Source organism: Sciurus carolinensis, chromosome 13 (genome assembly GCF_902686445.1).
Source record: "Sciurus carolinensis chromosome 13, mSciCar1.2, whole genome shotgun sequence".
In the NCBI taxonomy this organism is placed as follows: domain Eukaryota; kingdom Metazoa; phylum Chordata; class Mammalia; order Rodentia; family Sciuridae; genus Sciurus; species Sciurus carolinensis.
In genome coordinates, this window is record NC_062225.1 from 10,479,744 (window position 1) to 10,551,832 (window position 72,089).

Consider the following 72,089-nt stretch of genomic DNA (forward strand, 5'->3'; position numbering starts at 1 on the left):
CAGAGAACTTTGAAGATTTGGCTTATTCTGAGAGAGAAGATTCCTTCTTTCCGATGCCATCACAGGTGACTTTAAACTCTCTTGTTTTGGTCATCTGTATCTGTTAGAATAGGGTAGGTTATGGTGTGGTAGGACATAACCACCAAATGCTCAGTGGCTGAAAACGACAAGACTTTACTTCTCACACTCAGTGAATGTCCACTGTGGGTCAGAAGGGAGGGTCTGTCTGTCCTAGTCACTGAGGGGCTCAGGCTGATGCTGGCTCCCTTCCTCACCACCTTCCACAGTCACCCCAGCAGCAGGAAGGGAGCTTGGTGAATCTTGCCACAGCGCTTAAGAGCTTCTGCCCAGCAATTGACTACACCTGCCAGTCCTGTTCACAGTTCTTGCATCGAGGAGAGTCACATGAGCATGCCTAACTTTGAAGAAGTTGGGGACAAACGATCCTATGCTGAGTCAAGAAGAAAGAGACAAGAAACATCAGTGAGCTTTGCTGGGACTGTCCCATTTCCCATCAAACATGACCACCCAAGAGGGGTTCTCTACATTCAGAGTAATTAGTGCTGCCCGTGTGAATTCCTCTGCCCCAGACATTTCTGAGCTTTGGTGGAAAAGTATTGTCACATGGTTCCACAATAGCCTCCCTGCATTGAAACTCCTGAATCCTGGGACACGTCTGATAGTCCTCTTAAAGGACTATTGAGAACTTCAAACTACTTTCAGTGACAATAACGGTGATGGAAGTAATCGTGAAAAATAAAAGCTCACTCATGGAGAGGAGTATATCCCTTAAGAAGTTCTTGAATTCTCTCTTTTTTTTTTTCATTTTTTAAAGAGGGTCCTTCAAATCCAAGAACACATCATTAATTAATTAATTACACATTAATAATCACATTAATCAATAACAGCAAGGAATGAAGACTTAGAGAAGACAGGTAGACTTCTGAAATTTCTAAAGTTTTTCTTCATCTTCGGGACTTGAATATGATCACAGTACCATCACTGCCATCACCAATACCACCACTATTACCACGGTCACCACCATCACGACTACCATCTGCAATATCATCAGTGTCTCTGCTACCACCATCGTTACCAGGGACATGTCTGCCACTGTCACCACCCCCACACTACGATCATACCACCAGTATTATCATCATGACTGCCGTCACTACCGTGACCACCACCACTGTTGCCATTACCACCGTGATGGTCACCAATAGCATGACCACAGCTACCATCATCACCACCGTTACCACCACCACCATCACCAAGACCACCCTTTCCACTGTCACTTCTACTATCACCACCATGACCATGACCCTTGCTACCACCATCGGTCACAACCATGTGGCAGATAATGTTTCTCTGGAGACCACCATGGGAACCACAAAATTAGGTCAGATTTATAGCAAATAAGTTGGTCTTCCTCTATCAATTGCATAATTCAGGAATAAAAAAAAAAAGGTCTATGAAAAAAGACTGGCGACTCAGAACAGTCTTGAGGACTGGGTTTAGACTGAATTTGTTATTTTCCTCTTTATTTTTTTTTTTCTTTTTGATATTCTTCTTGTGGCAACTTTTTTGAACTTGAAAGAGAATTCAAAGCTCAAAAATGATACCCCATCACCTGCAGTTCCCAGAAAGGGACCGTGTATATTGCAGCTCTTCCTCCTCCTCCTCTCATTCCTCCACACCCTCCCCTCTTCATTTATTAGGTTTCACAATGTTTCCCAGGATGGTCTTGAACTTCTGGGTTCAAGGGATTCTCCCACCTCAGCCTCCCGGGTAGCTGGGACTATAGGCACACACCACCACATCCAGCCTCACTATAGCTCTTCAAGTGCCTTTCCTCTATGTCTCACTCAAATGTAACCCTCTGAAGTGCAAAAAATGTGGCCAGTATTTCTAGAGGTCACTACCGTTCCTGCCAAACTCTGTTCATCAACCAGCAGGGGGAAGCTAGAAGACCAGTCCAAGGTAAAGGGATATGATGCCAAATCAGAATTATCTCACTTCATGAATTCACCTGCTTGCTCTGATTTTGGTAATGCTCCCTATCTGGTGCAGTAGTGTTCAGGGTGGACGGGGGAGATTTCCTTGGCCCACTGAGCTATAGAGATCCAGATTCTGTTGTAGCTTCTGACTTATGTGAGGATGGAGGGTCTCCAGAACCCTGACTCATGACCTGTGCAGTTTTAACAGACCCTTTGCAGGACTCTCAGGCATTTGAGCCTTAAATGCTGTCACTGGCTCAGGTAATGATGGAGAGTAGAGCTGAAGTCCTGGAGATTTACCTTCCCTCTTCAAATATTAATAAAATAAGGATGTTATTAAATTACCAATCCTGGCTCCAATTGAATATTTGCCAAGAATCCTGTGCTTCCACCTCCCCTAATACATTTTATTTTTCTTTTGGGGATTTGTTTTCTGAATCCGTTGACTTCTTCCTGGTCCAATAATCACTAAATGGAATTTTCTCCATCTTTCATCCTTCATCATTAGGAAAAAAAAATACAGTATCGTTTTCTGGAAAGAAATAAATATCTCAAAATGAAAGACAATATTTAGTGACCAAAAAAAAAAAATCCCTAAAGAATACTAGTTTGCTGATGAATCAGAACTGGAAGTGATTAAGATCTCAGTGCATCAAAACGAGCACCCACGTCCATTCCTCAATTCCACAAGAAAATCAAACATTGTCTTTTAAGTAAGTTGAGGGCTGCTGAGCAGACCCTTTAAAATGATCTAAAGATGAATGCATTGGTGTGGTTTGAGAAAATGCATAGAGGAAATTAAAAATATTTATATTATTGAACAAGTAGTCCCTGCTGGAGATTAAAGTACTGATTGAGCCCATAGCTGTAAGATAGATACTAGCCAGCAGATTAATTTCTGTTTATTTAGTCCCTGACTGTCAAGTTGAACTTGAGTGGAAGTTTTAAATTCTGACTTACAAAATGCTTAAAAGACTGTTCCTTGATCGTAGAAAAGGGTTATCTCAGATTGTATAATTAGCGAAAGATGTACTGCATTTGATTATTTGAATTAGTGGTATTATTTTTATCCAGTCGGTATTTTAAATTTCTGTGAATCTTCAGGTTGACTAAATACTTGGTATGTTGAAGAGAATTATGATTTTAAGATCACATATTTTGGTCCTGCTACTTTGGAAAGTTCTTCTTGCTATTTTATAATGTGCTTCATAAGAAAATATTTTTACGGGCATTCTTTGGAAATCATGGTTAGCTAGTTATTTTCATTTTAGATTGCCACCTCTTATCTACTTGAATCAGAGCCTTTTATTTAGGCTTGCTTGTGTTCAGTTTAATCCTCAGTATCCTCTTTGTGGATGTAGGACTGAAGTATGTATTTAATTTTTATTGGGGATCTAAAAGGGAAGGCATATTTGTAATGCAACATATTATACCCAGAACACAAGGTTTTGTTCTTCAGGCTGATAGTAGCTATGACGATGGTTGCATTTAGAAAATTTATTTATTTTGTGGTGCTACCACCAAACTGCATCTACCGATGAACTGCATCCCAAGCCTCAATTGCTACATTTCAATGAGTGCTTACTAAGTACTACCGTTCCAGGCCATGGGCTAAAGAATTTTATGTCCGTTATTTGGCAAGGAGACAGTAGCCCTATTTTGTAGTAACTATAATTACCATGATTTTACAAATGAGGAAATTGACAACTGGAGAGGAGACTTAACTTTCCCACGGGCCTCTAATTGGCAAGAGAAGAACTGGGGTGCTTCTTGGTTGCCAGGCTGCACTTTGCCAAGTAATGAGGGGACCTGTGTTGCAATAGGTAATAGCTTAGGTGTGTGTGTGTGTGTGTGTGTGTGTGTGCAATTGTTTTGTTTTTTGTTCTTTTGCAGTGCTAGGATCAAACCCAGGGCCGTGCTAGACAAGTGCTGTACTACTGAGGCACGCTCCTACCCTGGCCGGTATACTTAATTATTGTCTTAAAGCTCCTGGGACAAGGGTGGCTGAGTACAAATGTTGGGTTAGATTCGAATCCTCTTCCTCTTGGTTGAAATACTCCTACAAAACAACCGTGTGTATTTTCAAGCAGGCTTTCTATGGAAAATTCAATTCAGTTCCCTGCCTGCTTGCCTACAGAGGTTCTTCCATGAGATGACAAAGACTGGGAACCCAGCCCACTATTATTAATATTTTTGAGAAGTCATTCTGGCTTCTTTCAGGGCCATATCAGTTTCAAAGATCGCTGCCAGGGTGGGAGCAACTGAGGTTGAAATGTTCAACGCAGCCTTGGAGCGGAAACTTCTCTTCAGAGTTGAAAAGGCGGTGGAATATTCATGGAAATGTAATATGAGCGCGGGATACCGAGTCAGTGTCAAAAACTTTGTTCCAAGCCATATTTGCTGTTTGTAAAACTGGCTCCCCTGGGACTTGCTCAGGGAGATGGGAAGAGCGGGAAGTGGATTGGGTTTCTGCAAGACTTGAGACAGGTTAGCAGGAAGGGGCTCCCCTTCTTCTTACTGGGGCAATTTTCTTTCATGGAATTTAGGGTTTTTTTAGGGGGTAGCACTGGGTACAGACTATCTGGCTCTTGGAGGATCGGCCCTAACTCAGATATGGAAACCATTCCTTCCTCTTGTCACCTGTGTTGGGCCTGAGAAATAAAAACTGTAGAGGGATCTGTGGGAAAGTCATCCTGCAGTGTTCTGTAAGAGCAGAACTGCCACCATCTTCTTTTTCCTTCGAAGCTTCTGATCGGCATATTGATTAAAAAAAAAAAAAGGAAAGCATAGACCCTGATGGGCATCATCCTAAGATTCTGGAATTATACCTTCAAATTAAGCAAAAAGTTCAAAGACTGATGACCTGAATTCCCTTCCAGGAATTAACAAACCTTTCTCCCCTCCCTGCAGCCCCCAGGAACTCTCCTCATCTGCAGTTAATCTTAGAATTAACAATTAGCGCATTACTGCCCCAGTCCCTTCAATGAGGTATGTGCTTGGTGACTCAGTTGATTAGAACCCTGTACTAACGAGGTCGTGGGTTCAGTTCCCAGGAGAGCTGGTTCCCCTCACTGTGGCACCGCCTCTGAACCCCAGCCGGGTCTCCAAAAGGACACTGGTCACAAGTGGCCTTCTGGGGAAGAATCGGCACAAATATTTCACAGTTTGAGGGAAAAACAACTCCAAGCAGATGCCTTGAATTAATTTGGAATATGACAGGATCCCTTGGGGACGACAAGATGGTACCCAAGAGTCTGTAAAGCCTTAAGGCAGACAGCACCAAGTGCCATGCTTGTCGGGGGGTGGCTTCCTTGTTGAGGAAATGGATGGATCTTTGTGGGAGGTTCCTAGCCTCCAGGTGAAGTGGATGCCTTCTAATAACAGCAGGAGGCTGAAGGCTGGTCCAAGAGGCAGATGCAGAGGGATGCTTTCAAAGAATTTTGTTGGATCCTCCATGGTCACTCATCTAAAAGACGGATCGTTTAAGACCTTCCTATAAGACCTTCCTATGCAACGGGGTCCCGAAACCCACAGCCCCACAGCCAGGCCACGCCCCTCACTTGCCTCTCACTGGCAGGAACCGTGGGAGTCAAGAGCGCGCAGAGTGAGCGACCGTCCTCTCCGCTTTCCACCCCCAACCCTCTCTCAGAAATCACGTTTTCAGGCCCAGGTCCAAGGCCAAGTTTCACCCGGGCACAATTGGATGCATTGATAACCTCTGAGACCATCTTTTGGATGTAGGGAAGAATAATACGACTTTTTTTTTTTTTTTTTTTTTTTTTTTTTTTTTTTTTTTTTTTCTAACAGCAACTTCTCCAAAAGAGAAGAAGAGAGAGGGAGGACAGTTTTTTTTTTTATTTTATTTTATTTTATTTTTTTTTTTAATTTTGTTTTAAAGAAATAAGGACTTGCATTGTCCCCCAGACTAGCCTAAAACTCCTGATCCACTTCCTGCCTTATCTTGAGTAGCTGGGACTGAAGGCACATGCTACCCCACTCACCTTTCTTAAAAAAATTTTAAATTAAAACAATTTTTTTTTTTTAAACCACAACACCCCTTCCACTGAGCAGAGAGCTTTTACATAGTAGGAGGTTCTAGTCCCCATATCATAGGTCTGCTGTAAGAATTAGTTGAAATAATCTACTTGACTAGGTGGGAGACCTACAAAGCTAAGCACAAGTGTGTTTTCCAACAAGTACGTGGCCTGGTAGGTGAGGGTCCGAAGGACAGATGGGCTGGTTCCTGCCAGTGAGAGGCAAGTGAGGGGCGTGGCCTGGCTGTGGGGCTGTGGGTTTCGGGACCCCGTTGCATAGGAAGGTCTTATATAGGAAGGTCTTAAACGATCCGTCTTTTAGATGAGTGACCATGGAGGATCCAACAAAATTCTTGGGTACTGAGGGAGGAGTTGGGGACCCTGTGCTGGAGGATGGATAGGGAAAGACACCTGTGCAGATAACGAAGGGGCTCTTGGTTGAGATGAGCTATTTATGACCCTGGGAAGCTCATTTGAAATGAAATAGGTCAGAGACAACAAGGGCTGGCAGCTTGAATTGAGAGTCAAAAAGAAGTGACCAAGACTGTAGGACACCATGGAGACAGAGGAAGAGGGACAGGCACACTTTTCCTCAGATGCCCTGAGACCACCAAGTGAGAAGACAAAACAGTAGTGCTGCCTTTCTCAAGACTCCCCTGAGCTGGCACAGAGGCACACACCTGTAATCTCAGTGACTCAGGAGGCAGGAGGATCAACAGTTTGAGGCCAGCTTCAGAAACTTAGTGAGGCCATAAGCAACTTAGTGAGACCCAGTCTCAAAAAGAAAAGAAAAGAGCTGGGGATGTGGCTCAGTGGTTAAGCACCCTCGGGTTCAATCCCTGATTACCCCCCCGCCCCCCGAAAAAAAAGACTCACCTGGATTTCAGCCTGACCCAGGCAGCAGATGTGTTCAAGAACAAAAATGGGGGACTGGGGCTGTAGCTCAGTCACAGAGCACATGCTGAGCATGCCCAGGGCACTGGGTTCTATCCCCAGTACCCCCCCAAAAACAACAGCAAAATACCAGAAACAACACCTCCTCCTAAAACCTCAGAAAGGGAAACTGAGGCCATTAGCCCATGGTCCATTAGCCAGAGCACAGCCATGCTTCCTGGTAAGGACCTGGAGTAACTATACTTGGCACTTGGGAAAGACACACAATAATGATTGGGGAAGATCAATAACTAAAGGTAAAATACTGCACTAAAATTCCCCAAGCATGTATATGACCCTGTTTATACAAAGTGCTATATAAGGTACATATCTCACACACACACACACACACACACACACACACACACGTATATATCTATATGAGACACATATTATACATATTATACCTGGATATAGACATCGGTCATGCTTGCCCTTGGTATTCTCAAGAAAGTGGTAATGAGGTGGGATAGGGAGAAAGAATAGTCTTTGCTTTTATTCACCTCTTAAAATATTGTTTCCCTTGTTACAACATGCAATGCTTTTCTAATTTGAAAATAAAGGCCAAAAACAATGAAAGAATAAAAGATTTAAAGTGTCATTCTCCACTCTGTGGCACGGGGTGTGATTCCATGAGGCAGCAGGAGCCACCTTCCGGCTGTCATCAGAGGCCCTGCTAGCTGTGGCAGGGAGTGCCAAGGAGCAGAGTCGCACCTGGGCCCACAGGGCACTGAGCTCCTGGCCAGCTCATACTTAGCTGACGAGGGGGCACGTGGATGACAAGGGAAGCTGTGTCTCCTTGGCAGGCAGGACCTTACCCACAGGGATGACATTTCTCCAGACTGGGAGCAAACACAGTCCTTCCTTCCAGGTCAGGTGCTTGTGGCTGCCTGGCAGCGGGAGGCACAGGTTAACTGCAGGGGAAAGACATGGGACTTGGTGGAGAGGAGTAGAGAATGTTCTCCTGGAATCTGACGGGGGTTTTATTCCAATTTCCATCAGGTGAACTACATGTTAAGGCAAAACTCTTTTTGTTTTTTGTTTTCGTTTTCATGACAGACAGAATCTCCCTGTGTTAACCAGGATGACTTCAAACTCGAAATCCTCCTGCCTTAGCATCTGGAGTAGCTCAGCTTCTGGAGTAGCTGGGACCCCGGTTGCATGCATCCTGGGTAAGGCAAAAACTATTGATTCCTGAGCTGTCCATGTGCCAGTCACAGAGCCTGGGCTGGAGACCCACTGGGAATCAACTGGAGGTGGTAGTGGAGTAGGGAAGATGGACAGCCCGCTAAGAACTCCCGCGACAGAGCGTCTTTACAGCGTGGCAACAGCAGTCCTTCAGGAAGGAAACCTGTCGGTCAGTGCATGCAAAGACGCAATGGCAAGGCTTTCTGAGAAGAGGAGTTTTGGTAAGTCCAGAATGAGGAGGAGGGGCTGGCAGGTCCAGTGGTGGGCAGGAGACCTATTCGGGGACTTGATCTTGGAAGGGGTGTCTGCAGAGGGGTGAGCTGGATGCTGGACCAAGATGATGTTCTGAGAGACACTCAGAAGCCAGAACATGTGTGGCCTTGTGCCTGGTTCCTGTTCAGCACTTTGATTTTATCCAAAGTGCAAAGGCAAGAGAAAGCGTGCTCAGAAACTTGACCTAATGATGCAGCACCCGAGACTCAACCCAGCTATGGATGAAAGATGTGCCCAATGTGTGCAAGATAAATATGGCATGTGGGTGTTGCATGCTCAGAAACAGCCTACTTCATTTTATTTATTTTTATACTTTGGTTGTGACTTCTATGACATGAAAAAAATCACTCCATTCAGATTTATTTCTGTGGAAAGACCAAGCTACAGTGGTGAGAATAAAGAGTTCAGCCCTGTAACTGAAATTAGAGGAAAGATTCCTGAGACATCTCACTGCATGAAGGACTTTCACAAGTGAGATCCACCCCAACCTCATCGTTACCCAGCGTGCTGGGTGTTGCAAGTGATCATATTGTCTCCATTGTGCAGAACGGGAAACCAAGCCTTAGAGAAGGGAAAGAAGACTTGGCAAGATCACATGGGTGTGAGCACCCCCAGAATGATTGCCTCTGTTCTGGAGAGCTCTCTGTGAACTGAGGCAAGTGGTCATAGTAGCCACATTGGGAATTGCTTGGGCTCCTTCCAGTGGCCTCAGAAATCCTGACTCTAAAAGTTTGTGGTCAACAGGAAAGAGCTTACAGGTGACCATAACCACCTCCATGACCATTTTGAGGCATCTGGTCTACCAGGGCGTGTGCTCGTGGAGTAGAAAGGAGATCCTTAATCTTCCTGGTGACCACTGATTATCCACATCCAAGACTTGATCAGAACTCTGAAATCCTGAGGTTGGGGCATGGGCCAAGGAGATCATGGGGATTCTTAGTCTCCCCATCCCACTTAAACATTTGTGACATTGATGATTTCTGGGATGTGTCAACAGATTAGCATCTGGGACCTCTGTCATCCTAGGCTCTGGAACTCTGTGTGAACTTGTTTCCTGTCTGAGATTCATCAGTTGTATCAGCATTTTAAGACACACATGTGGCATTCAGACTGGTTAGGGTCAATCTCCAACCACCTGGAACTCTGCATTTCCTGGAAGGATCCCTCTGGTAACCCCGTGGGGCAAACAGATTCCTTTACAACTTCATTATCAACACGCATAACAAGTACCCCATGCCTGAGCTTGAACCGAAGGAACCCACAGTCTGTGAGTTCTAGTCTTTTAGAAGAACAGTGCTTGGCTCAAGCTGCGGACCTGGCATTTGAAATCACCTGGCAGTTAGTGTGAGGTAGAAAGGCAAACATGGCTTTGGGGTTTGGTAGGTCTGGATTCTTAGGTGAGGATGGAACTTCCTAGATGAGACTCTGGAGTAGGTGATGCACATGATCTCTTTAAAGTGCTCCCCCATTTTACTGTCTTTAAAAAGAGGGTCACACTGTCTACTCATAATACATCGGTAAGGATTAACAGAGGAATTAAAATATCTGGCCCACAAGAGACACTCAAAAATATGCTTCCATGTCGCCTTTCCCTTAATAATGAATGCACTAGTGAGTTCCTTCCCAAATCCAACATCCTTCAGAGTTGAAGCCTATCCATTTGTAATCAACAGGACATCCAAAGGGATATGCAATTCCCTTGTTTGGTTTGTGCTAAGTTGACTTTGCACATTAAAAAAGGCAGGAAAGGAAAACTCTACTCCCTCAAACAATGAGCCTTTTGAAAGTCTGCGTTGGACACCAATCTCAAAGAATATTCTTATTAACATACGTTCTTATAAATGGAGCTCCACTCATCAAATATTTATAAGGAGTAGCCCGAGAAGCCAGCACCGTGGTTGGAAGCCCGGGGACGATTCTCACGTGCACTGTGGGATGGCGTAGGCAGGGGAGACCTTTTAATTTCATGACATGGTTTGGGGGCTCCGATGTGAGCAGCTCTTGGCATGGATTCTCCCGGCTCTGGGGTCTGTTCTGGAACCTGTCAGGACTCCCACGTAGCCTGTCCTTGCAGGCAGCTCCCTTTGAAGTCCCCAGGAGCTCTTTGAATGGAAAACATACACAACGGGGTGTTGAAGCAAATAAGAATCAGACCTGATATATTGGGGGAATAAAGGTACTTCTCACCCCAAATATGAGCTCTTTAGCCTGGAAACTATGGTTTGATCATTAAATAAAAGAGTCCTCCTTTTTCCTCCATCCCCCCCCCCCCACAATCTACCACCCAAACTCCACCAGACACACACTCGAGAGATGATAAACCTGTTAATTACGAGAGAGTTTTAATTAAGCCACAGATACAGACCTTGCCGGGCTCTGTTTTTACTTTAAACATATCGATAGAATAAACATTCTCAATTCCAGGGCAAGTTGCTAAATGAAAAAAAAAAATAAACATTACTCTCTTTTGAAATATCACGCATCGAGTGTGATTGTTTAGAAAAATATCTCTATTAGAGATAGTTAGAGAGGTTTTTTGGGTTGGAAATGGAATCGCCGAAAGAACCGATTGAGCGCAAAGCTGCAATCGTAGACAGGTTAAGTAAATTAAATCACTCACTGTCTTTTTTTTTTTTTTTTTTTTTTCTTTTTCCAATGACTTTAAAAGTTAAAGGTAATTTGCAAAGAAAATGCTCAGTTTGAATTGGTTTGTAATATCTGTTAATGATCTTTAAAAAAATCCACTTATTCACAATTCTGTCCCTGAGGGAATTCCAATGTGCTATCAGAAAAAATTTCTAAAGTCTGAAATGTCATTAGCTAGTGATTTCTTTGAAGTAAAAAGCCCTGAAAAAATAAATTATATAAGGTATACAAGTGCACAGGACAATCACTTTGATGAATAATATCTACGTTTTTCATAATGTTTCATACCCCAAAATGCAACAATTGAAATCCAAGCTGCTAAATTATAGAGCTGTCTTTGGAATTACCTAGGCATACCTTCTGTTTATTTCACACATAGATTGAGTTCTTCCCTATATTTATAGATTGTTGATGTGAAAACAGTGGTGTTCGGAACAATTTTGATTATATTCATTGTACTTACCTTTTGGAAACACAAGATGTTGCTTAAATACAGGCTACAGGTGCCGTCAGAGATTGAAACAATAGCCTGTTTCAGTACAGTCAGATACACCCGGAGCCAGGTGCCTTCCACGGGCGCGGATACCATGTAGCCTGGAGACTTGTTCAATATTAGATAACAAGAGCTGTGAAATACTACACCAAAGGGAAAGCTCTCTTCCTGACCCCAGCTGGCCATCAGCTTTTGCCTGGAAGCTGGGGAGTCTTTGTAATACAATACTAGTTAGTGTAACTTCAGACGCTGCTGTGACTGCCATCAATTGCTAATTTTTTTTTTTTTTTTTTTTTTTTTTTTTTGAGGGAGGAGTTGGATTTTACTCACCATTGGCTGCGGGTTAGTGATGCATTTCATAAGAAAGCATTTTCTGGGAGCCAGCCTCAATTTGTTACTGAGGATCGAACCCAGGGGTGCTTAACCTCTGAGTCACATCCCCAGCCCGTTTAAAAAATTTTTTTATTTAGAGACAGGGTCTTGCTAAGGTGCTTAGGGTCTTGCTAAATTCCTGAGGCTGGCTTTGAACTTGTGATCCTCCTGCCTCAGCCTCCCGAGTGGCTGGGATTATAGGTGTGCACCATGGTGCCAAGCAATTTGTGATCTTTTAATCCATTTTATATAAGACTAGAATACAGGAGCCTCCAGCAGGCACGTCATGATTGTCGTTGTTTCGTACACTGGGCTTTAGCGTGAGCTCTCTTTTTTTCTCTTAAGGCATAACTCATGTCTTAGCTCAGCGGAAGAGGGTCCCCGTCTCATTTGTTCTTTTTCACAGGGAAGGCATCCTCTTCCTCCTAGTCCAGTAGGTCTAGAATCATATGCATTGTTCTTATTTTCTGTTCTGTAACTAAATCAGGAAAGTAAAATGAACACAGGTAAGAACAAACCTGGTCATGCAATGAAATCTTGATTGTTTCTAATTAAGACATTCTGCTAGGGTCTGGGTATTGTTTTTTTTTTAAATATATATACATAATGATCTTTTATTCATTTAAAAAGCATAACAAAATTATGCCATTTATGCAGCCACATCAATGTTTATAGTAGCTCAGTTCACAATAGCTAGATCGTGGAACCGACCTAGATGCCCTTCAACAGATGAATGGATAAAGAAACTGTGGTATATATATACAATGGAATATTATTCAGTCATAAAGAAGAATATATTATGGCATTTGCAGGTAAATGGATAGAATTGGAAAATATCATGCTAAGTGAAATAAGCCAATCCCAAAAAACCAAAGGCTGAATATTTTCCTTGATAAGTAGATGAAAATATATAATGGGGGTAGGGGTGAGAGAAGAATGGAAGAACTTTAGATTACATAGAGGGAAATGAGGGGGCATATGAAGAATGGTGGAATGAGACAGACATCATTACCCTATGTACATATATGATTACACGAATGGTATGAATCTACATCGTGCACAACCATAGAAAGGAAATAATGCACCCCATTTGTGTACAGTGAATCAAAATGCAGTCTGTAAACATGAAAAAAATTATGCCATTTTCAAGAAAATGGAACTTGAAAGATTTCTGTTAAACAAAATAAGCCAGACTCAGAAAGTGAAGCATCATATACATTTTTTTTTCTTTTACAATTTTTTTATTTGTTCTTTTTAGTTATACATGACAGTATCTGGATCTATCAAACATACATGGAGTAAAATTTCCCACTCTTGTGGTTGTACATGATGTGGAGTTTCACTGGTTGTGCATTCATATATGAACACAGGAAAGGTCTGTCTGATTCATTCTACTGTCTTTCCCATTCCCATCCCCCCTCCCTTCCCCCAACTCTCCCCTGTCCTAGGCTGAGAACCTTCACTCCTCCCACCCTCCCCCATTGTGAGTCAGCATCAGACAGAACAATTTGGGATTGGCTTATTTCACTTAGCATAATAGTCTCCAGTTCTGTCCATTTACCTGCAAATGCCATACTTTCATCCTTTTTCATGGCTGAGTACTATTCCATTGTGTATATGTACCACATTTTCTTTACCCATTCATCTGTTGAAGGGCACCTCGGTTGTTTCCATAGCTTAGCTATTGTGAAATGAGCTGCTATGAACATTGATGTGGCCATGCCACTAGAGTATGCTGACTGTATGCCTTTGGGTATGTGTGGAGGAGTGGGATAACAGAGTCAAATGGTGGTTCTGGCTATTGTTTGAATGTGTCACCCAAAGGTTCTTATGTTGGAAGCTTGGTTCTCAACACGGCGCTGTTGGGAGGTGGTGGGATCTTTAGGAGGAGGCCTAGTGGGTGGTGATGGCCGTTGAGGGCATTACCCTCAGAAAGGATGCGTGTAGTTCTCGTGGGACCCCAGTTAGTTTCTCTGAGAGTGAATTATTATAAAGGAGTAATGCAGGCCCCTCCCCTTGCTGGCTTCCCGTGCTACCACGTAATTTCTCCCTCTAAGAAACACTTCCGCCATTTGATGCTGTTCAACAGGAGGCCTTTGCCAGCGCTCAGCTGTGCCAGCACCATGCCCTTGAACCTCCAGAACTGTGAATTAACTAAACCTCTTTTCCTTATGACATACCCAGACTCAAGTATTTTGTTGTAGCAATGGAAAAAGGATTAATACACATCTTATAAAAATTTGTGCTTCACTCCTTCCATCTACTTTTTCTAAGAAAATGGAAATCAACTTTTGAAGCCTTTACACTAAACCTTTATTGGAGTTCCACATCTGGAAGATATAAAGAGCAGAAGCATGTGATTCAATGAATTAATCTACAATGAACACATCCTATATTCTGTCCCCTGCCAGGACCAGACAGAGCATATTGCCAATGTTCCTGATTGTCCCTGTGATGGAATTCCACCTTCTTTCTGACCTTTTTTTTTTTTGTTTTTGTTCTGGGGATGGACCCCAGCAAGGGTGCTTAGCCACTAAGATACATCCCCAGCCCTTTTTAATTTTGAGAAAGGGTCTTGCAAGTTGCTTAGGGCCTTGCTAAGTTGCTGAAGCTGGCCTCAAAGTAGCCATCCTCCTGCCTCAGCCTCCTATGTTACTAGGATGCCACCGTGCCTGGCCACTTTCCTGACTTCCAACACCACAGATTTGTTTTGCTTTTTTGGAAGCTCATGTAAATGGAATGATACAATAAGTCTCCTTTAAAAAAAAAAAAACAACTCATTTTATTGTGGTCAGAACACTTAACATGGGTGGGTGTGCTTTCAAGTTAGGATCCATTCTCTTAACATTATGTTTAAGAACTGCATCTATGTTGTTGGATATAATTATGGTATATTTTCCTCATTTTTTCTTGCATGGTCCCCATGACATGCCAGATATACCACAGTGTATCCATTTTGCACTTGATGAACATTTGGGTTGTTTGAGTGTTAGGCTGTTTCAGAGAGCGCTGCTGTAAACTTTCTTGTGAACATCTTGGTCCATGCGTGCGTGCATTCTGTGTACTCTATATATAGACTAAGGGGGAAATTACTAAATTATAGGGCATGACTAAGCTCAGCTTCAATAGTTAATGCCAAATGACTTTCTAAAGAGACCGTCAGTTTTACCAGCAGTGGCTGAGTGAACCGCCTTGTTAGCACTTTCGATTGTGGCCATTCTGTTGGTTTGTAGAAGATAGTCCTTGTGGTTTTAATTTAATTTTGTGGATTGTTAATAAATTCACCATCTCTTTTCAGGAATGCTGGCCATTTGGATATTCTCTTTTATGAGTGGTCTTTTTAAGACTCCTGCTCATCCTTATATTGGATCGCTGTCTTTTCTTTATGATTTATAGGACATATTTACATATTCTAGGTAGGAACCTTTTGATTATATGTATTGCAAATATATGCCACCGAGCATGATTGTTCACTACACGGTGTGTGTGGATGATGAGAGGTTTTTTGTTTTAAGATAGTATATGTGTTAGCATTTCATTGCTATGACAAAATACCTGTGAAAACCACAAAAGAGGAAAGGTTTATTTCAGTTCCTAGTTTCAGAGGTTTCAGTTCATGGTCAGCTGTCTCCATTGCCTTTAGGCCTGTAGAAAGACAGAACCATCATGGCAGAAAGGTGTGACGGAGGAAAGCTACTGACCTCATGGTAACCAGGGAGGAGAGAGAGAGAGAGACAGAGAGAGAGAGAGAAAGACAGGGCAGGGAGGCAAGGAAAGGGGAACAAGATACCATCCCCTCGTGCATGGCCCCAAGGACCCCTCCTTCATCTAGGTCCCCCTCCTGCAGTTTTCACTACTTCCCAATAGTCTGTGCAGCTATGAACCCATCAACGGGTCAATCCACGATGAGCTTAGTGCCTCCTGATCCAATCATTTCCAAAAAGCACCCTCTGAACATTGGAACCAAATGGTCAACCCAAGAACCTCTGGGTACATTCCAGATCCAAACCGTACAGTCTATTTAATCAATATTCTCCTTTATGATTAGTACCTTGTATATCCTAAGAGAGTTTTGCTTATCTTAATGTCATGAAAGTTTCCTCTTCTATTTCCTTCTAACAACTTTATTTTTTCACCTGTTGTATTCAGATCTGTAGTCCACTTGGATGGCATTGATGTTTTTTTCTTTTTCCCTTCTTCTGCCCTTCTTCCTTCTTTCTTTCCTCCCACCCACTCTCCCTCCCTCCTTCCTTCTCTCCTCCCTCCCTCCCTCCTTCCTTCCTTCCCTCCTTCCCTCCTTCCCTCCTTCCCTCCCTCCCTCCTTCCTTCCTTCCTCCCTCCTTCTTCCTTACTTCCTTCTTCCTTCCTCCCTCCTTCTTCCTTCCTTCCTTCCTTCCTTCCTTCCTTCCTTCCTTCCTTCCTTCCTGTGCTGGGGATTGAACCCAGGACCTCACATGTGCTAAGCATGCACTGCACCACTGAGCTACACCCCTAGCCCATGGCACTAATTTTTGTGTGCAGCGTGAGGTTGGGATCAAGTCTGAAGTTTTCCCACCATTTATCCACATACTGTGCATCATTAATGGAAATTATTTCCTCCCCAATGCTCAGCAGTATACTTTCATCATCAATTAAATTCCTCTTACTTATGGAGTGATCCTATGCCTTTCCCCTTCATTCTCTTAGTGAAGTGAATTATTCGATGGGTGTTTGTTAACATGATTTTGTACTTTGGACTAAATCCAATTTGATTGTGATGTGTGATTTCTTTCATATATTATCACAGGTGTTTTGTTCATATTTTTTTGAAAAAAAAAAAAAAACAATGTTTATAACAAAGTTTATTAATTAAATTACTATAATGCCCTTGTCAGTTGTGTTATCAGGTTTATCTGACTCATAACCTGAGATAAGAAGCATCTTTTTTATAGTCTTTTAAAATTAAAATATAAGTGAGTCTAATCTAGCACAGTAACTAAACATGTCTGTGGTTTAGCCACATGGCTGACACGGTTTTCTTTCCTCTTGGGCTTCTGCTTTTGACTCAACAGAAACCTCATTTTGCACAAGCTTTGCTGGGACAGCAAGTCGGGCTGGATGGTCTGCAGGGTTTCCGGCCCTTCCCCAGCCGCATCCTCACCTGCCCCAGGCTGAAATTTGGGACTGCAGTTCCTTTCTGGAACCCAGGAGATAGGCCCATCTGGGTTTAAAGGAGAAGCTACGAGGTGAGAGGCCTCTCTGGAAACGTGGCAAGCATTTGGATGAAGCCCCCAGGAACCCTCAAGCTGATTTTATCTCCAGCTTTTGACCCCCACAGCCACGCTTCCACAGAAAACCCTTTCAGTGTCCTTCAGTACCCTGTGCCTCATGCTGCCCACCTTCCCGTCCCCCGCACTGCTGTTCTCCTCAGGGCCAGCCTGGGTCACCCGTTGCCAGGCTGTGGCATTGGCCGGTCACCTAAGCTCTCCGCTCCATCCTCCCCCAGCTCTTCACCCTCCTGCTGGAGAGGTGACCCGCTAACCCCCTGCTGAGAACAGTGAGGTGGTTTTGGCTCCACAGGATGAACTGGGGCTCATCAGTGTGACATCAGTTCTCCTGTGACCTGGTATGTTCGTCCGTTTAACAAAATACCTCCTCACGGTCCTGGAGGCCAGGAAGTCCAAGATGGAGGTGCCAGCAGACTTGATGTCTGCTGAGGGCTTTGTGGGAGGTTATCTTGCCACATCTTCACATGGGGGAACAGGCAGGGAGCTCACCTGAGCCTCTTTGATGAGGAAGCAGACCTTATTTAGGAGGTGGAGGTTTGTGATTCAATCAATTCCCAAAGTCCCTACTTCTTAATACTGTCACATTGGATACTAGGCTCTAAGGTGTGAATTCCGAGAGGGCACCAACCTTCAGAAGGCAGGACCTGGCTCTGATCTGCCTCCTCAGCTTGCTTTCCTACCCCACACTGCCTGTGGCTTCAGGTGCATTTGCTGGCTCTATCTGTGGACACCCTCGGGTTCTGCGTGTCCCAGCTTCTTGTGCTGATCTTTCTCTTTGGGGTAGACTATCCCCATCTTTCTCTTAGGTAATCCATTCTTTAATAACCAGCTCAGGCTGGATACAACCAGCCCCCCACAGCTGGGATGCGTGGGTCTCCTTTCTGTCCATGGTGCCTTCTGTGTCATTAGATACTGAATTCAGCTAGGCAGAATGGAGCACATCTGTAATCCCAGAGACTCAGGGAGGCTGAGGCAGGAGGATTGCAAGTTCAAGGCTGGCCTCAGCAACTTAGGTTCTAAGCAACTTAGTGAGACCCTATCTCAAAATAAAAAAATAAAAAAAGGACTAGGGATGTGGCTCGGTGGTTAAGTGCCCTTGGGTTCAATCCCCGGTAAAAAAAAATAAAAATAAAAAAAGGTAGCTCTTTGTGGGCAGAGTCTAGATCATCTATGCACATCTATAACTTTCTGTGTGCTTGTAGGAAACAGTTGCTCAGTAAACACTGGTAGATCTGAGCAGAAGGAGCAAAAATGACTAGCTGACAGTTCTTTGAGTGTCACTTTATCCCTTTTTGGAAGCTTGCAAAGGAAGAACATGGCTAAAATTCTGTGACCACAAAGGAGACAGGAAGTCAAAGGCTCTGGAAAAATGTGTAGATACGATGTCTTCCTGTATAACCAAGTTCAGTCCAGCTGATGAAAATCCCAGTGGGAATCCCCTTTTTTTATAGGATGGATTAGCCACAGGAATCTTCCCGTGAAGGTGGATTTCTCCAGAGAATCGCATTGGAGCAATTTAAGAATTTCAGTGAAAAAAAAAAAAAATTCTAGTTAAAAGGCAAATTGATAAAGATTCCTCTCCTTTCTCTTATTAATAAAAGAGTTTACACAGAAACTCTCGAGGAGATTGTGTGAGGGATTCACAAGGATCACTAAAGCCTCCACTAGACCTTCACTTTCACTTTGTAAAATTGCCTACACCCTCAAAACGCCACCACACACAAAAATGGACTTTCTGGGGGCTCTTCTATAGGAACGAGTCCTGGCTGCACAGAGAGGCCATTCATTTTATTTGGCCCATTTATTGCAAGTACCTTCTAAATTTGGCCTTAATTATTTTTCCTTTCACAAAAATATTTTGTGGGATCTTTTTGAACCCTGGCTACTTCCTTCTTGCCCCTTCAAACAGAAGCCAGGAGTGTTATTTTTGTTCTCTTCTAATTAAAATAATTGCTTGGTTCCTTTTAACTAGATTCATGTCGTTATTAGCCTAATACGTGGATGGGTGCCACGGGTGCTTGAGAAACAAACCAAAAGTGATCATGTAGCTTCACATGAAAAACATTCCGCCGGGCCAAGCAGCATTATTTCCTTTCAGCCGGCGTTTTATGAGGGCCTTTCGTCAACCTGGCCTCCCATACCCTTACCCAAAGAAGGCCCAGGAAAGAATGGTGCTATTTTCTTTATGAAGGTATACAGCCAGCTCCGAACGATTTGAAGTGCGCCACTTGATGTTCCGAGCGTGGTACAAAGACCTCGGGTCTGGGTTTAATCTCTGCCCCGCTTTGTCTTTCAGAATAACTGCCATCGAAGGACAAATCCTCCACGTCCCCTCTGCCAGTGGGTGCTTATCAAAGGACAGCAGAGGAAGAGAAACCAGACCTAGATGCGTGCACTTGTCAAGAGTCTTGGAGACTGCAAGGCCAAGTGCTCAAAGGACTTTTTTTTTTTTTTTTTTTTGGGGGGGGGTGATGTGTACCAGGAATTGAACCCAGAGGTGCTTAACCCCTGAGCCACCTCCCCAGTCCCTTTTATTTTTTATTTTGACACAGGGTCTTGAGAAGTTGCTCAGGGCCTCCCTGAGTTGCTGAGGCTGGCCTGGAACTTGCCATCCTCCTGCCTCAGCCTCCTGAGCTGCTGGGATTACAGGCGGGCGCCGCCACGCTGGACTCTAAATGGCGTTTTGACAAAACTTTTCTCAAAGGCGATGAGGTCTGAGGGTTGGCGAACAAGGCCCTGAGGGCACCTCCGACCTGTTGCCTGTTTCTATGAAGTTTTCATGGAGCACAGACACACGGGTTGATGTATTTTCTATGCTGCTTGTCACAGGATCAAGTGCAGAGCCTAAAATATTTATGATCTGGCCTTTTATGGAAAAAGTTTGGATGCCCGATGTCCTTCATCCAGTTTGCTGCATAGCTACTAAATCCCTACTCTAGGTTGAGAAATCAATTTGTAGCTCTCTATTTATATATTTATTTTGCTACTGGAGATTGAACCCAGGGTCCAGTGCATGCTAAGCCTATGCTTTACTGATGAGTGACACTCCTGTCCCCTGCAGGTATTTTCATAGTAGTATCCATTTGAAAAAAAAAAAAAAAGATACTTAGGACCTTTGGTGCTGTGCCAATTTTCCAAGTGTTCAGAGGAGGAAGTCAAGAAACAGGAAGGATTTAGGGCAAGAACTCATGGCTGGAGGGAAGGTTCTGCCATGATTACCAGTGTAAGTCATGGATCAGGGTCAGCTCTTCCTCTGGCTGCACCTGGAGACGGTTTGGACCTGGCAGGAACATTGGCTGTGGAGTGCACCATTACTTATTAGGTCAATACTGTCTGGTCGACGTCGCAGACTTTGGCTTCCAGGTCGAAAGATGGACCCCCTTGGCCACCAGTTGGTGCTTGGGAGGATCAAGTGAGAGAATGTGAGTCCATGTGTTTTTAAGATCATGAGCTACTGTATCCGTGGCCCAGATATTATCTGTAAAAGTAACAGCATGACTGTTATGATCCTTGTTTGGCATGTGAGGAAGTGAGCGTTAGGTAGGCTACCCAGGATGGAAGAGGAAGCCAGCAGAAGCTCTGAAAGTTGTTTCCAGCTTTCCATCACAACCATTTCCAGCACACCGTCATGCAACTTTACACTGTGTACTCTCCACGGTTTTGAAAATGCCCAGTCCTGGCTCAGACACGTGTGTGAGGACGGGTTTTGTACTGGCACTCAGGGAAAAAAAGAAAAAGAAAAAATTTTCCAATCCTTTAGTTAATTCACTTGTTACTATTCAACATTGTTTAAGTGCTGGGAAAAGCAGGAATTTTCAGACATGGTGATGATTGTGAAGAACAGCTGGAGACAGGCAGGGTGACTGGTGCCTGCAATCCCAGAAACTCAGGAGGCCAAGGCAGGAGGATTGTGAGTTCAAAGCTGGCCTCAGCAACTTAGGTTCTAAGCAACTTAGTGAGACCCTATCTCAAAATAAAAAAATAAAACTCAAAATAAAACTCAAAAAATAAGCAACTCAGCGAGGTCGCATCTTAAATAAAAAATAAAAAAGGGCTGGGATGTGGCTCAGTGGTTAAGCACCCCTGGGTTCAATTTGCAGCACCAAAAAAAAAAAAAAAAAAAAGAGTTGGAAGATCTTCAAATCAGTTTGTTTTTGGGCCCGTATGGCTGAAATCCTCCAGAAGTTCGTAGATCCTCCTCCTGGTTTTCTCTGTGTTGTCCAGGGAGTTGGACTTATTTGTGATGTGGAGTAAGAGAGAAGAGGTGAGAGGGAGAGGGAGACCAGTTCTGCCTGTGATCGTTTGGATGTTGGATGTCTCCTAAGGCTCATGTGCTAAAGCTCATGTGCTAAAGTCTTGGTTTCCGTGTGGCACTAGTAGGAAGTTATGGAAACTCTAAGAGGCAGCCCCTGGTCGGAAGTCTTGGAGTCACTGGGGATGAGTGTTTGAGGGGGAAATGGGGACCCCAGCCTCTTCCTCTCTCTTTCTTTCATCACAGCCATGAAGTGAACAGCTTTGCTCTGCCATGTCTACCCCCACCCCCAGCATGATGTGTTGCCTTGCCACAAACCCAAAAGCAATGAAATTGACCACCCATGGACTGACACCTCCAAAAATGAACCAAAATGAACCTTTCCTATTTTTAAGTTGATTATCTCAGGTGTTTTGTCATAGTAATTGAATATTGACTAACACACTGTTGTACTACAAAATGTTGCCAGACACCTTGTTTTATCGTGTGTGCATGTGTGCACATGTCCTTGTGTATGTAACTACCACGAGAGGAAAGAGTGATACTGAAATGCGGATAGCAGAGTATACTAGCAAGTGAATGATGGAGACAATGTAGGTGTGGGAAATTTAAAAGTTATTATTTTTACATAATGTTGAAGGGAATACATATGAGAAATGATCCAATATAAATTGTCCAACTAAATAACAGGCATTAAACATGGTTGTGCCAGAGGTGGCCTTATTTAACTATGTGGTTAAAGACAGTCTTTATTCAGATTGTATTCATTCAATAACATGTCTTGTAATTTTTGAGATGATGGTAATCAAATGCACTTAGAGCAAGCATCTACTACCAAAGTACTGAACTTGCTTTGTAAAAGAAATGTAAATTCTTGAGTGTTTCTGTTTTTGATATTTGTCCTTTGAACAAGAGAAGTTTGCCAATATTTCAATGTTATTGGATACTTGTTCTTTCCAGATTTATCCCAGAACCTAAGAGTCACATGTTTGTCTGAAACAAAAGCGCCAGAGAAGTTGCTTATGAGAAAGTCAACCTTCCGGAATCTTTCACTGTACAAATGTCACCTGCAAAGACCTCTGAGAGGTACAGTAGAATGTTTGGCCCTGTTCCCCCTGCTTACCCTGACACAGGCAGCCACCACCCTGCAGACTGAACTTGGAGGTGGTGAAAACCTTTCTGTGATTCACCCATGAAGTCCTGTTACTCCCAGTTATCCTCAGGATGCAGGACATTGCTCTTTTAAAAAATGTAATTTGTTTCAGCGCATAAAAAGCATATTCATGTCAGGACTTAGTGCTTGCTGCAGATAACACTTTTCATCTGTGAGAAACTTGCATACATTAATTTATTTAGCTTTCTTATAACAGAAAAATTTTCTCCCAGTTACTACAGGATGCATTTCTCTTTCTAATCCTGTTCATTTACTAGGTGTTCTACTGCAGAATTCTGTGTTAGGACTGTTTCACAGAAGGGGAAATAAATCTTTTAGTGCAGTGTAAAATCCCACTGCAATAGATGACCATTTCCTCAGAGTGTAAGTCTCTCTTTTCGTGATTAAGCAATATTCTGGAAAAGAGCTAAAGCTTCTTGAAAGCTGTAGGAAGTCTTGATGTCTTACAGCTACTATGTCACTACTGGTATGTTCATACTACTGTTCATAACGGTCTGTACATGTTACTATGGGTACCCAGAAAGTAGAACTTAAAGAGAGTCTCACATGCTTCCTTTTCCGTGGAGAGTTCAATCCCGGGTAGGAGTGTGGGAGAAGGAAAGTGTGGCTGAGATGGAAGGGGCAGACACAGGGTGTGTGGTTGGTATGGCCATCACTGGGCATGAAGCATTCTTTTTTTTTTGAGTGGTCCTGGGGATTGAACCCAGGGCCTTGTGCATGAAGCATATTTTTCAGTCAGATTTCTGTTACTATAACAAATGCCTGAGATACTTAACTTATAATGAGAAAAGGTTTATTTGGTGCATGGTGTTAGAGATTTCAGTCCGTGATTGCTTGACCCTGTTGCCTCTGGGCATGTGATCAGGCAGCACATCATGGCAGGATGGGCTGACCTCATGGCTGGGAAACCAAAGAGAGGAAGGAGAAGGGACTGGAGTCCAGTTATTTCTTTCAAGTGCACGCACATCAGTGACCCAAAGACCTCCAACGAGGCTCCCTCTCCTAGAGGTTCCACCAGGTCTAAAGAGCACCAGACTCAGAATCAAACCTATATGTATATATATGTAGGTTGTTTATACACACACACACACACACACACACATATATATGTTTTAGGTTTTTTTGTGTATACATACACACACACACACACACACATACATATATGTTTTAGGTTTTTTTGTGTATACACACACACACACACACACACACACATATTTTTTTGGTTCCAGAGATTGACTCCAAGGGCAATTAACCACTGAACTACATCCCCAGCCCTTTTTACTTTCTGTTTTGAGATAGGGTCTCATTAGGTTGCTTACAGTCTCACAAAGTTGCTTCAACCCTTCAGTCCTCCTGCCTCGGCCTCCTAATCTGCTGGGATTACAGGTGTGCCACACTGCCCCTGGTTTGAATGGACCTTTAGCCATGGGCCTCTGGGGAGGCCACTCAGGTTCTGATCTATGACACTAACTGCTCAGTCATCTGGGACCATAGGGAACTAAATGTCGGCCTTCTAGGAAATGGCCATGCCTGATCTCTGGAACCTGTAAAGGGTGCCTTATGTGGTACAGACTGCAGATGTGATTAAGGAGTCTGAGATCAGAGATTACCCTGGGTTTTCTGGGTGGCTGCTAAGTCCCACTACAAGTGTCCTTGAGAAAGAGGCAAAGGCCTATTTGACATACAGAGGAAGAAGGACCAGGGTGACCACGGAGACAGAGATCAGGGGGTGTGGTTGTGAGCCAAGGACTGTGGTAGCCACCAGCAGTTGAGGAGGCAAAGGAGGAATTCTCCCTGGAGCCTCTTGAGGGAGCATGGCCTCAGACACCCTGACAGGAGCCTAGCGACACTGATTTCAGACTTTGGGCCCTTTAGCACTGTAAGATAATAAACTTCTGTTGTTTTAAGCCACCAAGTTTGTGGTGATTTGTTACAGTGTATAGGAAACGGATACAGAGACCTTCTTCCCTGAGCATCAGCTATTAAGACTCAGGATAGACTGACTGGGTGGAGGGGAAGGGAAGAAAGGAAAGAAGCTGCCAGTTCTGACCAAAAGCCTTTGGCAAATGTTTTTTCTTGTGTGACATGAATATTCCTTTATTTCTTCCTCTTATCTCCAGATTGAGCATGTTTGGGCTCTAAGCTTTGCTGGGGTGTCTCATGCTTCGGGGTAACAAAATCCCAGAGTGGGAGGAGCCAGGTCAGTCACGGGGCCCACGTCCTGCAAAGTGTCCTGCAAGTCTGCTGGGTTGAAGTAAGTGGCCAGTGACCCAGGGCAGTGTGGTCACCTTGGCACCTGGGAGGAGGTGTGTAGGGGTGGGGCTTGGGTTCCACACCCTGATCTCTGTAGTCTCTACCACATTTCCACTCGCAGGTGTGAGATGACATCCTTACAGGTGCTTGCTTCCAAAACTCGCGTGCCTCTAGCTGTTGGACCTTGCGGCCCTCAGGGTTGCACATAGTCTTCGGATGCAGGGACTGGAGTCTCTTTCTTCTCTTGAGTGTGACCCACCTTCCGGTAGCCTCCCGGGATGGGCTGCAGTTTTACTCCCTGATGCATGTCACATGAGGCTCAGTTTTACACAGGCAGGTCCACTCCATATATTCAGAGTTCTTATCTTTATTTTTTTTTCCTACCAGACAAAACCCTTCATTTCTTTAACTCGGAGGAGAACATTTTGTGACTGGTGGCCCCACCAACCCCCTCCTCTGAACAAGCTTCATTGTCTCTCCCTCCTGCTTCATGGGGCAACTTAAAGAATACACCAGAACTTCAGGTGAGGTCTGCTCAACCTGCAAGACCCACGCTTCACTATCGGAACCAGAGATTGGGTTAATTGAATTTAACTTTTTGGCAAACACATCACTTTTAGTTGTACACTCTAATTATTGGTTAAAATGCTCTAAAGCTTCTTAAACTTGGGTACAGATGGCTATATGAAGCCCATGTTTCTTTTTTGTTTGTTTTGTTTTGTTTTGTGGGGTACTGGGGATTGAACCCAGGGGTGCTTTACCTCTGAACCACATCCCCAGACATTTTTATTTTTTATTTTGAGACAGAGTCTCACTAAGTTGCTGAACTTGGGATCCTCCTGAGTCACTGGGATTATAGGTGTGTCCAATCACCCCTGGCTGGGAGCACATGGTCTTATAACCAGTTGGAGAGCCCAAGGGAGGGAATCTAGTTACAAATTGTATCATGGTAGATTAGAAACAAAAATGCTACCCCACATCAATGCACATAAATATTCCCACAGTTTTATTCTGGATGGGGTCCCTAGGTGATTCCCATAGGCTGGCACCAACCAGCCATGTCAGATGGGAAGCATTCTCACTAGCCTTCTCCCCCGCTCTCTCCTTCCACCCCCAAAATAATTATGGAGCACCTTCAGAAGGAAGTCTGCAGAGGTGGAAATATCCTTCATCACACCTCCAGTAGGAAGCACTGATTTAGATTCTATTCCTGGTTGAATCAAGTCTCCAGAATCTTCTGTGAGAAGAAGAGTCATTGTCCCACTGAAAAGGGCTCATGTGGATAGGCATTGTACATCTGTTATCTCCTGTGCTAGTCAGTTTTCTGTTGCTGTGACAAAATGCCTGAGTAAAGCAACTTAGAGGAGGAAAGATTTATTTTGGCTCATGGTTTCAGAGATTTCAATTCATAGTTGACTGGCTCCATCACTTTGGGCTTGTGGTGAGGCAGAACATTATGGCAGAGGGTTCAAGGACAAAATATACCCTTCAAAGACCTGTCCCTAGTGCCCTACTCTCTCCAGCTGGGCCCCATCACCTAATAGCCCATCCAATTGTGAACTCATCAGTGGGTTAATTACTTGTTGAGGTCAGAGCCCAATCACTTCCCCAAAGTCCTACCTCTGATTGTTGCACTGGGGACCAAGCCTTGAACACATGAGCTCTTGAGGAACATTCCAGATCCAAACCATAGCATCTTCTGTGTTCCTCATAGCAGCCTTGCAAGTCAGGTCTCATTTTACAGAAGAGGAATGTAAGGTTCATTTCTTGGGTCACAGGATACCAGACCTCATGTTCAGACTCAGGTGCACCAGGTGGTAGCCAAACTCAACATGGAGCTGTGGGGAGGAGAGCAACCCTCGGATCTCGGCAGGCGGACTGGGCCTGAGCTGACCCTTCTGGGCCCCCTGGAGGAGCTGGGTATCACAGCGTCGGTGTAGAAAGGCTGAGCTGTGGTTCTTCCTCTGTGGCTGGGGTCCCTGGGGTTGGGTGTGTTTAGGAAGCAAGGTCCTGTGCTTTCCGTTCCAGCCTCTGCGAGGCACGACTGTGGGAGCTTTGTTGGCTTAACATCTATTCACCAAGGGCATTTCTCTTAGGCCAAACCAGGCTAGGGATGGAAAAACAGAGGCCCGCGGGCTAGGTCATGAAGCCCGTGAGGGGGTTGAATCAGAGGCCTTGGAGTCTGAGCCCTGGGTGGACCCACGGCGTGTGCACTTCCTCTGGGCTGTCTGCCCAGACTGAGGGGCTCTGGAGCCCGGGAGGTGGGATAATATTTTATTAAGCACTCTCCAACTTTTAATATTCCAGTTTTTCTTTTTTCCTTTAACTCATTCAAGCAGCTAGGTCAGGGCGTTCTTGTGGCTTCTGGGGAGTGAGAAGAGTCTTTTGGTGGAGGCAGATTCTTTAGGATGACCCCTCAATGCCCTCTTTAGTCTTCTGTAATTTGCTTGCTGTGGAAGGTAGAAAGCTACAAACTCACCTTCAGGACTCCCTACATTGTGAGCTGCTCAGACGCCTCCAGCACCCACTGGCAAGATGGAGGCCTGAGTCTCCTGTAGCTGCTTCTCTCAGTTCCAGCTCCTTCCTGCTTAGGATGCATGTGATGCTCAGGGCACAGCTGCTGTTGCTAAGCTGTAGCCAGGTTGCAAGACAGAGGCAGCCTGGTTCCTTGATTGCATCTTGGAGCACAGGGCAGACATTTTTGTGATGTCACATGTCACATGCTAAGTTCCTATTTGGTCCAGCTTCTATTGCATTCATCCAAATGCTAACCTTACTGCATGGTCTTATTTTGCATCAGTCCTGGTTCTTTGGGGAACAGAAAGAAAGCCAAGCTGGAGATTCGATAGCACATGTAGAGCAGTAGACAAGTCTGTGGGGAGGAGAGGGGTCACATGGTTGGGCATCTAGAGAGGAGACCTGCCCTTATTCTCCAGACACAAGGAAAGGGTCCTATGGGCAGAAGGGAAGCCTGTGTGAGGTGGTTTGGGTGAATTGGTGTCTGTGGCTCAGGTGGAGGGATGGAGTGACATCTCAGAGGTGCCACTTAGCACTGACTTTTCTCCCCATTGAGTCTGGAACGGAGGAATCCCCACAATTTAGCTGGGTGCGTGGTGCACGCCTGCCATCCAGCTACTCAGGAGGCTGAGTCAGGAGGAGTACAAGTTTGAGGTCAGCCTGAACAACTTAGCAAGACCCTGTCTCAAAATAAAAAATAAAAAGAGCTGGAGATGTAGCTCAGCGCCTGGCCCTGGGTCCAATCCTCAGTACACACACACACACACACACACACACACACACACACATCCCTACAACTTAGCCAGGACTCGGGGAAGGGGAGACTTTGGGATGAAGTTTCTGCCACGCTTGAAGAATGAGATTTCCAAATGAATTCATTTCCAAATGAATGAGATTTTCCAAATGAAAATGAATTTCAAAAAGTGATATTTTTTGGATGCCCAGGTTGGGCACCGAGACGTACACCCGTCACAGAGTAGGATGCCGGAAGAGCTCTGTGGAAGCTTCCTGTGGAGGGTTCACTCTGGGGTGCTGGGGCTGCTGCCTTCCACTCTTGCATGGGGTCCCTGTGCAGTATGGAGGCCATAGGGGAGCCGGGTAGGGCAGGGCTGCTGGGTTCACAGGTCTGGGTTCTTGGACCGACAGTGGTGCTGGCCCCTTATTCTCTCCAGCAACAGGTGAAGTGCCTGTCCACCCTGACATGCTTTTATCCTGCAGGTGGATTTAGGGTGAAGATGTGGGAAGGAAGGGGAGGCAGAGAAAGGATGCTCGCCTTTCTCTAGCAATTGTGGAAATACTGCTGCACACAGCTGAGCTGGAGGGGAAGAACCGGGTGCATTGGTTTTGATTCTGGAGATGTAATTAAGCCAAATCATTTCCTGCCTTCTTTCCAGCCCCCACATGTCTGACTTCCATTCCATTCCATTCCGTTCTGCTCCTTGGAGCAGCCTTGGTACTTTCAGACTCAGCCAAAGTGCTTCTTTACACCTAGTAAGCGCAGGACCCTGGGCAGGTCCCTGCATGTCTATCCACATCATATGCAAGATGGAGGGAATGGCAGGACCTGCCTCACAGGGTGGGGTGAGGGGCAGACCTCAGAACAGGGCTGCTGAGGAGCGTGTGAGTGTTGTCAGCTTCCAGTCAGGCTGTAACTGGTTTGCCAGCCTCAGGGGACCTGGGCAGTCTCCCTCCAACACCATTGCTCCCTAAGTAGCAGCAGGTGGTGCTCAGCAGCAACAGGATGGCTATGCAGGTAGGAGCACAGCCTTTGCACAAGGTCAGCCGGCCACACATCCACTTTCGCAGTTGTATCTAGATGACCTGGAAATCGAATAGTCTCAGTTTTGCATTCAGTTTGAGAGGAGGATGCTGGCGCCCGATTCACTACCCTAACATCTCCCTGAAAGTTCATTCTTCATTGCTGAGCCCCAGAGAAGGGAACCCTCCACCCATCCCCTCGGAGACTTCCCGAGACTGGTGAGGTGTGTTGCAGGACTGAACTCCCCATCAGGAGGTCCACTAAAGTCAGCATCCGCCTTGCAGGGCCAAAGGCTGAAGGCATTGCTTCCTGGGCTCACCTCTAGAGGTGTGCCGAGTGATGTGCGGGTGGTCCCAGCAGCCAGTCCTGCTCCAGAACCCGCCCACGAGGGTCTCTGGGCGGAGACACGTCCCCTTCCTGCTGCCGTCTCATATGACTGGGTGACAGAGGTGCGTGCCGTGCACTTACTGATTCCACTGCCTGTTGTTTTAAATCTATTTCCATAGTGCCTTTTCTTCTGATAGACATTCAGTGACATAAAGGACACATTAAAAATTTCATCTAGGCGGGCACGGCCATAAACACCTGTAATCTCAGCAGCTTGGGAGGCTGAGGCAGGAGGATTTCAAGTTCAAAGCCAGCCCGAGCCACTTAGTGAGGCCCTGAGCAACTTGGCCAGACCCTGTCTCAAAAAACAAAATGGGTTGGGGATGTGGCTCAGTGGTTAGGCACCCCTGGGTTCAATCCCAACTACCAAAAAAAAAAAAATACATCTCTGAGTGACTTCTTCCATTGTGTTAATGGCAGGTGTGTGTGAGCACACGGGCACGTGCGCTTGAGTGTCCCTTGTGTGATCAATATGTATTCAATAATTTTGACGGCTGCAACTTTTAACAAAACAAGAGCAGATGAATGTTCTACTGACCATTTAAAAAAAAAAAAAAGTAATGAACTAATCCGGCTCAGTTACTAAAACACCAGACAGAGAAATTACATTAAGGTGAAAAAGTGCCAGGGTGCACTTTATTTGCCAAAGATGTTTTGCCTGAGCGACAGACTCCAGTGGGCCCTGGGCAGGAGCTTCCCAGCCAGTTCTCTCTCTCCCATTTCTGCTTTTCAGCAGGGCCCAGGGAGCAGAACAGCAAATGTCGCGGCCCTTGCTGGCTGCTGTCTTTACCACCTCCATTCATCTTTGAGTTCTTTGCCCCCAGTTTGCCAAAAGAAGAACGCCTCCCCAGCACTACACGGAAATCAATGGCAAAGTTAATTGAAACCTGGATCTCTTCATGTTTTTCTCTTTCTTAAGTGATTGGTTGGTTTCTCAAAAGTGAGGTTTCACTCAAAGGACAGCTTTCATTGAGGGTGAGTGAATGGGTAAGAGAGAGAAAGTAGAGGTAGATCATTTTCCAAGTGACTGAAAGATAGTGTTTACATTTAGGATTTCGTTTCCTTTCAAGTTTGACACTGGGGTTGAGGGAATGTCAGCCGAGGAGAAGAATGACCAGGGCATTTCTATTGTCCCCTGGAAAGCCTGGCAGCACTCTGAAGGAGCTGGGCCTGGCCCCTCCCTCCCAGGGGTCCAGAGAGTGCAGAAGGGAAGAGAGAAAGGGTGGAGGAGGCGCTCAGCCCCAGATAATGGCCCGCGACTTATTCTAATCCTGTAACCTCTTTGGAGAATGAGGTATTCATCCATCTTGTAGGTAGTTGGGCCTTTAATTTATGTTCATTTTAACAATGCAGTTTATATTTACGGCAGTTTATAAAAAGCAAAGAGAACTCTATTTCACTGGAATCTCACATCAATCTACTGAGGCAAATGAGAAAGGTATGTGTATCTTGACTTTGTAGAGGAAGAGACTGAGGGTCTAGTGGGTTTTAGATTGTCCAAGGCAACCCAACCAGCAGGGAAACAGTCTTCAGACTTTTAGGGACGAGAAAGGGGGATGAAGGGGCCAGGGTCTTACCTCAGATGTTGCCTCTGACTATTTGGTTGGCAGGATTCATCTTCAGCCCGTTGGGACGCACGTGGAGATCCCACAGCACAGTCACCTCCCTGAATGTCCATCTTGTCACAGGAAGGTGCATTTCATGGCTGGTTCCAACCCTCATGGGTATCTGCTGCTTCCAAACAGCAGACAAAGGGCCCTGAAAGGCATCTGGTCAAGCTTTGCAAGAAGAGAAACTTATCCCCCTGGTTCCTGAGGCACCAAAGTCAGGGATTTGATTATGCTTCCACCCCTGGAAATGCGATTACTTTTATAATGAGTTAATGTCATTACCTGTCATCAAATCCAGACAAGACTGGTCTGAGAGTTCCACAACCTGACATCTTTCCACTGTTGAACACAGTTCCTTGAATAATCCTGGCCACTGTCCCCTTATTCACGGACCACAGGCCTGCAAAGTTAGAAGAAAGATGTATTTCTTGTATTTTTAAAAGGTGGTTTAAAATACTTTAGTTCCCCAACTTTTCTTCACTCCAAGGAAAGCATAAATAGAATCTTTTCAGCAAACTTTGTACTCCACTCTATTTTCCTTCTTATATATCTTGGCTATATTGCTTTGGGCAGAATAGCCAAATTAAGAACCAGTTTACTGTAGGGAAACACCCAGTGCAGGAATATTTTTAATTTATAAAAAAAATTCTGGGTATCTTTTATTACTTAGTTACTGTTAAATACTGGGAAAGTGGTTATTTTCTTTTTCCTACTTGGTCTTTTAGCAAATATTCTGTGCAAGGCTGTTGTGTGAGGCATTTAGGATACTTGGGGTCCAGGGTGTAAGACTACATTCTGTCCTTCAAGAGCTAGCAGGGCTGGGCACGGTGGCACATGCCTGCAATCCCAGGAGCTCGGGAGGATGAGGCAGGAGGATTGCAAGTTTAAAGCCAGTCTCTGCAACTTAGTGAGACCCTAAAGCGACTCAGAGAGACCTTGTCTATAGATGAAATATAGAAAAGGACTGGAAATGTGACTCAGTGGTGGTTAAGGACCCGTGGGTTCAATCCCCAGTACCACCAAAAAAAGAGCTAGTAGAGGAAGGTGGACAATCAGAAATGGATATTTACAAGTAATTCACAGTATGTGGGCTGGAAGCGTCCATTTGCCCCTCCAGACCCCCTCTCTACCCCTTTCTACCCTGTTTTGTGGAGAATTTGGGGGCCATTGTCCATTAAAGATGGCGCCAATGGCTTTCTTGTGCTCAGGTTCCTCTGGGTCAGGAGCCAGGCTGATGAGCAGGACAGTGAACTCAGGGTACTGACACCCCAGTCCCTTTTGGATAGCCCCAGATTGACATAACTGCTTTGTTGTTGGGAGGAGACTGGTCTTCTTCCATGGAGGGGCTTGGTCCTCCTCGATGGTAGAAACCAGCCTTCCCCAGGGAGAAAATCAGTTGTACCCAGCAGTGGGAACCAACCCTCCCTAATGCTGGGAGTCAGCCTGACCCAGGAGTGGGCGACAATCCTCCTGGATGGTGGGAATCAGCCTTCCCTACCATAGAGACCGCCGTGGCCAGTGCAGTGAATCGATTCTCCCCAGTGCTGCTTCAGGTCTGGGGTGATAAGTGTTCGCCACAGTACTAGCTTCTGAACCCAGACTGCACTCTGTTATCTGACCCTTCTCTCGCCCCTCCCCAGTCAACCATCTGAATGGGCCACCCGTTTCCCGTGGTGACCCTGACTGCCCCACTTAGTTAGAAGGTGATACCGGCTGTGGAAAACCTCACCATTGTCATCCTTCATTTCTTCAGTAATATTGCTTGTTGTTACTAGGTCACTTTGGGGCGGATGTCACCTGGCATGGGGCTGCACTGCTCTCGTGTCTTACTCATCCATCAGCCACACAATTCCTCATCACTGTACGTTATAGAACATTCTAAAGCACTGCATGTTCCTGGAAGGCAGGGACTGGGCTCGGTAACACGTGGCTACTTCTTAGTTTCTCTTGTAGTTGAGGGGGAGACACTGACCTCCTTGTTCATAGCCCAGTTCTGCCAGCTCCCAACAGAGTACAGGCTGATGTTCCAGAAACTCGACTTGCTCCCAGAGCCCACCGTCCAGCCCTTGCTGCACATAAGCGGATCGTGTGCGCCTGACCCGCCATATGCTTTTATTCCTCTATGAGCTAAGATGCAGTTCAGTGTTCTCCTCTCTGAACCCTTGGTTGGTTCCATCATTCTGAGGGAGGGGAGACTTGCTTTTAGCTTTGGGAAGAGTACGTTTACATATCGCCGGGCTGTCTCTTTTGTTTTCTAAGGACCTTTTGTAGATTCTTGGACTTTTTGCCTGCTTAGTTCCCACTGGCCTGAACTGTCTGTTTGTAAGCCAAACCAAGTATTTTCCTTGTCTGTATTTAAGTTTATTGCTAGTTTTGGGGAGTAACTCTGCACTCAGAGATCTCCAGTTCTTGATATCTCCTATTTTGAAAGCAGGCTCCGAGGATTGGGGTGGTCTGGAGTGTGCCCCAGTGTGTATATATATATATGTGTGTGTGTGTGTATATATATATATATATATATATATATATATATATATATATATATATATATACTTTTCAGTTTCTTTCTGGAAGTCCAGATGGAGCCTATCCGGTCTAGAAGCTTTGTTCTTCTCCTCCAGTTTTTCAGGTTACCCCCTGACTTCCCCCCTAGAGAATTCAGTCTGTGTTAAGGCCATACTAGGGCTTCCTGTGCAAAGAGCCCTTGAAATATGAAATTCCTCACTTCTCTTGATGATAACAGTGAGGCAGAAAGAAAAGAAAGAAAAAATAACAGCTTGGTTACCTGATGGTACTTATTAGTTAGCTCCCCTCAGAAATAGTACTGAGAGTTTCATGTGGATTTGAGCTATACTCTGGGGGAATTTGTCTGCTACCGGATGGGCACCGTTCATGTGTGCGGTATGTTTTATCTGGAATAGATGAAATAAGGACACTATTCTTCATTTCGTAATGCACTCAAGAATCATTCAATGTACGTTTAGGTTTAAAACTTTCAATTTACAGCAGCCTATTTAAAAAAAAAAAAAAGAAAGAAAACACACCAGTCTAGCTAAAAAATATCCTCAGGAAACCGGCCTGGAAGAAAGTGAGGGTAGAACATGAATGAGCTATTTAGCTTTTCTTGGAAAATGGCATGATTCTCAGAGGAATGAAGGGCCAAGCATTCTCCAGATTTTTGTAGCACACATGTGCCAGTCCACAAATTGCTGGAACCCCAAACAGAGAGCCTGGATTGATTTCAATTTCAGTGATTCAGGTGTTTGTGGCATAGAATAAACACCACTCAGAAGGCAGTATCGTGAGTTACCAGAAGTCCCAGTACATCACATAATTTTAGGCCACACTCTCAGCCGCTTCTCCAGAGGGATAGTAACTTAGTCATTCAGTTCATACAAGCAGAATAATTTATATTTAAAAAAAAATCTCGAATCGACCAATGTTTGAGAGGGATCTTCTGAATTAATTTGTTTTTCTGGGGTCATGTCAATCTTGCTTTTTAATCTACGGGTATCTCCATTAGAGTAACTTAACAGAGCGTTTGTTGAGGGGGTGTGAGTTGAGTGTGTTAGATGATAGAAGCTACTAGAATCCTCCAGCGTGGTACCTGCTGCTTTTTGGGGAGCTTGCTGTCTAGCCGATGAGATAAATACTAAAGGACCGATCAAGGGATTGCATGAGACACTGTATAAAAACGTGAGCAGTTATGGGACAGAGTGTGGGAGGGAGATTGGACTCTTTCCAAGCAGACGTCAGGCAAAGGAGAATTTCATCTAACCTAGAGGATTCTGATTAGGTTGAAGAAGAGAGGTGGCTCACCAGGTTGGAAACTGGCAAGAAAACCAGTACTAGTTGCCAAGGGTCTCTTCTTAAAAAAGTCTAAAAACTTTACATGCATTAGTGAATGTGATTCTAATCACAATCATATGACTGAGGAATGTTAGCTCCCATTTCAGAGGTGAGCAAATGGAGTCTTTCAGATGTTAAGTGATTTGCTCCTGATCGTAGGAGCCACTAAGCTGGAATTCTTTTGGGGACAAGGAAGAAGTCTGTCTATTTGCAAATGAGAATGAGAGACCCTCTGGTCCGTTGCATGTTCTCCTTACGCAATGATTGACGCATCAGATGGGAGCATTTAGATGCTGGAATGTCAATGCATCCGACTGTTCTCAGCTTCAGAGGCAAGAGAGGAAGGGAAGGGCGGAGTATAGAGGAGTCCCAACACTCCAGGTGGCTGCAGCCGTTCCCACACCCTTAAGTGCCTGCCCCCTTCTCATCACACGCCCTTCAGTGGAGTGGGGGAGCCTGTGGGAGGTCTTCCTCATCCACTGGAGGATGGGGTGCCACTGCACTACCCCAGGAACACATGGCAGACGTCTCATTCCCCACCTGTCCCTCTTTCCTTTCTTCCCGGGCATGAAGTCATGCCTAACCTCTCCCAAAGGTCGCGAGATTAACTTGTTACCTGAGAAACGTGAGTCCAGGTGATACGTGCAGCTTCCACGGCGTCTTCAGTGGGAATTGCTCTTCCTGGACTTGCTCTCTCTTCCTCCCTGTGGCTGACACCTGGATGTGCTGAGGACCCCATCCCACCAAGCAGAGGGGCAGTGCCCCTGCAGGACAGAGGAGCAACCCTAGGAGAGCGTCCGTCCAGCCCAGATGTCAGCTCTGCGAGTGATGCTCTGTAAAAGGAAATTCAGCCTCAGCCTATGAGCCACCAAATTTTCAGATCTGGTTGATGTAAGAGCTCGAGCGTGACCTTGAATAATGCAGAACACTTCCAGGCTGGGCAGTAGAGCACTGACTTCGATTCAGTCTCCCTCCCTCCCTCCCTCCCTCCCTCCCTCCCTCCCTTCCTTCCCCCCTTCCTTCTTTCCCCCCTCTTTCCTTCCTTCCTTCCCTCCTTCCCTCCTTCCTTCCCTCCCTCCCTCCCTTCCTTCCTTCCTTCCTTCCTTCCTTCCTTCCTTCCTTCTTTTAGCTAATATTTACTGAGCACAGACTCTGAACCAGGAAACATGCTAATTGCTGGTGATAGTAAATAAGAGTCATGTTCCTACCCTCCTGGAACCTAGAAGAGACAGACAAAAACAAATAGAGGTAAAGTGAAAATGTTGATTGACTAGAATATGTGTTGTGAAGGACAAAAACTTAGGGGTAAGATAGAAATGAATGATGGGAGAAGGTCACTTTGGTGGTTGGAAGAAGCCTCTATGAGCAGCCCGATCAAAAGGAAGAAACCAGGCTTGAAAGGAATGGGACATGCCATTCTAACTCCAGAGAAGCATGTGCAAAGGGCCTGGGGAGAGAAAGAATTCTTTGGCATGAGGAACTTAAGAAGAGGAGAAAGAGGCATCACAGGAAGTTGGAGGTCTTCAGGTCTTGTTCTTCAATAGTCTGGAAGCTACTGAACAATTTTGTGGCAGGGACAGGGTACAGGGATGGATAATTATTCACTTGATTGTTTTAAAATACCTTTTACTAATTTGTGGAGCAAGGACTGGAACAAAGAAAGTCTCTAAGGTTGCCACAGGCCACAGTAGTGCTGCCAGTGGAGGTTGGAAAAGGCTGTAAGACGAATCACAGAAGAGTTTCTCTAAGCGTGAAATTAATGTAAATGTGTGTGTGTGTGTATATATATATATATATATACACACACATATATTTTTGCAGATTCTTATTTAATATTTGAAAATAGTTTAATTAAGAGAAATAAGTGGTAGTCGTCTCGTTAAGAGTTACATCAGAAAAGGGTTTCTTAAGCAGTGTGCCGTCCCTGTTCCAAGCAGGCTGGGGGTTGGTGCAGCTCAGGGAGGCTGTCAGCTTGCCAACACGTGCACTTCTGGTTGTTGGTGAAAAGGTTTCCCCAAGGAGCCGAGCGCAGCTCTTTCTGGGGGTTGCAAGAGTTGCCATGGGGATTAAAAAGCTTCCGAGGGGCCTGGCCTTTGGAATTTCCATTCCTGACTTAGAGACCGTCAAAGGGGAAGCGGAATTATGCTATTTTGAATTAAACATTTAAATATAATCTGGATATGCATTAAACGATGACATATACTTAATTAAATATAATTAGGTTAAAAATTTTAATTATAAATTAAACCTTCTCCGATCATCAAAGTCACCCATTTTTCTCAAGCAAGTAATATCAACTTTCAGTGTCTGGGGTTGGAACCCAGGGCCTGGCACATGGGCTGTCCCACTGAGCCACACCCCAGCCCCCCAATATTGACTTTTAATGAAGATTATACCTCTGTAAGGGCAATCTCCTGCCAATATTCAAAAGGACTATTGACAAGGGAGGAAAGGATTCAGCTTTCAGATTTGCGGTTCAATGCAATTAGTTTTGGGGTTTTCTTCCTAAGGTTAACACTGTTTCAGAAAAAGGAAATTGTTTGATTGATTTATTTATTTTTAAATTTTTTGCCAGACAAGTGACATCAGGGTCTGAACCCGTGGAAGTGGTGTATGTGTTGAGATTGGTTTTTGTTGGGTTAGGTGTTTGCATGTCTAGGAAACCTAACCAGGAAAAGAGGTCCACATTTCAGCCTCCGCACATCAGGAAGTGGTTAGCAGCTCTAGTCTCGCTTTACAGACCTGCTGAGGAGGGAAAAAACCTTCTTTTCTCTTCCCTTGCCCCTCCTGGCTTTCCATGTCTCACCTCAAAGGCTTCTCCGAGGGATCCGGGTATGCTTGACTGCCCCTGGAGAATAACGGCATCACCGGCTCAGCCACTGCCCACCCTGGGGATCAGGGATGCTCCTGGGGCAGGAGAGGGAAGCATGGAATCACACATGGCTGAGTCTCCTATGGCGAGGTTTCTTGTTGGTGCTTTTCTCCCCTGCTCAAAAAAAAAAGAAGAAGAAGAAAAAAACAGTCCTGGAAGAGGCCTGGGGAGCCAGATCAAATGTACTGGCTAAGAGCCAAAGCTTGACTTCTCCCCACCAGGAACTGCACGTTCTCAAGTCTTCCTTTCTGTCCTGTTGAAACTGATAGGGAAGGTTAATGAGATTAACATGGCAAAACACTGTGGGCTTCTGTAAAGGAAGGGGCCAGATACGCTGCCTACTCCTGACCCGCGGGTCAGTCCATTCCAGCTGGGGGCATTTTATGGCATTCTGGTAAAACTCGATTGCTTGTCGGAGGCAATTTAAAAGAAACAGTACTGAGGTTGGTGGGACGAAGTCACACTCACGGCCCTTGGGTGAGTGGTCACTGGCTGGGGAGGAAGCAATGTCCTGGGTCAATCTGCTTCTCTCCAGCTCAGCCCAGCCAGCACTTGCCTCCTTGGCTGCTCTGCAGAGCGGATGATTTTTCTGATCTGGGACTTTTTACTCCAAAAAAGAGTTGGAGGTATGCTGGAGAGCAGTGAAATGAAATAGCTCGGGACAGAAAACCCAAGGCTGCAAATTGAACAGAAGGATGAAATAGCTCTTTGGCTGGCGATGTTCTGAATAGAAGATTCCTGAGAAAAGTGGAGAGGATGGAAATTGCACGCGCGCGCACGCGTGTGTTTATGAGTATTTTTTAAAAAGTGATATATAAGTGGAAGGATGAAAAGGAGGAAGAAGTTTTGGTAAATCTATAAAAGCGCTGCAATTTATGGGAGTTGAAAAGGCAATTTCTTTTTTTTAGGGGCAAATTCCTAATTTCCCACATAAAAGTATGGGAATTGAATGGTAAATCCTTCTCTGTCGACAAGACCCCTGAAAAGAGGCATGAAAAAGAGTTACTGTTCCGCTTCCATTCATGTCTCTTGAAAGCCCGTGGATGTGACACTGCCCTGGAACACAGAGCCCTGGGTTTCAAAGCTGCCCGGATGACTTTTCAGAAATGATCTATTGTGGCGCTTTGTTTTGTCCGGGTCGCCCTGGTTTTGTTCGGCTGGGGCTGTATCACTCTTCTGCGGCTGCCATTAATCCACCTGTCTACTCCTCCCCATTCAGAGGCATATTTTACCCCCTGCCCTGCACAGAGCTGGAGGTGAAATGGTTGAAAGGCTCAGCATCCCTGCAGAGGAGGACCGGGGTGCACAGGCTCACCTGGGTGATGTGGGTGCTCAGGAGAGAAGGGGCAGGTGGTGGCAGAGGGAGGGGAACAAAGATGAGAGTCGCCTTTCTCCCTCTGTTGGGAGCCTGGGCAAGTTGCAAAGAGTCTTTTTTGTCCACTTTAGCAGAACGACTAAGCGGCGTGGCGGGGCACTGGCGACCCGGGCTTGTGCAGCCTGCAAATGAGACCGCCCTTATTTTTTCAGATTTTATTTGATCCGTTCCCTCATAGCTGAGTGTAGACGGTGTAGCTCGAGGATTGTCAGACTGGGACAAATGGCAAAAGATGCAATGATTTCTTAAAAAGCAAATAACAAAGAAAGAAAAGGAAACCCCAAATCTGTCATGTGATTAGGAACTGGAACGGGGGTCACATCATCCCATCCCCTTGGAAACTCATCCTCTTTGATTGTGTTGTCAAGAGGGAACTGGCTTCTTTTCCACCTGGTCTTTGACTTCTCCATCACTCACTTTTTTTTTTGGTACTGTGGATTGAATCCAGAGGTGCTTAATCACTGAGCCACATCCCCAGCCCTTTTTATATATTTTATTTAGAGACAGAGTCTCACTGAGATGCTTAGGACCTTGCTAAGTTGCTGAGGCTGACTTTGAACTTGCAATCCTCCTGCCTCAACCTCCTGAGTTGCTGAGATTGCAGGTGTGCGCCACCATACCTTTTAATAGTGCAAAGGGACTGTCCAGAGGTTCCAAAGGCTCCCGTGGAACGTTGGGTTATAAAGTAGTCACAAACATTCCCCAGATGTCAGTATGGAGTCAATGTCTATCCTTCGTACCCTGTGCAGAGAGGGGCGGAGGGGGTTGTGCTGACAGTGTCCTGAAGTTGGAGGCTCATACTCTACATGTACATGGACCCAAGGAAGGAAGCGGCTCTCCAGGCTCTCTGGCTGTCATTAGATCTGGGATGTGGGCTTCCACTAATCTAATGCTCCATTCACCTGCTCCAGCCAAGAGGCTCAGCCTCAGATACCCAGGAAAAGGAAAGAACCAGCCATCCATCTGCACAGACCCTATCACATTCTCAGGGATAAGCAAAGGGATGAATAACAAAAAGAGGAGCAAAATATTTCCAAAATGCTAGCTAATATGAAAACCAGGCCTCTAGAATTGATGAATTTACATTAAAATATGAATCAAAGACTCACACTTAAGATACAAGTTGTACCAACTTTCAGAAAGTAAAAAACCTGAACACAGTTCAATCAGCCCTACCATCTGTTCACATTTGAGCTTTGTGACCTTAGGCAAGCTGTCTAACCTGCTGGATCCCCAACCTTATCACCGATGAAGTGAATCCATGGGTTTACATGGATGGTTCTTAAGCTGGAATGGGCTTAGAATCAGTGCAGGGGCTGGTTAGGCTTCATGGAAGGATCTCACCTCAGAACTGATGCTCTGGTCCAGGGATCACACTGTGGGATGGTTTCTGTATGAATTCTAGAGCCCACTCTAACTAGAAAATCCAGTCTTTCCTAATAGGGACTGACATCTACTGGGTTGATGAGTTGACCAAGAGCTACAGTAAAGTTTTCATGTTGAAATTCGACAGGAAAAGGATGCACTGGTGCCTTGCTAACCCTGAACCTTGTTGGAGGGCACGTTTGACTGTTGGGTTGACACATCTCAATTACACGAGGTGGTCCAGACAGCTGCCCTTGTGGGGACATCGGCTGCCACTAAACTCTGAGCAATTACTTAAAATTAGACTTGTCAAATTTGTTTAGGGTGACCAGACAAGTACATACATTGACCTAATGTCACTCTTCCTGGAGAGCCGTTGTAATGATTTTGTATATCAGTCAAAGTATTTAAATACTAATGTTGTCTCCATGCCGTAATCACCATTCTAGTCAGAAGTCATTTTTAGAAGCCCTTGGGGGATTTGCATCCCTTAATTATTCTTCAATACCCAAACCAAGCATTCTTTAATTGGTGTAAATTGAACAGTGTTCCAATGCAAACAAGGAGAGGGCACACTGATCAATGATTCTGTGCATGTCTATTGGAAAGTCATTGCCATTAGATCAAGTAACAAATCCTTAACTCCTTTGACTTCAGTGGAAACGCTGGCCCTGGGAGCTAAGGAATTCTCTTTCCACTTAGATCATCACGATCAGGGATCAAGGAATGAGTTGTGTTTCCAAATTTTTGGCTTTTGTAGAAAGGGTTAAAAAAATCCATCAGAAAAATATGTAGTTTTTAATGTCAGTAACTGTGTTCAGGAGTCTTTTATGAGGGTTCAGATAGAAACAATGTGTTTCTATCCTCTGGCAACTGGGTCTTTCTCTCCTCTCTGCCCCTCCACCCCTCTCTTTTTCAACTGGAAACAATATAAAAATTTTGTTAACTTGTCAAGCCACCCTTTCCTGGGAATTCTTTTTTCCTGATAGCGTGTGATCCCTCTAATCACACATCCGAGCTGTGGTGGTATAACCAGAAACAGGTGTTCTCTGCTACTTTGAATATGATTGAAAAGGAAAATCAAGGTGCTGGGCTTCAGAAGACCCGGGAAAGGCCTTTGCACAAATGCGTCTTGCTCACTTTTCCCTCTTACCTTTTTCTATCGACTTTCTCCAATGGATTATTTATTACTGAGGTGGGAAGAAAAGGAAGCCACCAAGCCCATCACGCATCCCTGGCCCAGATCTGCCAGTCTCTTGTTCTCAGGCTCAGAAAACTTAGGCTCTGATACCGCTTGAGGTGCAGTGGGTCTGTGCGATCGTTTTTAATCTATCCGGGTTTTGATAAAATGTGCTGGTTTGGGGGAGGACTCTTTCAAGTTGATTTGAGTCTGAGTTTTAAAGCAGTCCAGAACAGAATACTTAAAACGGAAGGAGAGGAGCGGTGAGGGAGCTGTCTGCGTCCTTGACAATCTTTGTTCAGTGGCTCTGACTTAAAGGGACACTTCTGGTGGGGAAGCCGTCTCAACACATTGCTGTCGCTTAGACACATTCTGACAGATTCCCTATTGCCCAGAGTCAGTGATTTAGTCAAGCGTTTCGAGGGCCTTGGGGAGCGACCTTTCAAGGGTGCCTCTGCCTCTGGGGGTTAGTTATGAAGCCCAGCTGGAGGAACGCAGGCATGGTAACACCCAGAGTCACTTCCTGTGCTGCTGTGGGTCTCAGGGTCTGGGACATTTTTCTTCACCTAAGAGCGCATGTGCGAAAGGAGGCTAAAAGAGATCAGTGATTTTTCTTTTTAAATCTGGGTCAACTTTGAGAGCCTGAAAGACTTGAAAAACGACTGCAGAGATGAGTGGCAGCCCATTGATTATGAGGGATCCCGACTCTGTTTCGTTCCTGCCACCTCTTCCATTGCAGATGCTACTGCCTGGCCTTCCAGAGCCTTCTCCAGATTTGGATGGTCTGCGTGAGCATTTGCATGTAACAGGCACGTTCGACTGGAGAGTTAAGAGCCTAGGTCCTGGTTCAGCTTTTCCCCCTAGAAATCACATCACGTCTCTGGATTTTGATGCTATCATTGGTAAAATAAAGGAGTTGACGACATGAACTCTCGGATCCCCTAGGGACCTAATAGCCAAAGAGTTACTTTCTCTATCACCAGCTCCCACTGAAAGTCAAGGGTAGGCGACCCACACCACCTGCCTTGGGAATCCAGGTTCCGGTTCCCCTTAGTGGAAATGAGCATTTGCATCTGTTCTCCCAGCCTCTCACGTACATCCCCATCACCTAGGGTCTTGTGACAGTGCAGCCTCTGGCTCCTTATGACCAGATTTTGCCCTGCTGGCAGCTTCTAGGAGATAGAACAAGGCTTGGTAACCAGGCTGCTGAGCCTGAGCTAAGTCAGGCCTGGGTTGCTGTCCGCTTGGTGACGGACCCAGTGTGGTAACCTGGTTCTGGGAACCCAGTCTGATCACATCTGAATAAACCGTTTGAGGGGGTATTTGGGGACAAAGATGAGTGGCAACCACTAATCCCGTGGTCAGATCCTATCCTCAGCATCTCCCATTATATTTTCAATGGGACCAGAAACTTCTAGCAGCAAAACTGGCCCTTGAGCCATTGACCTCTGGATTGTTTCAGGGGCAGAAAATAAGTCCGAGACTCAGGAAGGCCCAGCTGGGGAGAGGGCATGGCCCACTGCCTTGTCCCCTGACCCGCTCCCGGGGGACCACAGCCTCAGGCTTCATGCTCCTCTCTGATTTCTCTTAAGTTTCTCTTTGACTTGCATCTCAAGCAAGGTGAAATATTTGGGGGAAATTCAGCGTCTCCCAGTGTGACTCTGAAGCTGGCAAAATCCTCCCCGCCAAGCTGGTCACGAAGGGCGATTTCCATTTTGCGGAAGCCACAGCCGCAGGACCAATGTGAACTGGAGGTTTTACTTTGCTGTCCCTGGGATAGTCCTGTCCCGAGACCAGGTGGCACCTCTGCATCTCTCCTGCCTCCACCTTTTCCTTCTCCCCATTTCTCTTTCTCTCTCACACATACCACTGAACTGTTTGCTCTTTGGAAAGAGACCTCTTTGTACGGTGGGGCTCCCCATCCTTAGGGAACCCCTTGGTCCCGGTCCGGCTCCCCGTCTTCCTCACACGGGGGAGATGCTTGGAACCCTGGTCACACTGGGTGGAGCCTGCCCTTCCCGGACTCCGCCCCTCTGGGGTGGGCACTGGGAAGCATAGCCCAGCGCCCCCCCCCCCCCCCCCCCCCCCCCGCCTCTTAAATGGGTTCCAGGTGATTCTTCTTTCAGGGACCACTGGGGAACAGTGTTTATTGTGGGGTGCTTGGCTTGGCTGCCCTTTGGATCATCTGGGAAGTTTTCTGAAGCTCCTGGGTCCAGGCTACATCTGGAGATGGGAGAGGTACTAATCCTGCTGAGTGTCTCCCGGGGTGTGCAGCCAGGACTAAGAACCACTGGGATCATTTCCAGCAGACTCATGTCACACGAGGAAGAGGTCAGGAGCAGCCCCTTACGGGTCTCTAGGACAGTGACTCCCTGACTTGGCCACACATATCTCCCCAACCGTGGCAGGTAGCTTTTCAAAGCCTTAATGTCCACATCATACCTTATACAGATTGCTGTTGTTTGGGTAAGTATCCCCCAAAGATCTTTGTGTTAAAGTCTTGGTGTCCAGTCTGTGGCATTATGAGAAGTGTTAGAACCATTAAGAGACGGGGCCTTAATGGAAAGTCTTCTGATCTTTGGACTGTGGGTAATGAACTCCCAGCCCCTTCCTCTCCCTCTTTGTATCCTGACCATGAGACTAATGATTTCACTACTCCTACCATGATTACTGCCTCCCTGCAGACCCAGAAGGGACAGGACCAGATGAACATGGACTGAAATCTCTAAAACTGTGAGCCAAAATAAACCTTCCTTTTTGGTTGATTATCTCAGGTATTTTGTTACAGTAACATAAAGTTAGCTAATACACTAATGGAGTTAGAACATGTGCAAAGGGGAACCTGGTACTGGAATTTTTAAAGACATTTCAGGTAATTCCATTCTGCAGCAAAACTTGAGGCAGATAGCTGTGGCTTGGATATGGTTCGACAAAGGTCCCCCAGGGTTTGTGTTTAGACACTTGATCACAGTGTGGCCATATTGGGAAGTGATGGGACCTGTAAGGGGTGGAGCCTAGTGGGAGGTCATTAGGTCATTGAAGGTGCTGTCCTTAGAAGAGATTAGGGTAGTTTTGGTGGGATCCTGCTTACTTGACACGTGGCAGTTGTTACAGAAGAGCAAGACAGGTCCCTGCCTGTTCTCTAACTTTGACACATTGCGATGCAGCCAGGGAGGTCCTTCAGAGCTGGAGCTATGTTGTTTAGACTTTCAGCCTCTAAAATTGAAGGTAAATAAACCTCTTTTGTTTATCATTGCTCAGCCTCAGGTATATTGTTAAAGCAACAGAAAATGCACTAACTCAGAACCTGAATTCTAGTGGAGCATACATTTCGGTGATGAACCATAGAGCTCTTGCCTTCCTCTTTTCAGCTACTGAGGACATGCTACGTTTCACTCTCATTTCTGTAGTCAACACTTCTTGGGAATGGACTCTGGCAAGCCCCCTCTCAGCATCAAGCAGGAACATCTGGTAGACTTCAGCCATCTTTCTCTCTTACTTACCTAGCAGAAGGGTTTTCCTTAGTGTTCAACAGGACCAAGAAGAGCCTTCAGCATAACAGCTCCTTCACCCGGGGGTAGCCAACTGTTGAGGTTTGGATTTCATGTCTCCCAAAGGCTCGTGTGTGCCGGCTTCATCTCCAACGTAGCAGGGTCCAGAGGTTGGACTTTGGGAGGTCCACTGGATCAAAGTCTCTGACCTCTTGAATGGATTAATTCATTTAGGAATTCAGAGCTTAATGAGTTTGGAGCGAGGGGTTTAGTTATAAAATCAAGCTCTCTGCCTTTGCTGAGCAGCTCTGCCTTCCACACACTTTGTGCCATGGTGTTTTGCCTTCCCACAAGGTCAAGGGACTATGAGTCAAAATAAATCTTTCCTCATTTTAAGTTGTTTTTCTCAGGTATTTTGTGGCAGCCACAGAAAGCTGACCAATGCACTGTTTGGTGAAGCATGACCTGACATGATTTTGAGGGTCCTTTTTAAAGAAAAATAATACAAAATTCCAAATGTAACTAGATGAGAAAGACTATTTATTAAAATTGAGATAAGAGTTGACATCAAGTCACTGGAGCCTTAGAGACATATGAGCTCTCAAAAGGCAACTGGCCAAAAATACCTATAGGGGATTCGGCTTGCTAATACTCTGGCCACCTCAGCTCCTGCAATGGCCAGCACCCCTGGGACCATGCATATGAGGGCCCCTGACATGACACTGTGTTTCATTAGCATCAAAACAAATGCACCTCCATCCAACTCTCCATTTCCCCTTCTCCCAACCCCTGGCAACCACCTTTGCATTTTCAGCCTCTGAGTTTGAATTTTCTGTGTACCTCAGATAATGGTGGAATCATCCAGTGTTTGTCTTTTTGTGATTGGTTTATTTCACATAGCATAATGTCCTTCCTCAAGTTCCATCCATGCTGTAATTTGCATTGGAATTTTCTTCCTTTTAGAGATGGTGTAACATTCCACTGTAGGTAGATGTCACCTTCTGTTCATTCATCCATCTTAAATTTTACTTTTTTATTGTTTCTGGTACTAGGGATTGAACCCAGGGGTCCTTTACCAATGACCACAGCCCCTTTTAAAACTTTATTTGGAGACAGGGTCTCACTAAGTTGCTGAGGCTGGCCTTGAACTTGTGATCCTCCTGCCTCAGTCTCCCAGTTGCTGGGATTTTAGGCATGTGGCACTGGGCCCAGAGCTTCTTTCATCTTTTGACTGACATTGGGTTGCTTCCACCTCTCTGCTGTTGTAAATAATGCTACAACAGACATGGGAATGCAAATATTTCTTTCGAGATCCTGTTTCCAGTTCTTTTGCACAGGTACCCAGTAGTGAGCTTGCCAGATCCTTTGGTGGTTCCATTTTTAGTGTTTTCAGGAAACCCCCTTCTCTCTTCCATTGCTGCTCCACCATTTCAGTTCATCAACAGTGCCCACGGGTTCTCCGTGTCATATACCTACAATGGAATATTACACCATCTCTAAAAGGAAGAAAATTCCAACATAAATTCCAACATCAACAACATGTGTTGTTTTCTGGTTTTTTTTCTTTCTTTTTTTAAAGATACTTTGGATATTCATTCATTTATTATTTATTTATTTTTAGATTTTTTTTACAGAATGCCTTTTGATTCATTATACACAACTGGGGTACATCATTTCGTTTCTATGGTTGTGCACGATGTAGATTCACACCATTCGTGTAATCATACATGCACATAGGGTAATGATGTTTGTCTCACTCTACCATTTTTATACCACCCTCCCCCTCATTTCCATCTACATAATCTAAAGTTCCCCCATTCTTCTCTCACTCCCCACCCCCCCACCCCCATTATATATCATTCTCCACTTATCAGGGAAAACATTTGGCCTTTGGTTTTTTTGGGATTGGCTTATTTCAATTAGCAAGCTATTCTCCATTTCCATTCATTTATTTGCAAATGTCATAATATTATTCTTCTTTATGGCTGAATAATATTCCATTGTGTATATATACCACAGTTTCTTTATCCATTCATCTGGTGAAGGGCATCTAGGAATGGACCCACCTTTTGACCCAGTTATCCCACTCCTCGGTTTATACCCAAAGGACTTAAAATCAACATACTACAGTAACACAGCCACATCAATGTTTATAACAGCTCAGTTCACATTAGCTAGATTGTGGAACCAACCTAGATGCCGTTTTCTCTTTTTAGTGGCCATTCTAATGAGTGTGAAGTGATATCTCATTGTGGCTTTGACTTGCATTTCTCTGACGATTGGTAATGTTGGAGAAATATTAGCTCAAGTCCTATACCTATTTTGAATCAGATTGTTCTTTGTCATTGTTCTTGAGTTGCAGTTCTTTATTCTGGACATTTACCTCTTATTAGATATCTGATTTGCAAATATTTCCTCCTGTCCCATGTGTTAACTTTTTGTTCTGTTTGTTGTTCGCTGTGCAGAAAATTTTAAGTTTGCTGTACCCATTTTTCCTTGTTTTCTGTGCCTTTGGTGTTTTACCCATGAAATCATTGCCCCACCTAATTCATGAAATGCCCTGCCTTCTTATAGGAGTTTTATAGCTTTTGGGTCTTTTGTTTGGGCATTTTATCCGTTTTGAGTTAAATTCTGTACATGGTGCAAAGTCAGCATCTAACTTCCTCAAAGGGTGTGTGGGCTTCCGGTCTTCCCAGGGCCTCCTCTTGGAGAGGCTGTCCTTCCCCCACCCTGTGGCCTCAGCACCCTTGCCCAGTAGGGTCTCTTCTTGTTTGAGTTTGATTCTGGCTCCCTCTTTGGGCCATGCCTCCTGCGAGGGCACATTTGCCCTGCGGATTTGGCTGTTTGGTTAGGGTCCCTTGGGTTCTGCCTGGAAGACTCTTGGGTCCACTGTTACTCAGGTTCTTACCTGAGACTCAGTTACTACTTACTCATCTCCTTTTGCTTCAGCTCTTTCCTTTAACCTGCATGTTTTTTAAAACCTTTACCTGTGGATCAATTTACCTTCACTTGTCAGTTATTGTCTGAACCAATTTTTCTTTAAAAAAAAAAAAAAAACAACGAAACAAAACCTTCCAAAGCCTTTAGTTCATTATAATTTGCATCTCCTCTGCTATGTAATTTTCAGGTTTTTTTCTGATGCAGCCAGGAGGTCTGATTTGCATTTCTCTTGGATCAAAAAACACATCGGGTACTGATAGGAAGCTGTAGTTAACCTGGTTAGGTCTCAGCGTTATCTTAAATGCATCGCCTGCGCTTTGTGTACATGAGTTCCCCAACTGTGGATTTAACCAACAATGGGTGGTCTATGGTGAAAAATATTGTGCCCATCTGAATTGTTGTTGTTTCCTAAATAATACAACAACTATTGATGTAGTATTTACATGGTATTAGGTGTCATGAGTAATCTAGAGATGATCTGAAGCCCAGGGAGGATGTGTGCAGGTTCTACCCGAATTCTGTGCCATTTTGTATGAGGAACTTAAGGGTCTGTGGATTTGGACCCCCATGGGGGTCTTGGAACAAATCCTCCTTGGATGCCAAGAGTCAACCATATTGAAAATGTGCAGGGTAGAGGCTGCTACCTCAGGTAGAGGCTGTTCCCCATTACGTGATTTTTTTCTCCACAGTCCAGAGCTGTCTTCAGACATGTGGCTCAGCCTCCCTTGTTAGGTGAGGCCTTGCAGATCCACGGGGGAATGGGAAAGGAAAAGCCGCGTGCCATTGCAAAGCTGGGCGCCACTGGGCAGCCGAGGTGTCTCCTCTTTGTGTTCTGCTGCTGCTTCAGGATGCACCTGGCAATGGTGTCCGGCTTGCTCACCGGGGATGTGGCTCCGTAGGAGAGTGTTTGCCCAGCATGCCAAGGCCCTAGGTTTGATCCTGAGCAGTGCAAAGAAAAAAGTATGATATCTTAGTCCTAGCCAGCTTGCCAACCAGAGTGCGGTCCTCCGAGTGGAGGCTCGAGCCCCTGGGGGCTTGTTAGCCATGCACAATCTCAGGTCCCACCCAGACCTACCGAGCCATCTGCATTTTAACAAGATGCACATTAAAGTTTGGAAAGAAATGGCTTCGTCCTAGAGGATGGGGGCAGTTACCCAATGGAATGAAGGGTCCTGAATAATTGTGTAGAGAACTGCCCTGCCAGTCTGAATTCCGGCAGAGGATCGTTAGATGAACAAGGACTCGGTTGCTATTGGACCAAGCCACCAAATCTGGGAGTGGATTGGTTACTCTGCCTAGACTAAGGTACCCTGATCTTTGTTTGCTTGTTGGTTTGTTTGTTTACTGCAGTGCTGGGGATCGAACCAAGGATGCTAGGCAGGTGCTTCACCACTGAGCAGTGTCCCCAGCCCCACATCCTGAGGTTTGTATTTAATCTTATCTCCCTCTAGTCTCCTCTGGAATTGCCTCTCACCTCCTTTTGGGGTAGGCTGCGTTTTCCCATGGCACAAAAATGGGGAGAAAATATGATTACATAATCAAATGTGAGCTCTTTATTTTCCTTTAAAATTTTTAAAAATTTAATTTCATTTATCTTATAAATCAGGGTTGGCAAAGTGTGGCGTGTGGGCCAAATCCAGTCTTCTACCTTATTTTCATTTTTTAAATAAAAGTGATTTTCCTAAAACTCAGTGAAATAAAAAGAGAAATAGACAAAAAAAAAAAAAAAGTGATTTTCAAATAGCACAGAATTAGCCATTTTAGAAGGTACAATTCAGTGACATTTCAAATGATATGCAATGATCACCCCTCCCTATTTTCTTTTGCTTTCTTTCTTTCCTTCTTTTTATTTTTGTTTTTAGTACCAGGGATGAACCCAGTGCTTAATCACTGAGCCACATCCCAAGGCCTTCTTTTTTTAATTTTTTTAAGATTTAGAGACAGATCCTCACTAAGTTGCTTAGGGCCTCCTCCCTACGTTGCTAAGGCTGGCTTTGAGCGTGTGATCCTCCTGCCTCAGCCTCCCGAGTCCCTGGGATTACAGGCGTGCACCGCCATGCCTGGTGGGATCTTATTCTTGTAACATAAAATTCTTTTAAGCTTGATAAAAAAAGATGATTTTTATAAAGTAAAAAAAAAATTGAGTGATGTGGCTAAAATTCAACAAAATGGCCTAAAATTTAAAACTTCTATAAGGCAAAAGCATTATAAGGACAGTTTAAAAGATAGAACAAAATTAACCCGGGAAAAATATTTTTTAAGAGACAAAGAGTTCACATCCTCAACAATAAAAACCTCTTGTAAGTGAATGAGACTCTAAATAGTTAAAAAAAAAAAATAGAAGAGAAATATACAAGCTGGTAATAATGTGGTGAATACATGACCCAACAATACGGGAATGTTCAAACTTCTACGTGACTGATGTAAAAATGATGTAGACTTAAATACAATGTCATTTCTGTTGTTTGTTTGACTGACAAGATGGAAAAAATTGAGAATTGTCAGTGCAATAATGGCGTAGAGAAAGGAGCTCTCTAAGATGTTGGCATCCTGTGGAAGATTTCACTGTGCATTATTATTATTATTATTATTATTATCATTTAACTATGCATGAGAGGACTTATTTTTGGACCGTCTGTTCTATTTCATTGGTCTGTGTCTTTATGCCAGTACCACACTGTTTTGATTTCTGTAGATTTGGAATATGCCTTCAAATCAGGAAATACGAGCCCACCAATATTGTTATTCTGTTTCAAAAGTGTTTTGACTCTTTGGGGTCCCTTCTTTTTTTTTTTTTTAATTTATTTTTATTGTAAACAAATGGGATACATGTTGTTTCTGTTTGTACATGGAGTAACAGCATACCATTCACATAATCAAACATTTACATAGGGTAATGATATTTGATGCATTCTGTTATTTTTTCCTCCCCCACAATCCCTCCCACCCCTCTTGGGGTCCCTTCTTATTCCAGATGAATTTTAGGATGATTTTTAAAATTTCTGTGAAAAATGCTATTGGCATTCTGGTAGGAATGATGTTGAATCCATAAATTACTTTGAGTATTCAACATCTTAACAGTTCAGCCATTTTAATACCTTTCATTCCATGGACATGGATGTCTTTCGATTTATTTGTGTCTTCTTCGATTTCTTTCGTCAATGGTTTGTAATTTTCAGTGTACAAATAATTCCTTGTTTAGGTTTATTCCCAAGTATTTCGTTCTTTTTGATGCTGTCGTAAATGAAATTGTTTTCTTAATTTCCTTTTTGGATTGCTCATTGTTACTCTAGAAATGCAAGTGATTTTTGCAGGTTTATTTGGCATCCTGCAATTTTGCTAAATTTTTATTAGCTCTGATGGTTACTCATTATTGTTATTTTGTATAATAATATTTAAGATTTTATACATGGTGCCATCTGAGAACAGACATGATTTTAATTCTTCCTTTTTAATTTGGATATTTTTAAATTAAAATTTCTTGCCTAATTACTCTGGTTATGATCTCCAGTACTGTGTTGCATGGAAATGGCAAGAGTGATTACCCTAGTCTTGTTCCTGATCTCAGAAAAATGTTTCTGACTTTTGCCGTGGAGTATGATTTGGGCATTTTAAATATGGTCTTTATTATGTTGAGGTAGCTTCCATTTATTTTTAGTTTGTTGAATTCTTTATTCACTACTGAGGAGTAGAACCCAGGAACACTCTACCATTGAGGTACGTCCCTAATCCTTTTTACTTATTTAGTTTTATTTTGAGGCAGGGTCTTGCCCAGGCTGGCCTCAAATTTGTGATCCTCCTGCTTTAGCCTCCCAAGTAGCTGAAATTATAAGCATGTGCCACCACATCTGGATGTTGAATTTCTTTTTTACAATCATGAAAGAGGATGAACCTGGTCAAATTCCTTTTCTGCATCAATTGAGAAAATCATGTGCTTTTTGTCCTTCATTCTATTAATGTGGTACACATCTGCCATTCTCTGTACGGTTTCTGGATCCTGTTGAATCTTCCTGCCCGACCTTTATCTCCTGAACAATGTCTTCATTATCCAGTGAAACTAGGGGTAAGAATTTTTATCAGTATGTTCTGTGTTGTGACATATTAATTTTTTTGAACTCCTTTGATTCTTGCAGCATCTATCATTTTAAACCTTATTTAAGAGAATACACTTCTGTTCTTTTAGGATCACCCAGCCCTTCTTTCACTGAACTTTTGTCTGAGTTCTCTTTTTATTCTTTGCTATTTTTCAGTCTCTTCTCAAATCCCTAAGTAACCTCCTATGTGTCTCCCCAGAAAGTTCATTCTGACACATCCTTCTCTTTTGTGAACCTGCTCACTGGAATGACACAGTGAGATGATATTAGGGCCACAGTCACGGGAACTCCAGGCTCCAGGAGTGCCAGACCACCTTTTCAGCGAGCCTCTTCTGGGTCTATGCAACTTAAAATGCAGGTCTTAAGGATATCTTTGGTTGCTGGTACCAAAAAAAAAAAAAAAAAAAAAAAAAAAAAAAAAAAAAAATTAATGACAAAATAGAACAAAATGGCAATTGAATCTAGGAGACATTTGGACAGGTAAGAGTTATTTTTAAAGTGAAACTACTTTTAAAACTTAAGGCCATTTTGTCCATTCTTTATGTATAGATGTAACCGTTCCCTTTAGAGAGAAATGCCTAAAGAATCAGATCAGAAACGAAGGGAAACCACCAGGGACAATATGGAAGAATCTGAGCATGAGAAACGCCTTGTCCTTTCTAACATTTGTGATTCCTGAGTTCTGCTTTCTGAAGAGGTCTCAGAGTGGGCAGGGGTGAAGGTGTGGCAGAAGGAAACTAGCCATGGAATGCTGTCTCACCCGTGTTTTTTTTTTTTTTTTTTTTTTTAAATACTGTCCTGAATACGCTTCACTGCTATTAGTTATACATATCATGGTGGTGTTCATGAAAAGGACATGCCTGAAAGGGAAATTTCTACAACAATTTCTATCGGAGGGTCAAAACAGGTAGTTCAAAAGAAATCAAACGTATGTGGACATTTTCTAATTGGGTGAATTGAGAATTGGATCTTAGTCTACCTCTTTCTTTTAAGAGTGGCTTTATTATTTATTTAATTTTGACCCCAAGTTTTTTTCCCTTAATGAATGCCAAAGTACATAAACAAGGGTCTGCCTAACACTCTTATTTCAAGGGTAAAATAGTTTGGTCTTTGTACCGGTACTATAAAATTCTGGTTTTAATAATTCAAAGTTGTGGGGCCTACATAGAATTTCTTATGAGAAACACACACAGAAATCCAGTATCCTACAAAATGATTTATATTTCATTTGTGTCTTAATTCTATTTTTTTAGTAGCACTTGATCATTAGCAGACCTAAACCTGGTCATTACATACTGACCATGAAGCCTTGGTCAGGATATAATAAATGATTTATCATCACCTATAGCTCTTGAAACTCCTCATCTTTTAAAAACTGAACTAGGGAAACAAAAAAATGCAAGACCACCCCAAATTCCTGCCTTTCCTGAGATTGCTAAGATGACAGCCTCCTTCCAAATCCACTGAGCACCTGCTTTTGGCTCAGCTCCATCTCTGTGTGCGCTCAGGCCTCCTGCCCCTCAGCCTCTAGTTATGGCCTTCAGAGACTGTGCCAAGGAGCTGTTCTTGGGGCATTTTTTGTTATGAATCTACTGCCACCTGATTTCATGAAGCTGGTCTGGTGTTAGAGGGTCAAGGTTACCTTCATACTTTGTGGTTTTGTGATTTTTGAAAAACCTAAGCAAGGATTCTTGGGGAATGGCTCTTAACACTCATCTTGACTTGGCTGGTCCAACTCCCAAGGGCTATTTGTGGGAGGATAATCTCTCACAAGGGTGTCACTTTCTGTCTTATTTCACACTACATCCAAGCTCTTTTCTGGTGACAGTGTGTACGGAGGTGTAGCCATTGTGACCACAGGCAATGGGCTTAAGACTGGTGGGATGAGTTAAAATATCTTGGTGTGATTTAAAGTGGAAGAACAAGTACCCACATTGAAATAATTATATGAAAGAACAATATGGTGCATACAATGTAATACAATTGGTAGTATAATAAATTCATACTCTATTTTATACAGTTGGCCTCCATCTCCGTGAGTCCACATCCATGGATCCAACCCACCACAGACTGTGTATTACTATACTTAGGCATGCAACTTCGCATCTGTTCTGAACATCTACAGACATTTTTCCAGTCCTTATTCCTTAAACAACACAGTAAAAACAACTATTTACATGATATTCACCTTGTATGAGTGATTATAAGTAATCTAGAGAGGATTTAAGGTATGTCGGAGGACTTGAATAGGTTCTCTACAAATGCTGTCATTTTCTGCAAGACTTGAGCCTTCACAGCATTGGGGCTCCTGGCATAAACCCCTATGAATGCCAGCAATGACTATATGTAATATGATAAAATTCACATGATAATATGAACTTTCAAAGTTATGCCACCAAATGATACAAGAATTCAGAGTCCTATCACTACGGAGAAACCATGAGCTGGGTAGCTCAAAAAGAGATCTGGGGGTGCCTGGGTCACATAAAGGACTCCAAAAGAGCCTATCCGGTTCTTGCCAGTTGTCATTTAGTTGGTATCATTTAGGGTATCTGTGGACATAGAGAGGTCAGGGTGGTTAGCTCCATCCTTCCTCAATAGCTCTCAATTCACATGTTCCCTGACTACCCCGGCTTGGGACAAAAAGGAAACCTGAGCAGAGTAAAGTTTAGCCAATCATTGGTCAGTGAACCGAGTCAGGAGTTGGTGAGGTGGTCAACTGGGAGCCAGGTGAGGCTCAGGCCTCTTTCACGGGGGGTGTGACTCACTCTCTCCTCTCTTCCCTGGCAGTTCAGCTTCCAGAATGGAGACGCTGGGCCGCCTTTCTGTCACACAGTGGTAACTTTGGTTGGAAGGGGAAACATTGGAGGAAGCTTCCGGTAGCAATCTCCAAGGACTGAAAGAGATAATCAGGCTTCATAAATTGGGTTGACTAGACAATGAAATATTTATTGTGATCCCTCCTCTCTCTCTCTCTCTCTTTTTGAAGTTCAAAAATCCTTGTCATCCTGGAATGAAGCCTGTGTACACATGAGAGGAATTCACAATTAGCTCAGAAGTAGCCTGTTAGCACTTACTGATGACCTCAACCTGCGGCCGGCAGAAGGCAGGGCTGGACCTGCACATGCGCTCACTTAATTGTCTTTTTTTCCTTCCCCTAATAAAACAGAAAAGTCTGTGAAACAGAACAAAACAAAACAAAAAAAATCAAATAAATAAATAAATGAGTAAATAAATACACCAGCCTGTGTGAAGTCTTTTATTAGTTCTTGGTGAATGAATATTTTCTTACGTGGGTGAAAATCAGAGGCAAATAACTTTGATGTTTAAAAATAGACTTTCAGATGAAGAATGTTTAGTGTTTTTGTTTTTTTTTGTTTTTTTTTTTTTGGTGCTGGAGATTGAACCTGGGGTCCTGTTCATTGCTAAGCACAGACGCTGTCACTAAGCTACTTCCCCAGGCCTTCAATTCAACACCATTTTTTTTTTTTTAAGCTAGAGTCTATATGAAAAGCAAATGGAGAATTATGGGGTTATTTAGGGAATTTAGACCAAAACGTTGGTATGCTTTTAAATATCCAGAGAATGGATCAAAAGTGGATGGAGCTGACTTGCGTGGTTGGTGACCACATATTCTCTTTGGGTTGGTTGGTGGGATCTTGGCTGCATCCTGAGTCAGTCCCGTATCAGTGGAGAAGCATTGGGGTTTGCTATGAAGGGCTTCAACTTTCTATCTTAAGCGGACAACTGTTTTTTCTTAAATTCCTGTGCTATCTAGAAAATTGGCATTGACATGTGTCAATCAATAATCAACACTGATTACAGAGAAAGAGGAAGATTCTTGATCTGGGTATAATATGACTTCCGCGGTGGGTCCTGCTGCCTGTCTAACCCCAGCTCCTGATGCTCCTCGCAACTCCAGGGAAACTTCCTTGGCATTTCCAAACCTTGCAGATCACTCTCTCCTCTTGAATTTCACTCCTGCTGTGCACTTCCGAACTCTGTCCTCTGGGCCACCTCCTGTGTAGTCCCTTCTGGACATCCCTGGTCCCGTTCCCACTTTCTCCCTGACACCTTTCCATCAATCCACCTTCCACCATAGCCTATGTCGAGAAAGGCATCTCTCCTTTGGGCTCCCATTTCATCTCTAAAATGTCACTTTCTTTTTTTTTTCAACAGCTATAGATCTTTACAACACGTCCCTCCTGTGGTGGGGCTCTCTCAGATGGTGACAACACAGACATAGTCCTCGTTCTCCTGGGCCCACCATCTAGGGAAAGAAAGCCTTTAAACACACATGTGGGTTTCTGCCAGGTACAGCTGTAGCCAGAACAGAAGTTTCTCCTGTCTGACTTTCCCAGTCGACTGAACCCTTTGAGAAAAGGGACAGGCAAATCTGGCCTAAAGGACAGCATCCATCTATACTAGGCATCAGTAAACAGTGAATGAAGAAGGCTTGTTTAGTGGCCATTTAACTGTGTTCCCAATCTCCCCAGTATGGGAGGATGTAAAAGAAATAAAAGTCATTTCTGCTCATCTTTACAGCTGGAAAGTTTTCTCTTCTCAAAGGACATGGATGCCATATTTTCAGAGAAAATAAGGAATTTTCCCTCTGACTAGCAAACACAAGCAGTTCCAACAGACAGGCACATGGCTCTAAAACACCTCTGCCTGTCATTGATTCAAGGTTCAGATAGATCACCTGCAAGACACGTACAATAGGATGGTTCTGTACTCCAGGTTTTTATTTCTATTAAATTCTACGGCATATGATCTCGAACAAACATTTGTTGTCAATATTTGGTAGAATTCCGATTCAATCAAGTAAATAAAGCATTAGAAAAGATAATTTCACTCCTTTGCTAGACTAAATCCATTAAGACTCTAACACAAGTAGAACTGAGGACAAAGGATATTTAAAACAAAACAGGGAGACCCATTGCACATTTGCATTTTAAAATTAATTGCTCCCCTAATTATTTGTCAGTAGAAGCATAAATTAAACAAATACAACTTAGAGTGAGCTTTTAGACACCCACAGGATTCTGCCCTCCAGAGTACTTGTCACAGGGTCCACTGTCACTGTTTGTTTTCACTGGTTTTCCATGATTAAGGAAAGGGAGGAGATTGGGAATGGAGCCACGTGGAAGTGAAACTCAGTGAATAAGGATGGACTCAGGTAGGTACTTTTATTTCTCTCCTGAAAGATGCGAGATGCTAACAACTGATAAAGTATGTGGGGACCAAAGTGCTGCCTTGGACAGTTTTTTTTTTTTTTTTTTAGTACCAGGGATTAAAAACCCAGGGTTGCTTAACCACTGAGCTTCATTCCCAGCCCCTCCTTTTTTTTAGTAGTTTATTTAGAGATAGGGTCTCACTAAGTTGCTGAGGCTGGCCTTGAACTTGTGGATCCTCCTACGTCAGCCTCCTGAGCCGCTGGGATTACAGGCATGTGCCACTGTACCTAGCTGCTTTAGACATTTTACTTAAGTTGCACCTCTATTAATCTTGTGTGGCTCCATGGCCCAAAAATAAAACCATAGAAGTGGAAAATGTGTACTTCAGCATGGTGGTATTTGTCTAGCCTTCAGTAAATAGGATTGATTGACTTGGATATTTGCTCCATCTGCTTTGCCCCCTGTCTTCGATCAGGACACTATATAAAAAAGTACCACTTAGGATGGCTTAAATAACAATTTATTTCCCACGGTTCTGCAGGATAGCAAGTCCAAGATCAAAGTGCCATCTGATCAAATTTCCTGGTTAAGCTGGCTGCCTTCTTGCTGTGCCTTCATGCTGGAGAGGGGGAGGGGAGATACCTCATGTCCTTTCCTCTTTTATTAAGGTTATTGGTCCCATTATAGGAGCTCCACCTTCATGATTCAATCTAACCCTAATCACCTTTCAAAGACCTCAGCTCCAGATACTGTCCTGTTGGGTATTAGAACATCGACACATGAATTTTGAGGGGGACATTGACATTTAGTCAGTGGTACCCTCAATCCCTGTCTGCGGAGCTGTGGAGGCATTCAGCACAGCTGGAATAATTTCTTTGGAGCACAATCAAGCACGCATTGTTGGAGAGCTCTATTGAGAGCTTATGAAACAACACAGTCATGCTGAATAACAAACAACCCCAAATCGCAGTGACTTGAATCAATTGTCATATGTGCTCCTGCTTCCTGGGCTGTAGGTCAACCGTGGCCTGGCTGATCAAGGCTGGGCTCAGTTGGGCAACTCTCTGCCAGAAGGTTCTGCAGGTATATGGAATGGTTGGGAAAACTGCTTCTACCTGCATGTTGAGTTCAGGTCTGTTTTACCTGCTTCTCATTCTGTAAGGATCATCCGAGGGCATAGCACTATCTGGTTTATGCTGATTTTGAAGTGGAAGTGAAAACTTTTAGAGGACGGAGTATAAACATGCAATGCCCCAAGGCCTAGGCTTCAAATTGGCGTATGGTTATGTCCATGCACCTTCCATTGGCTAAAGGCAGTCCCATGGTCAAGTTCAACACCAATGTAGCAAGAAAGTCAACTTCCCACGGAGGCCTGGGTTTATGTGTCGAGAGGCAGACAGTGGGTATTTGCTGAATGCTAAATCAATCTGTCATGACTACATTTAAAGAAAGTTCTTTATTTTCTGGGTTAGGATTTGACATAGGAATTATTTAATTACTCCTTTTCTTCCTGAGTGTGAATTCTGTTAGGTTAGATAGAAAGATCTACTCTCAGTAAGACAGATATGTGGAATTTTAAGGAAAACTTGACTTTGGATGAACCTCCTGCAGAACAGCCCTCGGTGGTCCCGTTGAGTCTCCACCCTGCTGTTTGAGGAAGGGGTTCCTGGGATGTGGGGCTGCAGTCTTATTTGGTTTCAAGGCCGTGCACCGAGCCACCTGGTACAGACCAGACGGGAGGGAATCCTGCCTCCGCAGATGTGCGTGCGACTTTACTGCTCCACTTACAGCATCACCTCTCCCCTGTCACCAACTGGCAACTCACAGCAAAGGATGTTTTTCTGATCATTTTGCACTCATTAAATGCAGCTGTCACAACAGTGGATGCTAGGATGCATGCAAAAACTTTTCTGCTCCATCAAAATAAAACTGAAACGCCTTGTTAAAAAAAAAGGAAAAGAGAGAGAGAGAGAGAGAGAACTGAAACCTTTGAAGCTTAGTCTCCAGGACTGGAAATATCGCCTTTTGTCGTTGACAATAGAAAGTGTTTCACTGCAACACAAATGAAAGCTTGGCCCAGTCTAAAGAAGCACCATCCATCAAAATTTTGCAGCAGAAAGCCCTTGGCCAGCCCATCAGGGTTCAAGCATGCTATGCCTAGGTCTGAGTGGCTCCTGCATGTTGGGGTGGCTGCTTCCTGCTAATGGGGCAGGGTCGTTTCTGACACTTGAAATGTTATGAGAATGAAATAACCAGACCCCCCCCACTACACATCTTATTAGAGAATTAGAACAAACAAATATTTTCAGGAGCCCCAACCCAGAACACAAGATTAGGCTCTCTAGTACTGACAAAGGGGCTGTCCATGATTTCAACGTCAGGATTTTTTTCACCCATTCACGGACCTGCGTGACAACCAGCAACAAGGACTGCCTTTCAGTAATGTGCCTGTGACGGAGATGCTTAAATTTTCCTCTTGTTGACTTGTTTACTCGGTGTTTTGTCTTACCTCTGGACCAGCTGGACCTGGCCTCTCCTCCTCTGAGAACCCTCGATCAGCGCCCCCAGGACTGGGTGACAGGTCCATCTTCTGTGTCCCCTCATCCTCTTTGCCAGCAGTTGACCCTCACCCGTGTGCTGGAGCCTTCTGCTAGGCTGGGATTTTGAGAGGGAAGTCTAGACTGGGTGTCATGTGTAAAATCCTAAGAGCGTTGACGCAGGGCTTGGCCCAGAGGAGGCCCACAGAACTGCTGGGGAAGGACGGAAGGGAGGGAGGAAGGGAGGCAAGGAGGTAGCAGCATCTGCGCATCTCCAGGGACGAAAAGGCTCATCCTTCAGCCACATGCTGCTGGTGCACACTGGTAACACAGACGAGATGTCTCTGTCTTTATCTGCCTCTCCTTTTGCGACACAAGGGAGGGGCACAGTACAGGTCCTGGCACTGGGGCAACAATTCTTGATTAAATAAGCAAAGCACTCATCTCCTGGGTGGATGGATCAGTCAGGAAAAGCCTCCTGCTATCATCCATATCTTGCCACACTGGGTATTTCCTACCTCGCAGTCCCTACCCAAGTTCCCCCTTTTGATGGAGTCCAGCAGGAAACCAGGAGAATGTGGCACTGGTATCAGGAAAGCCAAGTAGCTGAACAGTCTGGAGTTGTTCTGTCTGTTCCCACTTCCATCTTAAGATGGGTCACACATATCCATGATTGAGAGCCAGCAGCCCATACAAGCTATGGGGTCTAATGATTGTGTCCCCTCCCTCTGTGTTCTCGTGATATGGGATGATGCCTTAGGTTACTTCAAGGAAAAAATTGTGAGAAACTGGGATGCTGCCTCTACTCAGATGCCACGCTGGTGAGAAAACTCCAAAGACTAGATATGAATACTGAATTTAAAGAAAGTGTGGTTGAAAGCCTAGAATCCTCTGGTGTTCCAGTTTGCAGTATAAGGGCTTTCAGGGTGCTGACTGAGACTTGAAAGTATATGTAAAAAATAAAAGGCTGCATCTGGGGAACAGAGTGCTGAGGTCCCCTATGTTTTAGGGTCTCATATGCACCCTGGGGGAAAAGGACCCCTTTGTGCACAGGGCTTTGCAGCGTCCTGGAAAGAGGACATTCACTTACTGAATGCTTTGTCTCTACATAAGCATATTTTGGCCACATTCTCTTACCATAGTTTGAGTACCTGTTATCCAAAATGCTTGGGACCAGAAGTGTTTCAGATTCCAGATTAATTTGGATTTTAGAATATTTTCATATACATGATGATATATCCTGGAGATGGGTCCCAATTCTAAACATGAAATTCATTTGTGCTTCATATATACCCACACAGAGAGCACAAAGGAAGTTTTGTACAGTATTTCTGGGTGCCCCTGTGTTCTGACGGCCACCCATCCCAGGAGATGGGCTATGGAATTTTCCACTTCTGGCGTCATTTGGGCACTCAGAATGTTTTGAATTTTGTAGCATTTTGGATTTCATATTTCAGAATTGGAATGCTAGCCTGTAATTTTAATTGCTTAGATCTTCTGCTTACACAGAGCTAAAAGTTTATCTGTCAAACTGGTATCAAAAGATCAAGAATCACTGATTCTGACCAGGTGCTATGGCACATGTCTGTCATCCCAGCAACTCGGAAGTCTGAGGCAGGAGGATCGCAAGTTCAAAGCCGGCCTCAGCAAATTAGCTGGACCCTGAGAATATCATGCTAAGTGAAATAAATCAATCCCAAAAAACCAAAGGCCGAATGTTTTCCCTGATAAGTGGATGATGATGTATAATGGGGGTGGGGGATAAGGGGTTGAGAGAAGAATGGAGGAATTTTAGATTATGTAGAGGAAAATAAGGGGGAGTATGAAAGATGGTGGACTGAGACAGACATCATTACCCTATGTACATGTATGATTACACGAATGGTGTGAATCTACATCATGCACAACCACAGAAACGAAATGATGTACCCCATTTGTGTATAATGAATCAAAATGCAGTCTGTAAAAATAAATAAATAAATAAATAATTTTTAAAAAAGATGTCAAGAAATAAACTCCAACTTTAGATTTAAAAAAAAAATGGCTGAAGGTTGGGGACATGGTTTGGTAGTTAAGTGCCCCTGGGTTCAATCCCTGGTACCAAAAAAAAAAAAAAAAAAGTCACTGATTCTACATAGGCTGTGTACATGATCCCTCTGTGAAGGATGCCACTATTCACCACTATTCACCCTCTCCACTTGTCACTATCCTCTCCTCCCCTCCCACTGCCCTTCCCAGCCTCTGCTGACTTCTAGTCTTCTCTCTACTTCTATGAAATCAACTTTTTTTTTTTTTTTTTTTGCTTCCACCAATGGAAGGGGAATGTGTAGTATTTGTCTTTCTCTGCTTGGTTTATTTCACTTAACACAATGTCCTCTAGTTCAATTTTGCTACAAATGAGAGGATTTCATCATTTTTTAATTACTGAACAACGTATACCACATTTTCTTTATCCATTAATCAATGGATGGACAATTTGGTGGATTCTATATCTTGGCTCTTGTGACTAGTGTTGTGTTAAACCCAGGTGTGCAGGTATCTCTTTGAGAGAATGACTTCAATCTCTTCGTGTCTATACCCAGTTACCACGACTACTGAATCTTTTATTTTTGTTAATGGAGACTGAACTCAGGGGCACTGAGCCACATCCCCAGCCCTATTTTATATTTTATTTAGAGACAGGATCTTACTGATCTTCTTAGCACCTCATTGTTGCTGAGGCTGACTTTGAACTCGAGATCCTCCTGCCTCAGCCTCCTGAGCTGCTGGAATTTACAGGCGTGCGCCACCTCGACTGGCCGGATTGCTGAATCTTATGGCAGCTCTATTTGCAGTGTTTTTGGGGAAACCCCATGTTTTTCCATTATGGCTGTAAGAATTCACATTCCCACCAACAGTGTACCAGAGTTCCCCTTTCTCATGACCTCACCAGCACCTGTTATTTTTGTCACTTTTATCTTCAGCCCTTGTCCCTACCTAACATAATTCTAATTGACACTTAGTGGTTATTTGTTTGCCTCCTTTAGATGGGCAGGGCCAGTGTCTATATCCTTGATGTTTAACACAGTGCTTGGCATCTAATAGAAATGAAATAAAACAAGTAACATGACTAAATCAATATGCACAAGGCACTAAAAAAGGTTAAATAAGGTCCAGTCTTATTTACCAAATTTACCAGTCAAAACCTTATTTACCAGTCAAAACCTGGTAACCTTGAGAGGAGCCATGGACACAGACAGACATCCCGAGACATTACAAGATCACTCTCTTTACCAAGGATGCAAGGATGACTGACTCATGGAAAGTACTGTCGGTGGTCCTGATGCAGGCGCAGGCGGATCTCCCCTTTTGCAGGTGAGAAGGACATACAGAGAAGCAGAATGAGTTTGTGGTGGAAACAAGACCAGCACCTGTGGACACCCAAAAATCCGACCAGGGTGTGAGTGTGTGGCTTGTCGCTGCATCCTGAATTGGCAGGAAATGCATGTGTGACGGAGGCGTCAGATGCTTGCAGTGAGTTGAACCAGGTGTCTCCTGGCTGGTCTCGGCCTGTCCTTTCCTGTCTCTCTCTATGGCTCCTGAGCATCACACGGACTTTCTGTATACCTGTTATTTTAATGAAAAGAATTTACAATTCAGTATAATTAGAAACATTTTTGCATATTGCCTGCAAACCCTTAAGGATTATTCAGGGTGTCCTGGGTTGGGACAAAACCAAGACCGGCTCTTGGAGAGCTACAGGTAATTACCTGGTAGCGGACTCTGAAGATAACAGCTCATTTAAAGGAACCAGCTCCACCCAAGAATGAGGGCAGGCAGCCACCTAGCACGGTAAGGACCACCCTGAACCCTGTAGGCTTTAGACTTTAGTTTTCATTAATGAATGCTTCAGAAAGTGACTGTCCCTAATTCCCTTCTTTGAAAGATGGAAACTTTAATGTGCAGTTAATTAAATGTTGTGTTGATTTGCAAGCCCAGAGCTCTCAGAGGCCTCGGGGAGTGGAGGCAGGTTTAGAAATCAAACAACGGGAGGGTTGGCTGTCTCCAGTCTGACCACGGAGTAGGCGGCACTGTTTGCTGCAGATGCCTGGGAGGCGCTGGAGGTGCCCCTGTGGCCAGGACTGATGTTTTAGGCCTTGAGATTCCTACCCGGCTCTGTTTACAGCAGAGAGGAACAGATCCCAGGCAGCAGGATGAGGCCTTGCAAGAGCGGAGGCAGCCGGAGCCTCCACCTCTCTCCTGGCTGCCTTGCTTTCTCAAGCATTCTTCTCCTTTTCTTTTTCTTTTTCATTTTCTTTTTCTTTTTTTTTTTTTCCTGGTGCCTCAGCACGTCTTTGTGCTGAGAGGAGCCCTGTCACATTAGAATGATTCACAACAAACTTAAAACCCCAGCTGTGAGGCTGGTTGCAGCATTGACTAGGGGGAACCGTGAGGCCGCTGAGGTGAGTCCACAGGGGTAAAATACCGCCAGCGAGGCTGGGTCAGGAGGACCTACATTCACACTGGGCTGGGACAGGGCCCTAGACAGAGATGCAGAGTGCCTGGGTTGGGACGTGGGAAAAAAACACCAGACTTATCTCCCTTTGCTCCTGTTTTCTCCCAAGCGATGTTTCAGGGATGTATAGCAATTGCACATACTTATGAGGTGCAGTGTGATAATTCTATGCCTTACATACCGATCAAATTAAGGTAACTGGCATTTCCATCTCCTTAAACCATTATCATTTCTTTGTCCCAGGAATCTTTGAACTCCTTTCTTCTTGTCCTTGATGAAATATATAAGTTGTTTCCAATGGTAGCCACCCTTCTGTGCTGCAGAACACTAGGGCTCCCAGGAAACTGTGTTTTCTAGACGAGGAAATGTAGTCAGGAAATTGAGAAGCTTGATTTTGCAAGAGAAAGTATGGTCTGCTCCAAAGAACTAGCGCCTGTTAACGGTGACAAACTTATCATCCATTTGGCCCTGACTAGAGGCCCAACTTATGTAGTCACCAAATGACAACTTGCAGGGTTATGTGCCACCAGAGCCGCCCCCCCTCGGTCCCACACATGGCGAGAACAAAGCACCAACATAACACAAATACGCTTGTTTATCTTTTTGGCATTGAGTTCCCTGCTTGTGATGTTTCTGTGTGGTCATCTTGGTTACTCTGCCCTGAAGAACTGGCAAGGATCCGAGGGTCGACTTGTTTGCCAGTGCTACTATCTTCTTATTATGAATAAAAAAATTTAAACCTAAGCTGATAAACATATTTTTTTCACACTGAATTCATCAGGAATACATTAACATTTTCGAAAAGGTAAAGACAGAAAAAATGAAAGAATTGAAAGGAGAACATTAGGATGTAGTTGGCCATTAGGATCCTTGTTTCCATCAGCTCCTGTTTCCGAGCCAGAATGTCACCCCACGTAGCTAAAGCACTGGGAATGTGCCTATGGAATAATGATCATTCCTGATGCACAGAATAGGAGCGTGTTCCCTGTGTGTGCAAAGCCCTTCATCCTAAGGAAGAAATGTGGAGCAAAAGCACCCCGCGTGTTTTGCATGGGTTCTGCAAAAGGATCCAGGCAAAACAGGCTTTGCAACATTAGTTATGATCATATATGGAAAAAGCAGTTACTTTCTGGGGTGACATATGGCTGAGTTGGTACAGTGCCCAGGAATCTCAATGTCCCCCCCAGAAGGGTGAGCCCTGGCTCCATCCTTCACCCACGTTCGTCAGAGGGACAAACAGCGCAGGATCCCCGGTGAAGAAAATCACATCCACCTGTGCCAAGACCGAAGCTGCTGTGGGGCCCTGGCAGTTGGCAAGTGCCAAGGTTCCCTTCTGTGACAATGACTTTTCCTAAATCAGGGAAGTTATGAATGGAGCCCAAACCCATCTGCTTAAAATTCAAGCCTGGTGACATTCCATAGTAAACAACAGCAACAACAACGACAAAAGCGCAAGAATACTCTTACTGTAAGGGCGCGGCCGGCGGTGGAGGACGGTGTGTGTGCCGCGACCTGATGCTGCTCTGCAACCCGCGAAGCCATTCCGAACAGCCCAGCCCAGAGACCGAGCGCTGGCAGAAACGGCAGCACGGGACACCGGAGTGTGGGATGGGCACGCGTCATTCATCCTGTTAGCTGACCGGTGCTTAACTCAATAAGCCCTCCCGAGGACCTGCTCCACGCTCCGCCCCGCACATGAAACGATCCTATATTCCAGGAACCAGCCGGAGAAGACAAAGACGTGCCACGCGCTACTGGCTTGAGGGGAGTCGCGACAGTGCCCTGCGGCTGGCTCTGGGGAGTCGGGGAGGACTGAGCACGTCCCAGTGACCCCGGGTGCTGGATGGAGGTGGGAGAGGGCGGCGCCTTGGCTGGGCTCATCCGGATGAGGATGCTGGCTGTCACCACCTGGCTGTCTACACATGAGGGAGCCCTTCAAGGCCCTGCTTCCTGACTCTAAAGTGGAGCTGGCAAGGCTCCTCCCTGTGACTCTGTGGGGACTCAATGGAAAATTCCATGGCAGAGGTTGGCAGGATCCCTGGGGCTCCTGGGTGCTCCAAAGATGGTAGTTTGATGTGGCTGGGGTGCAGGAACCTGGGCTGAGAAGGTCAGCTCTGGGGCTGGGACCGTGGGGGTCGCTAGGAGCCTTCAGCAGGGACTCTTCTCTAGGATGATTAGTGTTTCCAGAAGAACCTTCTGGAGACATTTTGGTAAATGGATTAGGGGAGTGAAGGGTGGTAGGTGGTGAGCTGAGCATTTAGAACAGCAAGGAGGAAACTGAGGCAATCTGGATAGGATGTTCTGGAAGGGCTGTCTTGAGCTGGGGAGAGGAAGGGGAGGCATGGATGGGAGACATGTTTAGAAAGCAGATCCTGTCTGGCCAGGCTGGGAAGAAAAGGAGAGGGAGGCAGGGAGGGAGAGAGAGATGGGAGAACGGGACAGACAGAGTCACAGAGGAACAGAGAAGAGGGACCCGGGGAGTTAATAAGAGACACAGAGAAGTCGGGGGAGAGACGGAGAGGTGTAGCTTGGGATGACAAGGTCGGTGTTGATGACATTATATAGATGTCCGAGGGGAACTGGGGTGACCTCACTCAGAGGAGGAGCCACTCCAGAATGTGAGTAAATGTGTTGAAGAAAATGTTCTCACCCCAGCCCAGAGGGGACCGCTGAGGTGGCTTCTGTCCTTTGGGTCCCCAACCCTGGGCATGCTCTCTAGCATGAGACTGGCACTTGTCCCTGTGCTCTGTGCCCAGCTCAGAGCAAGGCTGGGGGGTGCACACAGGCTGAGTCTGTGCTCAGAACGGGAGAGGGGACCGCGTAATTGGAGCCGGCCTGAGGACGAGGACGGAGAGTGCCAGTCACGTCGCAGGTGTGTCAGGGGCCTGCCTATTCCCGATGTGGATGAGGAAGTGGAGGGACAGATGCTGCTGTAGGGCGGCCGTGGGTGGTGAGGCACTGGAGGCGGGGCGCACCTGGGGTGCTCTGGCCCGCCGGCTGCTCCTCTCCCCTCCACCCTGTTTCTCCAGCAGTCGCATCCCAGGGGTCCCCCTGTCTCTCCCATCTGTGCCCTGGAGATCACAAGTGCTGAGTGTCCTCCTGACATGGTGACATGGTGCATTCACTCATTCATCAATCCTTAGTGGTCATCTCACTGTGCTATACAGTGTCCCTCGGTGTCTGGAGAGACTGGGTGCATTGGGATCCCCTCCTCAAATTCCCAAGTCTGTAATAATGTCATGCCAAGCTCTGTCCTGAGCACAGGAGAGCAGTGGCCCAATGGGTGGAGTCCCTGTCCTCCCTGTGCTCGGAACTGGAGAGGAGCTCACTGGCTGATCCTTTGCCCCGACTGTGACCTGAGGAGCTTAGTCTCTTGCTAGTGGCCTTCCAGGCAGGCAGCTAGTCCTGATTTGAGGGCAGTGGGTTCCTCCTCTTTGTTCGAGTCACAAATGCCCTGCCTTCTGATAACACTTTTCTGGGCCATGACTTTGAAGTCATGGAGCTGCCTTTAGGAGACCAGCTCCTGGCTCCCCATGTGCCAAGGGCGTGGTCTTTGAGAAGAACCCCGGGCGTAGCCACCTGTTTTACAGGTTGGTACAAAGCTGCAGTGTTGTGTGATTTCAGCAGAAGCTCCCTTGCAAGTTTGCTGTCAACATCCATTGAGCACTCTGCAGGGACAGGGCCTAGACTGGGGAATCAACTGCTTTGTCTTACCTACATCTCACCACCGGTCCTATGAGGTCTGGAAGTGTTTGGGAATTTCTATGCCATGCGTGCAGGAAACTGGAACTCAGAGGGGCTCAATGGTTGGTTTGTGGTCACAGCTTAATATGGGCGAGCATGGTTTTTCAACCCCGACTTTGGCTTACAAGTATGGAATTGCTATGTGATAGACAATGGATCTTATTTGCCACCCTTTGGGCACTTTGACAAGGGAGTGAGAGTTTTTAAAATTTTTTAAAAAAACTTGTTCTACTTAGTTATACATGACAGTAGAATGCATTTATGCATTTTGATAAGTCATGCATAAATGGAGTATAAGTTCTCATTTTTCTGATTGTACATATTGTAGGATCACATCAGTCACGCAGTCATATATGTACATGAGGTAATAATGTCTATTTCGCGAATACTCAAAGTAGGTAGTGGGAGGTGCTGGGGCTGAATTCATGGGTTTTTTGTAATTGAGCTTCATCTCACATTCAAGTTGAGATGGATGGAAGCCGACCAGAGGCATCATGTAGCTAGTGCCCCAGATTGGGGTCACGAGAGAGACACGCCCCTTTCCTGCCCTCGCACATCCTCAGAGAAGGATTCAAGACCTTCTCTTTTTCCTGTTTTATGAGTAGTTAGCAGAGAAGGAAATCCTTTCTAGAAAGCAACTCTTCCTGCCTGGGTATTGACAAATATTCAAGACATGTGTATTTTGTTTGTAATTCACAAAAATATGTAGGTCATAGACATTCTAATTTTTATTATTTTTTAATATTTTATTTTTGGTTAATGTTTCGATCGTACATATCGAGTTCAGCATGATATTTCAACACAGAAACACTTTTATTTTTCTCGAATTATATATATATTATATATATATTCTGCAATAGGAACCATGCTTTAAATTCTTAGTGATGAGAGAGAGAAAGGTCACCTTAGATGGTCATTAGCTCTGGAGAGACTGGGTGCATTGGGATCCCCTCCTCAAATTCCCAAATCTGCAAATGATTAAGTCCCCTATATAAAATGGTGTAGTACTTGATATAACCCATGTTCTCCCATATACCTTATTTATTTTATTAAAACTTTGTAGTTTTACATAGTAGGTGGTTCATCCCCACAAACTCATATGTGCATGGAAATGGTTTTCAGTTCATGATCCCCCCGTTTTCCTCCCCTTCTCTCCTCTTCTTCCAGTCTCTTTACTCTAGTAGACTTCCTTTCAGTCCTCTGCTAATATTTGTTCAATTGGTTCTTTATATTGTCTTATCCCTCCCTCCCACTTTCCTTCATTTTACTCTAGTTTCTGAATATGAGAGAAAACATTCAACCTTTGAGTTTCTGAGTTTGGCTAATTTCACTTAGCATGTTTTTCTCCATTTCCATCCATTCACCAGCAAAAGCCATAATTTCATTCATTTTTATGGCTGAGTAGAACTCCACTGTGTGTGTGTGCGTGTGTGTGTGTGTGTGTGTGCGGGTGTATGTGTGTGTGCGGGTGTGTGTGTATCTATTTCTTAATCTATCCATCTATTGATGGGTTGATTCTATAATTTAGTTATTGTGAATTGTGCTGCTGTAAACATTCAGGTGACCGTGTGACCGTAGTATGCTGATATTTTCCTCCTGTATACTTTAAATCATCATCTCTAGATCACTTATAAAACCCAATATGATGGAAATGCCAGGAAAAGTATTGTTACACTCTGTTGTTTATAAAATAATAAAAGGAAACCCCTCTGTGCATGTTCAATGTAGGTACTTGAAAAAAAAAGTATTTTCAATTTTTAGCTGGTGTAATCCAAGGATGCAGAACCCATGGGTTTGGAGGGTCAACCAGACTTGAATTCCCTGGCCCAGGCCCTACGTATGTCTATGGCCTTCTGTCCCCGGGAGAAGCTTCTGCCCCAGCTGGAGGGTCTCATGTGGTGGTAAGACACAAGTAGTGGGGACAGTGGTGTTCCATGCAGCTGACCCTGACCAGGCGCTCCGCTCCTTAGTTCCATCCTTCAGATGGATGGGGCAGCAATTGGGCTTTTCTCCTCTACCCAGTCAATAATGCATGAGTCCTTTTCCAGAAACCATCTTGGTTCTAAGTTCACCTTCCTGAAAACATTCTTAAAGTACAGACTCTTGCCATCTTCTACCATCTCTGACTTTTGGATAATTCTAGGAGCTTTATATTAAGTAAAATTTGAAGGAAAAGAAAATGGTACCCAGAAACTCCCAGATCTGGTTCCCATTGGAGCGCGGCTTCTTTTCAGTTAACTCTCTACGAGTGAGGAGACATTTGAAATCCATCCAAAAAGGAAGTTGGAGCTCAGTACTGCAAACATAGGTAAATAAATATAAATACAAAAAGCATGGTGGTGATGCTCACTCAAGAGGTCTGTGCTGCTGGACTGGCTTGTCTTCCTTGCGTTTGGAGGGGTTGATGTGCCAGCACTGGCCACGTGAGCCAGGGGTCACAAGGCTCCACCCTTCCCAGGCATGACCACTGTGGGGTCCGGCAGCTTTCTCTGTGCAGAAATGTGTCCAAGTGGTACAACTCATGGGTTGAATGACACGCTGGGATCTTTGGCCTTCTGCATGGACAGACTGGTCTATGGTTAGCTGGGAACTATTACCCAAATGGACACTTGGGCCTTTCCTAGTACCGGCATGGCTGGAAGGGAATTCTTGTGAACTTAGCCATCACTAAAGATAGACTATATGCTACTTGGACCTTTGAATGGCTCGTTTGTACAAGTTACCACATTTTTCATATGTTGGGTGGGGGGGAATCCCTGCAATTTAGACCCAGAGACCTGCATGCTTTGTTATTAACACCTCCACAGTTTCAACCCACTTGGGGCAGGAACCACAACTAACGATATGTGTATTTCATGCAGCCCGTAGTGGGGATCCACCCTGTAGCAACCTCCACCTTAATGGGTCCGTTTACACCTGTTTAGACTGTCGCCATAAGATTGGGAGGAATGTTTGCTTATTATCATGTTTGCTGTGGAGGTGAAAAATTGAGGAAGCCTGTGACTTGCTGAAGAACCCATGGCTGGCCAGTGGCAGTACTGGCCTCGGCCCTAGAGTACACTGTCTCTGTCATCCTGCCCTCATGGATGTTAAGGTGGTCTTGGGGAAGAGGAGTGGATGAGCGACCTTGGGAGATTGTCTTGCTACTTTTCCTCTTGAGAGGAAGAAGGTTGGCCTTGCAGAGAGGTAAATAGCCACAGCATGGGAACAGCCTCCAGGGAATGGGGGCCCAGTCCTTGTTGGCAACCTGGACAAGCATCCTAACAATTCCCACCGGTAGGAATTTTTTTCTCCCTAGTGCTCAGAAACCCTTCCCACTGGAGTTCAGAGCAGGAGCTTCTCACTGCCTGCTAGTTGGGGGAGAAGAACAGCTGGTTACAATATTCTGTTCTTTGAGAAATGAAACACACACACACACACACGTACACATGCACAAACACACACACACACACACATGCACACACACCACACACACACACACGTACACATGCACACACACACACACACACCACACACCCCACATAAATTCCATTCCTCCGAAGCTCAATGTTTCTTGCCTTTGGAATTATGTTTTTTCCTTTGGAAAATATTCCCCAGACATAATGTAAATTAACTTCGAATCTCCCCACAATAATTTTTCCTAACAGTTAATTTTCATGTGCAGATACTATGGTGAAATAGTGGATTCTCTTAACTCATGCAGTTTTAGAAGCCTTGGCCTATAAACTTTTGAAGTTATGAACTAGACCCTCTTCCTATAGAAATACATACTATAAATCATAAATTCTTGGGAAAAAAAGTCAATGAACTGAAGG

At 44.7% G+C, this 72,089-nt stretch overlaps 1 long non-coding RNA gene across 1 annotated transcript; it reads left to right on the plus strand.

Annotated features, from left to right (window-relative positions):
• The first annotated feature begins 19,735 nt into the window (after nt 1-19,735).
• On the plus strand, nt 19,736-55,543 carry LOC124963409 (uncharacterized). Its single transcript, XR_007104733.1, has 3 exons — nt 19,736-20,625; nt 22,416-22,541; nt 55,311-55,543. It is a non-coding gene; the product is annotated as an uncharacterized LOC124963409 (long non-coding RNA).
• The last annotated feature ends 16,546 nt before the right edge of the window (nt 55,544-72,089 follow it).